General features: G+C 39.1%; 3 protein-coding genes across 7 annotated transcripts in view; 1 reads left to right on the top strand and 2 right to left on the bottom strand.

Moving 5' to 3' along the window:
- LOC124132218 overlaps nt 1-1,669 on the bottom strand; it is a 2,499-nt gene extending 830 nt beyond the window's left edge. Inside the window, exons 1-3 of the mRNA XM_046496002.2 lie at nt 1,449-1,669; nt 667-818; nt 285-342 (exon numbers count right to left, since the gene is read on the bottom strand). Of these exons, the coding sequence (XP_046351958.1) occupies nt 285-342; nt 667-818; nt 1,449-1,503 (265 nt within the window). The 5' untranslated portion in view covers nt 1,504-1,669. The remainder of the gene's footprint in view (nt 1-284; nt 343-666; nt 819-1,448) is intronic.
- Nucleotides 1,670-24,322: 22,653 nt separating this feature from the next.
- LOC124132217 (FMRFamide peptide receptor frpr-18-like) lies at nt 24,323-25,637 on the top strand. The gene has a single exon (XM_046496001.2). It carries the CDS (start codon nt 24,329-24,331, stop codon nt 25,487-25,489), a length of 1,161 nt encoding a protein of 386 aa, XP_046351957.1. The 5' UTR covers nt 24,323-24,328; the 3' UTR covers nt 25,490-25,637.
- A 1,850-nt stretch (nt 25,638-27,487) lies between these two features.
- Nucleotides 27,488-71,606, bottom strand: LOC124132164 (chitinase-3-like protein 2). 5 transcript variants are annotated; one of them, XM_048381787.1, is made up of 10 exons: nt 70,947-71,606; nt 67,044-67,122; nt 64,292-64,425; nt 35,534-35,611; nt 34,472-34,914; nt 33,785-33,909; nt 32,961-33,084; nt 31,299-31,484; nt 30,783-30,905; nt 27,488-28,239 (listed from the first exon to the last, which is right to left on the bottom strand). In XM_048381787.1, exons 4-10 carry the CDS (start codon nt 35,595-35,597, stop codon nt 27,532-27,534), a joined length of 1,773 nt encoding a protein of 590 aa, XP_048237744.1. In that variant the 5' UTR covers nt 35,598-35,611; nt 64,292-64,425; nt 67,044-67,122; nt 70,947-71,606; the 3' UTR covers nt 27,488-27,531. The 5 variants fall into 5 exon arrangements, with proteins under 5 accessions (XP_048237744.1, XP_048237742.1, XP_048237746.1 ...); XM_048381785.1 differs by lacking the exons at nt 64,292-64,425; nt 67,044-67,122; nt 70,947-71,606 and adding exons at nt 47,699-47,839; nt 48,158-48,226; XM_048381789.1 differs by lacking the exons at nt 64,292-64,425; nt 67,044-67,122; nt 70,947-71,606 and adding an exon at nt 49,662-49,767.
- Between the last annotated feature and the right edge of the window lie 483 nt (nt 71,607-72,089).

Raw genomic sequence — 72,089 nt, 5'->3', positions numbered from 1 at the left:
AACTGTGGTGGCTAGTGCGAACATCAGGGTCAGCCAGGTCATAGCATACAGATGTCCACAAGTGGTCACCAAGTAAAATACTTACAATGGTCACCCCGACTGAATGGTCATCTTATCTTTGAGAATTGTTCAATAATACTTATATTATTCTAATTACGAGAATGTACTGCTACATAGAAAAACGGATTGGTATCAGTATGTATTACTGGTGTTATCATCCGTATTCCTGCATCAGGTATTAAACATGGTTTGTAGCGGTCGGGTTAAAGAAGTAATATCAGTACTTATGTCTTTGCAATGCAAGATCGACATCATGCTGGTATCTGCTTGTATCCAGCCACTCTGAAAGAGAACACAATTTGTGTGTTACTTTCTATAATCTGAATTACTAGTCTTCATCCATGACAGGAGGATATGAGAGAGAGAGAGAGAGAGAGAGAGAGAGAGAGAGAGAGAGAGAGAGAGAGAGAGAGAGAGAGAGAGAGAGAGAGAGAGAGAGAGAGAGAGAGAGAGAGAGAGGAGAGAGGGGGTCGTGGGAGAGAGAGAGTAGAATAAAATATTTGTTGTCTGATGTTTCGCTACAGATGTTTAGCAGAAAGGACCTACACCCAGAAGGAACTAGGATATCTAACGGCCACTTCCAGCAAATGCTCGAACTGTACATACCTGATTGTTATAGTTAACCATGTACCACACGCTTCCATCTGCCCCTTTAACGTCGTCAACAATTCCTGCACATTTGTCCTTTGGTAGCAATGGTGGGCCTTTGTCAAACGTAATTTGAAGTTCAACAGTTGCACATAAGCACTCCAATGAGCCTGCCAATGTAACACGAGTGAATGAGTATGTTTTTTCCCGCCGCTTTTTGCAATACTCAAGTAGCATCACCTTGAACAACACCAGGAAATGGGCTTCACACATTACACTTGTCTGGAGAAAAATCCCCGAGTGCTAGTGCAATGAGGTATTTGTTCCAACGTTTACATTCTTCATTCCCACATCATTTAATCAACACAAAAGACAGAATAAGTAAATATGTACATAGCAATAAACACAGTTTTGATTAGAATGGTTCATAACTTCACCATAAATAAGCACACGTATGGCTGGAAATATGAAACTGAATGTTGATAAAAATCAATATATTGTATGGGCCGATGAAAACAACCCCGACGGGAAAAACAATTAAAAAAATTGCTGCTATCACCTTTGCATGACTAATTAATGTAACAGGTCTCTTAACACATTATGAATGCCAAATTGCATTGGTTCTTCTGTTCAGGGTCGGTACATGCATGTAATGGACAATAGTTTCCCTCACCCCTAGAAGTATTACTATAGATATTTTAAGAAAAAGTGACGGATAATTTATAATGTGAAACAAAGGTCTTATCTTGGTAGACACCACCTGTTGACCCAACTCACGCGTGGAATGGAGGTTCACTCACCTTGTACATACACAACGAGGACAGAAATGCAAACAAAGCTGACAGCCACAAACATCTCTGCTGACAGTGTGCTGCACTGATGTGGTCCGGATGCCGTCCAACCGCCCAACCGCCAAACAGGCTTGTTGAAGATCACAGAACGGGCAGTTTTACTTTCTTGATATGCCCTTGCTAAGCATAGTGTCCTGAAATGTGGTCAACGTTTGTTCATCCCAGTGATAAGGAAAACAAGCCCATAATCTGGCGTTAAAGTAACATTCCCAGTGTAATGTCAAAATAAACAGGATCTGCTTCCTCCTATGCTCAGTCTGTTCTCTCCTATATTCAGTCTGTTCTCTCCTATATTCAGTCTGTTCTCTCCTATGCTCAGTCTCCTCTTATATTCAGTCTGTTTTCTCCTATATTCAGTCTGTTCTCTCTTATATCCACTCTGTTCTCTCCTATATTCAGTCTGTTCTCTCTTATATTCAGTCTGTTCTCTCTTATATCCACTCTGTTCTCTCCTATATTCAGTATGTTCTCTCTTATATTAAGTTTGCTCTCTGTCCTATATTCAGTCTGTTCTCTCCTATATTCAGTCTGTTCTCTCCTATATTCAGTCTGTTCTCTCCTATATTCAGTCTGTTCTCTCCTATATTCAGTCTGTTCTCTCCTATATTCAGTCTGTTTTCTCCTATATTCAGTCTGTTCTCTCCTATGCTCAGTCTGTTTTCTCCTATATTCAGTCTGTTTTCTCCTATATTCAGTCTGTTCTCTCCTATATTCAGTCTGTTCTCTCCTATATTCAGTCTGTTCTCTCCTATATTCAGTCTGATCTCTACTATATTTAGTTTGTTCTCACTCTGCTCTCTCATATATGCAGTTTGTATTCTCCTATATTCACTCTGTTTTCTCTTATATTAACTGTTCTATCTTATATTCAGTCTGTTCTCTTCTATATTATGAAGTGTGTTCTCTCCCATATTAAGTTTGTTCTGTACTAGATGCAGTATGTTCTCTGTTATACTCAGTTTGCTCGCTGTCCTATATTCAGTCTGTTCTCTCCAATATTCAGTCTGTTTTCTCCTATATTCAGTCTGTTCTCTCCTATATTCAGTTTGTTCTCTCCTATTTTCAGTTTGTTTTCTCCCATAGTAAGTTTGTATTCTCCTATATTCAGTCTGTTCTCTCCTATGCTCAGTCTGTTCTCTCTTATATTCAGTCTGATCTCTACTATATTTAGTTTGTTCTCACTCTGCTCTCTCATATATGCAGTTTATATTCTCCTATATTCACTCTGTTTTCTCTTATATTCACTGTTCTATCTTATATTCAGTCTGTTCTCTGCTATATTATGAAGTGTGTTCTCTCCCATATTAAGTTTGTTCTCTACTAGATGCAGTATGTTCTCTCTTATACTCAGTTTGCTCTCTGTCCTATATTCAGTCTGTTCTCTCCTAAATTCAGTCTGTTTTCTCCTATATTCAGTCTGTTCTCTCCTATATTCAGTTTGTTCTCTCCTATTTTCAGTTTGTTCTCTCCCATAGTAAGTTTGTATTCTCCTATATTCAGTCTGTTCTCTCCTATGCTCAGTCTGTTCTCTCTTATATTCAGTCTGATCTCTACTATATTTAGTTTGTTCTCACTCTGCTCTCTCATATATGCAGTTTGTATTCTCCTATATTCACTCTGTTTTCTCTTATATTCACTGTTCTCTCTTATATTCAGTGTGTTCTCTGCTATATTATTAAGTTTGTTCTCTCCTATATTCAGTCTGTTCTCTCCTATATTCAGTCTGTTCCCTGCTATATTTAGTCTCTCCTATATTCAGTTTGTTCTCTCTTATATCCACTCTGTTCTCTCATATATTCAGTCTGTTCTCTGCTATATTATTAAGTGTGTTCTCTCCCATATTAAGTTTGTTCTCTACTAGATGCAGTCTGTTCTCTCTTATATTCAGTTCGTTCTCTCCTATATTCAGTCTGTTCTCTGCTATATTATTAAGTGTGTTCTCTCCCATATTAAGTTTGTTCTCTACTAGATGCAGTCTGTTCTCTCTTATATTCAGTTCGTTCTCTCCTATATTCAGTCTGTTCTCTGCTATATTATTAAGTGTGTTCTCTCCCATATTAAGTTTGTTCTGTACTAGATGCAGTATGTTCTCTCTTATACTCAGTTTGCTCGCTGTCCTATATTCACTCTGTTCTCTCTTATACTAAGTTTGCTCTCTCTCCTATATTCAGTCTGTACTCTACTCCTACATTCAGTCTACAATCTACCCCTATATTCAGTCGACACTCTCCTCCTACATTCAGTCTGCACTCTCCTCCTACATTCAGTCTGTACTCTCCTCCTACATTCAGTCGACACTCTCCTCCTATATTCAGTCGACACTTTCTCCTACATTCAGTCTGCACTCTCCTCCTATATTCAGTCGTCACTCTCCTCCTACATTCAGTCTGCACTCTCCTCCTACATTCAGTCTGGACTCTCCTCCCACATTCAGTCTGCACTCTTCTCCTATATTCAGTCTGTACTCTCCTCCTACATTCAGTCTACGCTCTCCTCCTACATTCAGTCTGCACTCTCCTCCTACATTCAGTCTACGCTCTCCTCCTATATTCAGTCTACACTCTCCTCCTACATTCAGTCTACGCTCTCCTCCTACATTCAGTCTACACTCTCCTCCTACATTCAGTCTACGCTCTCCTCCTACATTCAGTCTACGTTCTCCTACATTCAGTCTACGCTCTCCTCCTATATTCAGTCTACGCTGTCCTCCTATATTCAGTCTACGCTCTCCTCCTACATTCAGTCTACACTCTCCTCCAATATTCAGTCTACGCTCTCCTCCTACATTCAGTCTACGCTCTCCTCCTACCTTCAGTCTACACTCTCCTCCTATATTCAATCTACGCTCTCCTCCTACATTCAGTCTACCCTCTCCTCCTATATTCAGTCTACGCTCTCCTCCTATATTCAGTCTACGCTCTCCCCCTATATTCAGGCTATGCTCTCCTCCTATATTCAGTCTACACTCTCCTCCTATATTCAATCTACGCTCTCCTCCTATATTCAGTCTACGCTCTCCTCCTACATTCAATCTACGCTCTCCTCTTATATTCAGTCTACACTCTCCTCCTATATTCAGTCTGCACTCTCTTACTACATTCAGTCTGCACTCTCCTCCTACATTCAGTCTACACTCTACCCCTATATTTAGTCTGCACTCTCTTACTACGTTCAGTCTGCACTCTCCTCCTACATTCAGTTTGTACTCTCCTCCTACATTCAGTTTGTACTCTACTCCTACATTCAGTCTGTACTCTCCTCCTACATTCAGTCTACGCTTTCCTCCTATATTTAGTCTACACTCTCCTCCTATATTTAGTCCGCACTCTCCTCCTGACATGAATAAGGACTGTAAATATGATCAACAATGGTTTGATAGCGAATGCCAGCTACTTAAAAAGGAGCGATGTAGACGTTTAAATAATTTTAGAAAGAATAAGGATAGAGGATCACTAACCGACTATAATAGAGTAAGAAATCAGTACAACGATGTTTGTAGGAAAAAAAAGACAGAATATTTCGAACAAAAACAGAAACTGTTGGAATCAAGCATAGATAATTCTAAAACATTTTGGTCATCGCTAAAAGCCATTAAACCAAATAGATATTGCAAAAATGACATTGATATTCAAGCCTGGTTTGAGCATTTCCAGGAACTGTTTTCAGTTCCAGTTAGCCATGACAATAACAATTTATTTAACATGGAATTCATGGAAGATAAAGTTGACAGTGTAACATATGATATTCTTGAATGTCCAATATCTAGAGAGGAAATTGTTGACAGCATATCCAACCTTAAAGATAATAAGGCATCTGGAAATGATAATGTGATAGCAGAGTTTTTTAAACATTCCTCAGACATTTTAATACCATATTTGGAACTAATTTTTAATATCCTTTTAGAGAGATCATATTTTCCAGATAATTGGACAGTTGGCATCATTGTTCCTCTTCACAAACAGGGCGCAACCAGCGATGTTAATAATTACAGAGGCATAACTCTCCTAAGTACATTCAGTAAAATATTTACTTCAATTATTAACAAGAGACTTGTTTTCTGGGCGGATTCTTTGGATAAGATAAGTGAGTCACAAGCAGGTTTTAGAAAAGGATACTCCACCACTGACAATGATTTTATCCTATATTCTATAATTCAGAGATATCTATCAGTGAAACGAGGGAAGCTATATGCTGTATTCGTAGATTTTGCAAAAGCTTTTGACTCTTTGAAAAGGGATAACTTGTGGTCACACTTTCAAAGACATGGGCTAAGTAGCAAAATTGGAAAGTTATTATGCTCTCTATATAAAAATGTGAAGGTATGTGTACGGAACAATGGCGCTATATCGGATACTTTTGTAAGTAGCAGGGGTGTCCGACAAGGGTGTATATTAAGTCCCTTCTTATTTTCCTTTTTCATAAATGATTTGGCATATGAAATCCAAAAAAATTGCACTGATGGAATACAACTGCACCCCGAAACTATTAAATTATTTCTGCTTCTTTTCGCTGACGATATAGTCAAGTTCTCGAGCACAATACCTGGCCTGCAAAAGCAAATACATGTATGAGAGAGTTATTGTGACGAGTCAAAACTTACTGTAAATATGGATAAAACCAAAGTTGTAGTTTTTAAAAATGGTGGTAACATATCCAGAAAAGAAAAATGGTTTTACAGAAGGAAGCCTGTAGAAGTTGTTCCATTTTATAAATACTTAGGCTTGTGTTTTACAAGTAGATTAACTTGGTCAAGGAATGCACATAACATTTCATTGCAAGCCAAGAAATTTTTGTAGGCATATTAAAAAGTCTTAGAGTTCTGGACAATGTTACATATGATGTTTATTTTAAAATATTAGATACAAAAATAAGCCCGATGCTATTGTATGGATCCGAAATTTGGGGCCTAGAACATTTGGATGTTATTGAGAAAATACATTTATATGCATGTAAACGGTTCTTGGGGGTAAAATCTAGCACAGAAAACGCAAGGGTATATGGTGAATGCGGACGGTTTCCCATGTATATCAATAGTTATTTAAAGGTTATTAAATACTGGGTCAAGCTACTAAATATGCCATCTTCAAGATACCCGAAGAAATGTTATAATATGATGCTTCTCTACGACAGCCATGGGAAACAAAATTGGGCATCAAAAGTTAAAAACATGTTATACGAATGTGGATATGGTTATATTTGGTTACAGCAACATGTAGATATGCCACAACATTTCTTCTCCCGTTTGACACAGACTTTAAAAGATATGTACATTCAAAAATGGCATTGTTCTTTGTTTAGTTCTAGAAAAGCAAACTATTACACTACATTTAAGACTACTATTATACCAGAACCTTATCTATTAACAGCTCTTTCTCGATTTCGTTGTGGCTCACATGATCTATTTATTGAAACAGGCAGATATGAAGGTATTGCAAGAGAACACAGACTTTGTAGTATTTGTAAAACTGATTGTACTGAAGATGAATATCACTTTTTATGTGTATGTCCAGTGTATGAAGATTTAAGAGCAAAATATCTAAATAACTATTTCTACCGCAACCCAAACGGTAACAAATTTTGTAAATTAATGACTTGTGATTGTACAGAAACTATTAGAAATCTATCAATGTTCATTTATCATGCCATGAAACTAAGAAAATGTATGAATTTGTAACACGCCCCACACATTGTACTATAGGCCTTTGGCCTCATAAGTACCATGAATAAAGATTGATTGATTGATTGATTGATTAATTGACATTGTGTTTCCAAGCGCTACTACTGTCAGTCCTGCAGTTAAGCAACAACGATAACCTCAAGATGACCTGTCATACTTGAATAATGTTTTAGCCTCGTTAACAAATGATCAAGTTTTATGTTGACTTGAGTGAGTGAGTTGGGATTTACGACGCCTTGAGCCGTGAACTCTGGCCTTGAGCAGCATCATGGCATGTCAGCTTCATGTGAGAGAACAGAACAGAACAGAACAGAAGTTTATTACTCATGAATCACGTATTGTGATATAGAGCATACAATATACATATTTATATTTACAGACGTGTATCAGTGTGCATAAACATTAAGTAATTACAAACATAGTATATACAGTAATTGAAATATTACTTTAAAAGTTGTAAACCATCCTTTAAGTATTTCGCTAGCTTTATAACAAGAGGTTTGTAGGAGCAAACCATAAGCTGGTTAAATTTTTCAATAGTGGGATACTTACAATAATAACTCGGGAGATATTTATTTCTTAATTCATGAAGTGATGAACATTGTAGAAGAAAGTGGAATTCGTCTCCAATATAACTGTTGCATAATGTACAGAATCTGTGATCTTTATTAACATTGAACCATCTTCCCTTTTCAATTGGTAATCTGTGATTAGCTGTTCTAAATTTGACTATCCACTTCGCTAAGTTGTATGGTAATGATAATAAATATTCCTCAAGGCGAGGCTTATCTTTGAACATTGTGTAGTATTTACCCTTGGAGGATAAAGTCGCAGATTCATTCCATTTTTGATAAAAGTTATCTAACAATATGGCTTTAGTATTTGCCTTTAACCAAGTTAAACTGGGGAAGGACTGGGTGTCCCAAATCCAATTCAAACCAACCCTATACAAAATATCTCTTACTGTTGTTAACCATCCAAAATGTATATTATTTGTGGAATTAATATGAAAAAGAAGTCGATACATTCTACTGGACAGTTTTTCAGAATTTAATATGATCTTTCCCCAAAATGCAATCATTCTGACTTTTATTTGAATTTCTAGAGGATACCTTCCAAGCTCACCGTAAACCATGTAGTCTGGCGTGGATTGCTTTAATCTTAAGATAAATTTGCAAAATTTTAAGTGAACACGTTCTATGATTGTTACCCTCTCATATCCCCAAATTTCAGCTGCATATAGAAGAATCGGTTGTACTAACTGGTCGAAGAGTTTAAGTTGACAATCAATTGGAATATCCAGCAATCGTGTCTTTCTGAAGATAGCGTACATTGCTTTTGAAGCTTGGTCTGATAATGTCTTCGTCGCTTTACTAAATCTACCAGTGTTACTAAAAATTATACCAAGATACGAAAATTCTTTCACAATATCTAACAGACTTTGTTGAAAATAAAATTGTAAATTTCTCGTATTGTGGCGTTTGGAAAAGACTATTACTTTTGTTTTTGAAATATTTACCTTTAGTTTCCATAATTCACAATACTCTTCAAAAGCATTAAGTGCTCTTTGCAATTCACATGCTGATTCAGCAAGCAATACTGTGTCATCAGCATATAACAAAATAAAGAGCTTTACATATAAACTTAACTGCAAATCGAACTTTTCGCTGACGTATTTTAAACCGGATACATCTTTATTTTCAAGGAACGTTTCTAGATCATTTAAGAAAAGGGCAAACAGGAAAGGTGACAAGTTTTCACCCTGTCTCACGCCAATCTTACAAACAAATAAAGAAGAGTTATTTCCTTCCAGGGAAACATATGATTTTATACCTTGATACATATTATATACAACATTAAAACACTTCCCACCAAGATTTGAGTTTAACATTTTGAACCAAAGACTGTTTCTATCAATAGTATCAAAGGCTTTACTAAAATCAATAAAAGCACAGTATAATTTCTTGTTCTGGTTTAAGTACAGTTCAATTAAGAGTTTTAGTACAAAAATATTGTCAAGAGTTGAGTATTTCTTCCTGAAGCCGGCTTGGTTTTCCTTTATAAGATTGATTGAGTCCGAGAAAGCTTGGAGGCGATCGGAGATTATTGAGGTGAATAACTTGCCGAGGCAGCTTACTATCGTTATCCCCCTATAGTTACCAGGGTCGCTTGGGTCACCTTTGTTTTTATATATGGGCTTTATTTCACCAATTAACCACCTGTCGGGAACAAAGCCGGTGTCCAGGATTACATTAAACAGCTTAGTATAGACATGTAACATTTTGTCTACAGACGCTTTGATATACTCATTGTATACACAATCTAATCCACTGGCCTTATTGCTTTTCAGCTTGTTAACAGCAGAGCGTACTTCGTCCTCGGTTATTTGGACATCTAATTGTGCATGAATTAGTGAAGTGTCAATATAATTTACATTGTCATCATTAGGAACATCATTCAAGTTCTTAAAGTGTTCATATAAACTGTTCAGATCAATACATTTGTTACGTTTATGTTTCTTATCAAATGATTTTAATAGTGACCAGAACGTTTTCTGGTCTTTAGCCTTTGTTTCTCGCAGCTTTATTTTACATTCATTTTTGTAATTTCAAAGATGCTTTAATAGTTTTATTATAGTTTTTACTTGCTACATTAAAATTATATTTGTTTTGAACGGTTTTAGCTTTCCCATAAAGACGTTTGCGTTTGTGATATTTTTTACGGGCCGCCTTACAGTCCGCGTTGAACCAAGCTTTGTTACGTTTATTTAATTGCTTTACACTTGTAGTGCCAAAGGTAGATTGTGCTGCAGAAACAAGACTTTGTGCAATATTATTTACAGCAATATTTACACCATCTACTGTACTATTTTCTGCTAGAAGATCTAGGCATTGACTTATCTCATTTACACATTCATCATTTATACTATTTATATATTCATCTCTCTTTTCAGGAATCCATCGTTTCACCTTAGGTGATTTTGATGTGTTGTTGCGTTCGTGGGTATCAACATTATTATTATAACTTGTGCACGAGAGTGTGAAACACAAACCACAGTGAACATCAGACATGACTCCATCATAATCTAGCACCTTAAAGTTATCGAGTATTGAAAATGTTTCAGGGGAGACTAGGCAGTAATCAACTACACTTGAGTTTTTGCAGGTGAACTTCCCGATGCACTTGTCTGCCCCATTTCTACCATTGACAATGAACAAGTTGTTATTTTTACACAGCGATAAAAGCTTATGACCATGCGAGTTAACAACTTTATCCATAGAAGTTCTTTCTATAGATGAGTTGTGATGAGATAGTACATCAAGATCTTGTTTCAAAATATCATCTGCCAGGTTATTTTCTATGAGGTATTCGTCAATTACGATATAATCAGGTAGGTCTTTCGTTCTCGAGTTGAAATCTCCAGTTAAACTTACATATTTAGACATGTTCATTATATCAACGATATCTTGCTCTAGTTTGTCAAATAATTCATTATGATAATACTTACTATTCACAGGTGGCATGTATACACATCCTAATATAACATCATCAGTCTTGCTTAAGAGCGACTTCGATATTTTGCACAATAGTGCAATATCACGTGTTCTACTTAGCAGTGACACGTGTTTACTTATAGTGTCCTTTACTGCAATTAATATCCCTCAGGATCCTCGAGTTGTATGACTGTTCCCTCGATTGTTTGTATAGACTTGATATCCTGGTATATTTACCTCGTCTAGGTTTGTGAGTTTAGTTTCTGTGAAGCACAGTATATCATGATCACTTATGTTGTTAAGAAAATCTGGATTTAGGAGTCGAGTTCGAATTCCACAGACATTAAGCGATAGGACCTTAAGCTTACAGTGGTCACATGCATGCCCGTGCCTGTCCTATGTAGGTGTTCCAGTCGGTCTCCTTGTGTCGGCTCGTAGTTCGTCTATGGTATGATCTCTTGCTAGGATCCTAAACTTGGATTGTGGCAAGGCTTTACCAGGAACATATCTCTGTCCATTAACATATAGCCTGTCCACTGTCAGTGCAACTCTATCTCCTGCCCTATTCGCTGCTCTCCTCGCTGGGTACAGTAGTTTACGCCTTTCCTCTATTTCCTTTGGGAATTGTTCGTTAACATAGTATTTCTTTCCCTTTAGTTGATCAAACGCTGCTTGTCTTACACGTTGACGCTCCTTGAAATCTCCGAACTTTGCAATAATCGGCCTAGGTCTCTGATCATTCACTCTTCTGGCTCCCATTCTATGTACACGCACTAAGTTTAGATCCTGTTCAATTTTCAGTTGTTCCTGCATAAATGTTTTTAGTACAGCCTCTGCGTCTTCTTCCCGTGTTTCGTCTATACCGACGAATATTAGATTGTCCCTCATTGATCTAACCTGTAAGTCTAATAATCTTTCGCGCAGACTTTCAACTTCTGACTGAATAGACTTACTCGATTCAGGCCCTGAACTTGAGATGACGTCCTTTAGTTCCTCTATATCCTTTCTGCTATCTCCGATGGATTTCTTCATTTGTGTAATTTCTTCTTCTTGAAATTTCGCACTTGCCTCTAAATCCCTTGTCGCACTCTTCAGCGACTGTACTTCCTCTGTCATGTTCGTAATCCTGGTGTTCATCTGTCCTAGTGTGGTTTCTATTTGATCAAGCTTGGTAAGCTTAATATCCATCCGCTCCATCTTCTTAAATAAGTCATCAACCCATGCTGGCTTGTCACACACTTGTGTAGTAGGGCTGACAACAGTCCCATGCGGTACAGGGGTGGCAATATTTGGTGGAGGGGGGTTGTATGGTGAGCCAGGGTATTGTATAAATCCGGGTATTGTTTGTCCATATCCTTGTGAATATGCCATCGTCCTTATTTCCTGAAGACTTATCTCACTGGATGAGTTACTCACATCACAACGTTTTTTACTTTCCTTCTCAGCTGGAGGTGAACTATCATTACTTTTCTTTCTCTTCGCCTTCTTCTTGTTTGTCATTACATAACCCCAAGCTTATCAGAGCTCCACGCGACACGTCTGCACACCTCGACGGTCAGCCGAATTCCACCGAATTCCGAGAGGATAGCCCAAAGTGATGCAGGTTTTATCAGTCTGCCATTGAGCATGGGTATTGTATTGACAAACCAAAGATCATTGCCAGAGCGAATCTGGAAAACAGTGGTTTAAATTATAGGCAAATCATAGGGCACAGTTTACGCTATTGCATTTTAGTTTTCAGCAATGTTTTACTTAAGTTAAGAGTTCAGAAATATAGCTGTGTAAGTTGTTACTCCATGATCAAAAGCACGTCAAATTCGAAGTTGTAACTGAGGTAATCACATCCAATTGCATGTTCTTTGCATTCACTTTTTCATCACAGAAACAATGTATCGACAAATCTGTCAGACACGCCCCTAAAGAACATGTCATCTCGTATACGAGGTTGATTTATAGTTCTGCTTCGTTACGACAGAGGTTGAATGTTGCCGCACCTTCCCGAAAAAGATCTTTTTAAAGGTCATCCAGAATTGGTCATGCATGAGCATGTAAATTACAACGAAATTACAACCCGCGTTTATAGTAGAGATCAAAGTATCGATGGAGCTGACGACTAGAAAGAGATCGTGTTGAAGATAGTACGGCCTGTACTGGGAAGATAAACACTGACACTTGGTTGCAGGAATATTGCATACGAGATGAGTGGTGCAAATCCTAAGCAGCATCTTTGTGACTTTGTACGTCATGGGTCGTCTATGTGAGCTCCTGTGAGCCATCATCGTCTCTCTAAAAGACGAAGATCGTTTAATGGAACAGAAGGTGATGGCAGAGCATATGAATATTGTGAGCATAGGAACTACCCTGAGTGTCACAGTCAAGAAGATATGAAGATAACCATCAACCGCTTCCCGGTTCCTTTCGTAGAAATCAGTCGGGGTGACAACTGCCATTGATGAATTTGCTATGGGGTCCGTTATCCAAACAACTGTCATCGTAAGGAACATGGGGGTAAGTAGCACGAGTACCAAGATGTTCGCCGCGATGACGAGGAATGCCGTTTTCTTTGGTCTGAACCAGAGTTTGACCTGAAAGGGTCGGGTAACAGCAATGCATCTCTCAGCTGATATAACGACAGTCAGAGCTTCACCAATCCTGTTCAAGACGATGCACAGAGGCAGCAACTGAGGCAAAGAGTAACTATAATATGTCCTGTCGAGGTTTTTGTCGATTTCTCCTATGAGACAGTTAACTTTGCGGATGCTTGTGAAAATAAAAAACATCGTGTCCACTATATTTAGCGAGAACAGTAAAATGTTTATCGATTCATTTAAACCTTGGATACGAAACGTTATCCCAGTGACTATATTGCCTATAACTCCTATCACTGAGAAGAAGGGGATTAGAGCACAGTAAATGATGTCCTGGACAAGCTGCCTTGTGATTGTGTATACTGCCTTTTGGACCGTGCTTTAAGCATAATACGGAGTAAACATTCTGAATGTAACGAATGAGATACAAAATATAAGTTGCAATAAACATGCGTCAAATCGGTACAGGCAAAGAAGGTTTTATTCGCACGTAAGTCCCTTAGAAACGTGAAACCCTATGAATATGAAGTATATTTTAAGAGTTTTGATACAATTTGATTATATTGAGCTGCATTTTGGGGGTTAGAACCTGTTACTGTCATCCACGGTCCATGGGAAACATCCGGTATCCAATACTATTGGTTTCAACTCACACTCTTGTGGGAAGTCAGGTTTTATCAAGATTCAACTACTGTTATAGTTTTCTGTTCGGTGTCGACAACAGACACATTCAGAAGCGGCAAAACACCCAAAACACTCTATCATCTGCCTCACCTCACACAAGCAGCATATCACACCTGTTCTTAGGACACTACACTGATTACCTGTGAAGGCGAGAATTGAATAAAAAAATTTTTTCCACAAATCAATAGTGCAAGAACGGAACAGCTGTAGAATATCTGACCGAGCTCATCAATGAGTACACTCCAGTCAGAAGACTACAATCGGAGAATCGATAGCTGCTAACAATTCCAAAAGAGAAAAGTAAAATCATTGGCTACAGAGCATTTTCATACTCAGCACCAACACTGTGGAATTCTCTACATTTGGTCATCACCAATCTCCATCTCCAACAACATTTAAAGCTACTCTGAGAACTCATCTTTTCAGGCCTTACTAATGCATTATCCTCTTTCTACGTGTGTTTTCACGACGCTCTGTGAGCATGCATTCGTGTGTGGATATGGCGCGATACAAACGTCTGTCAGTGCTCTTTCCCCCTCTACACGCAGCCAAGACAGCGAATGGGATTTCTCGCAGGAAGCCATGCTTTGTCAAACCAATCCAGAACTTTTCGGAGAATGTGAAGACCCTCCAACACTGCAGCCTTCAGCATTACACAGATTGTCAGAAGGGCTGTATTTCTGGCAGCAAACCCGGGTACTGTGCCAATGTCAGTCAACAGATTCTAAGGCAACGAGAACCATGGTGAATCGGACAACTTGGTACATGGGATGCAAGCGTGACATTTCGAAAGCGAGGTCCGCATATTTGCCATGTTTTTCCTCAATCTTGTCAGCATCAAAAGGGACAGATAACTCAATGATATAAATGATTTCATTTGATTTATCAAAAGGGACAAGATCAGGTTTGTTGGCGTGGAAAGGTCTGAGGCTGTATACGGTCCTATTCCACAGAAGTTTACATTTATCATTTTCCATGACGCCCTCTACATATTATTGGTAATACGTTAATAAAACTATTATTATTATTATTATTATTATTATTTAAAAAGAAATCGAATGTCCATTTATTTGCATGTAAGCAGTTTAAAAAATCAGGGTCAAGACAAAGCCACCCATGGTATATCTCAGTATTTTAGCGATCTGTTTCATAATGGTGAAGATTGTAAATATGCTTAAATCTCGTTGCCCTGAAAAAGGTTATAATTAGTGGGTATTATATGGCAGTTTTCAGATCATACCCCGTATCAACCCGAGACCCCCATATCAGCACGCAGGCTAATGCGGGGGTCGATGGTTGATATGAGGTCTGATATGAATACTGCCAAATACTAACCTTTTTATCATATCACATCAAATTGTAAAATGTATCTATTTACAAGTGAATGCAATACATTTTCACCTTGTTTGGAAGACATTGTCACGGGAAAGATGGCCGAGCAGACGACGCACTAAGGGACGTAACCCCAATTTTGAACAGGGCTGATATCGATCGCTCATTGAAAATGCATTGACAAGCCATATCAGCCCTGCAGTGGGTGAAATACACTCCTGTGATGTGACTGTCTCTATGCTGGCTTATCGCACATGTAAAATGCCTTACATCATTGATAGGTATACTAGCCACATTAAGAAACTGTGCACGGAGAAAATATAGATATAAGGGCACACCGTCCATATATGAAATATAGGTTTGAACACAGCAATTATTGGAGACATTCAAACGCTCATGCACGTGCCATGCGATATGATGGGGGCCTATGGACGTACAATGTGTTACTGCACGTGCATCCTGTGCAGCTGTACACAGCATGTGCAACTCAAAATTCGCTGTCACTTTGGAAAGCATGATCTGTGGTCATTCAAAAATGCAAAACTTCTCAGGCGCAGACACAAGCATATTACAAGCAAATCATGCCAAGATTGACTGCTGCACAGCGTCATGAAGCCATTGGAATGATCCGAGCGGGAATGAGGCAACAACAGGTGGCAACACATTTCCAATGCCATCGTAACACGATATCGGCATTAGGGAGGCGTTATCAGAACACAAATGACTTTGCCGTCACACGTCGACACGGCTAGGGTCGCAATGGATTTCCTTCACCATAACAATGTCATGTTACTGCCATGGCCTGCAGTTTCTCCAGATCTCTCCTCAATAGAGCATGTGTGGGATGAAATGGAGCGCCGTCTGCGTCGTCTTCCACATCCTCCAGATAACGTCCGTGACTTGGCACAGGATTTGAGGAGGATATGGCAGGCCATTCCCCAGGCCTTCCATGCCTATTTGGTGGACTCCATGCGTCGCCGATGCACTGCTGTGATTCACGCACAGGGTGGTCATACCCGTTATTGACTTTGTGACTTTGCCGTATGACCCCCTACTCCATTTTGATCTTCTGACGTCATCGTAACAGATGTTGTTCAGGTCCCGTTGACATTTTCTTATGGTCCGATCATTCAGCTGCTACAGCGTCTGCATCATTTTGTTCTTGCTGTGTTGTATTTCAATCCAGAATATATTTTCTCCGTGAACAGTTTCTTTATGTGGCTAGTATATATTAAAACATTCTTTATCTTGGGGCTGCCAATGGTAAATGTGCATCTGAAATTAAGTTGCTCTTTTATATATTTGTTCAGAGTGCCGATTTACCTAAATAGTTTATTTCTGAACGTGTTATACTTTTGAAATCAGCTTTTGAAAAGGACCTTTCAGTGGTTAGTTCAAAGATGCATCACTATGCACTTTATAAATCAAACTTCTGTGTTAAATAGTATTTATCTGTTGTGAAATTAGACAAATTTAGACGATTCCGCTGTAGCCCCCATTCTTTACATACTGACACCGGTAGATACAATAACACCACTGAGATTGTGTAAGATGTGTAGCATGGGCTGTGTGAAGGATGAATGTACCAGTAGTTTCTGGTTAATTTGTAACACATTTGGTGTCCTTCGACACCAGTATACTCCAGGCAAGGTTCATGTCCATCCCGCATTATATAAGTTCAGTATTCTAATGTCAAACCCATACAATCGTTACCTAGGACTATAGCCAAGTTTGTGTAATACGCAATGCATCGCTGTTTGGCCATACTGTTTTCTGTGGACCATAAATTGTATCATGGGCCCACACAAGCCGTGAATAAAATACGAATAAATGAGATCTTTGTAAGGCTGTCCGTATTTGATTCTGTGTTTCCCATCTCCCGCCCGCCCTGAATTTTCGTTCCGACGTGAAATAATAATAAGTTTTATTATCTCAATTGTCCCCGCCGCTGTGGAAATGTATGCCCCGATGTGATAAAAAATACTCCTCAATTGCACATTAAAAAATCCAGGTCAGCTTGATCTTTCTTCAGCTATATTTATTAAAAATTCGCTTCCAAAGCAAAGCGCCTCAATCTCCGTCATAAATTAATTTAACGAATGTCACAGAACATAATTATTTTATTTTAGAAGGACGTGGATTCTATCTTATCTCCGACTTTGAGATGATGTGGCATCAGGAAGCAATGCTATCGGAGCGTTCCTGCTGCACAAATGGGACGATGTCAACATCTTATTGCTGTCATGTCATCATCACCCTGGGCGATTCCGGGTTACAAATGGTCATCTACATCCTCAGCTGGTCGGAAAGCGATCAAATGGATCAGGTGATCACATGATTTGGCTGATAACGTGACAGGTTACACCCGGCTGTGTGGATGGATCGTAGCTCACAATATCAATCACTTGATTGTCAGGTCCAGAGCCACATAGAAGATGTCGCCATAAAAGAACTGGAATGTAGCTGAGTGCAGCGTTAAACAACACATTCTCTCTCTCTCTCTCTCTCTCACACACACACATACACACACAGAGAGACACACACACGCACACACGCAAGCACACACACACACACACTCACACACACACACATACACACACACACACACTCAAGTGCAATGACTAAATTAACTGTTTAAAACTTCTTCGTTTGTGCGTGTCTCTATACCTAAAATTGGGAACGTAAGAACGATATGCTTAAACTATAATTGAGACCCCACTTCATTTCCCAAGCTGACAGAAATATGATTCACTCTGAATGTTAAAGACGAATTCTATTCACATGCCAATAAGTTTCTTATTTAAAAAGAAGCAGTTGTGTGGAAGAATACGAAGATGCAACATGCTCTTTCCAACACCAGATCATGTGTTCCGACTAAAGCACAAGTAAACATGCCCAAACATAGCACATGATGTGGCAGGGATGCACACGGGAAGCTGGTTTTCCACGGAGCGCCACTTCCGTGATTTGAGGTGGCGACTGTCGATTGTTTACGTTTGTTAAAAACAAATAAAATGAAGTATGGTTACATATTTGGAATATTAAACAGCATTTTTTAGTAAATGGCAAATGCCAAAGCCGTAGTTGTGTTACTGGAGGTTGTCTATATCTTGTAATATGGTGTGACAAAGCTCAATATCGCGTGTACTTGTAATATGGGCATTTATTCAGCGATATTGATGTAACAGCAGACTGCAGAACATTATGATACCTCTGGAGCATGTCATTCAAAATTAGGCCTTTTCAAATTAGATGTTAGGTGCTGTTTGTCGGAGGCTTAATAACAGTAGTTTAATAACTTGCATGAGCTTAAGTAAACAAGTTCTTATGGATAAACATGTCACATGACGGAAGTGTTATTATATACGCCGAAATGTCGCCTCAATTGTAGTAAAGAAGTTGTTGCTCTATAAGAGCTTATTCATCACACCTTCTAAATGCCACATTGGATGAGGTTGAGTGTCATACAGATTGTACGGAATGCGGAATGACGAAGTTACTACAGTCAGTCACCGACAATGTCAACTATCTGTAAATTGTTTAACATGTTCCATACGCCTGCGGTCACCCATCCGATATTAGTGTTTCTCATGCCATGAATTTGAGGACATCCATGCAGTCTTTAAGTTTTGTCTGTATATATCCCTGACAATGTACGCCCTCTACTACTGGCAGCTCTTTCCAATACTTCAGGACTGTGGTCTCATCGGCAGCATGAATAAATTAAAGGCTGAAGATTGATGAAAAGTTCAATATGACGATATAAACAGTAGATAAATTTAGTTTCGTCCAAGACCTTTCATAACATAAATAAACCGCGAATTTCCAATTGTATAGATTGAGGCTGGTGGTAGTATTAGAATTAGTGTTTCAATATAATAAAAGTATACGGTGTATCTTGCTTAACCCGAACCATCGAAAATAAATCGAATTATCCGTAGTTCGAAACAATCAAGGCGTCGATATTAGACAAACATGCCAGCGCGACTTCTGTTTTGTTTGTTTGTTTTTGTTTAACGCCGCACTCAGCAATATGACAGCTATATGACGGCGGTCTGTAAATAATCGAATTCTGGTTGGCCAGGAGGATCGATGCTCATGATGTCAATCACTGGATTGTCTGGTCCAGACTCGACTATTTACAAACCGTCGTCATTTTGCTGGAATATTGCTGAGTGTGACGTTAAACAACAAACAGTAAACATGCGATGCTTGTCCACCTGGATGTATAACCATAAAGAGTTTGTTATAAACCTGTACACAGCATCCCCCGGCCCTTGTTCTCTGTTGCTATATGTCAATACGTTCGTCACAGCAGTGTTTGTTTTTAATTGCATGTAGTTGTTTATAACGGACAGAAACGTTTGTTTTTCATGGCGGAGTTTGTCGATTTCTTTAAATCATTTGCTGAATGAATGAACATGCAATACAAGATGTTGTTTGTGTGTGCCTTGGCTATTGTTTTATTTAGGAGCAATTATCAGCACATTTATTTCAATGTGTCTAATCAATTCTTGTTTCTTGTGTTGATGAACATTTACTCAAACTATTTTAAATGTGTATCTTATAATGCCTCCTCCTTAGTTCAAACGTTCTTATGTGTTGAGGGGCGGTTGGGTAGCCTTGTGGTTAAAGCGGTCGCTCGTCACGCCGAAGACCCTGGTTCGATGCCCGACATGGGTACAATGTGTCAAGCCCACTTCTGTTGTCTCCCGCCGTGATATTGCTGGAATATTGCTAAAAGCGGCGTAAAACCATACTCACTCACTCTTATGTGTTAAAATAACACATAGTTTATACTCTTTAGTTATAAATATGACCAAGATGAACGTTCTCTAAAGATTTGTTATGTATAGCTTCGTGTAAAACGTTTTTGTGTGATAGCTGTTTGTGTCTCCCCACCTAGGCCGTGTTCTAGATCAACATGGTGTAACGATTGAAGAATGGATGTTGTTTAATGTGCCTTATTTAAAAAGGTCGTCAAACTGATCCCCCTCTGTACATGAATTTTAGCAACACATGCGTATTATGTTCAAATATTAACGAGTTTGATAGCATGTGACATGCAAGTGTACATGCGTGCGCGTGTGCGTTTGTGTGTGCGTGTGCGTGTGCGGGTCATTATTTGAAATCGTATACAATGGTAAGGAGTAGTGAGAGTATACTTTCGTATTTAACTGTTATTGCGTTGAAATGCATGTTGGTATGCACTCAAATATACTGATTAAACATGAGAGCATCACCACCTTTTCTTGAAATCCGTAAACAACTGAAAATATGGTCACTATAATTGGCTAATATTACTACACAGACCGAGAAGAAGAAACACAGCATACAGATGCATACACGAGTCTGAGGAATACCGGTGCAATACAGCAACACGAAATCCACATGATTATACTCCAGGTTTAATTAACACGTCTCGACTAATGGTTGTCTTCCCTATCCGACATATAATGATTAATCAACGTTCATATCTGCACCTCCAGGGTGAAACAAACTCACCAACCTGCTCTTTGATCAGCTCTTTGTGTTGGTGAAGGTGCCTTGATGTGATGCAATGTTTCTGAGACACACGTCGAGGAAATTAGCGAACCGGGATGTCGAATCATCACACCAAACAGGCGTACAATTATGCTCAGTGTTCTAGCCTACAGGTGCCAATGTTATTAGCAGTTTGGTCACACTTAATTAATTAATTTCACACTTCATCATACATAAATGTACTTCAGTTTCCAAGTATTCCTGTGTCCCTGTCAGTTGCCGTGTAGTATTCTCGACTCCCGTTGAACCAGGCTGCGTCTACAGGTACGTCTGTGTAAAAGCATGTTAAGATTGGCCCACAGTTTTTTATACTTTAAGAAATTAACACAACATTTTCTGAGTTGTTGTGTAAGTTATCGGAAGTGTACATAGGAGTGAGATTTTGTTTCAATTCAAGCATGTTTTAACTCACAGCACCACCAGACGTTTAGGTTAAGTTATATGTATCAGCATGATAACTGAAGAGATTTTCAGGAGCCATTTAAAAATACTATTTGAACACATCTTTGACCAAAGCTAATCTTCTTAGGGGTCGTGGTAAAGATTCACCTTGGGTCTCAGTGGTTCGAAAAGTGTTTTTTTTCACGTAATTTAGCAGTACTCATGTCAGTAGTTCCAAACCTACAAGGGTTAGAGTGAGTGAGTTGGGTTTAACGCCGCTTTTAACAGTATTCCAGTTATATCGCGGCGTGTCAGCTTAATGTGGGAGGAAAGCCCGAAGTGATGCAGGTCTCAGACGTTTACCACTTCGGTGAAACCCACGAGCACTGGTATGGTGCTGATAAACCTAGAAACATAATCGGGGCGAACCGGGATTCGAACCCACAATCATAAGTTTCTGGCGTGCCCAACAAGCAGTTTCCGTACTTCGACAACATTAGACATTGCTCATGATATCAACCACTGCTTTTGTCTGGCCTGACTCTTGTGTTCAGGCCGCCGTGACATAACTGAAATATTGCCGACTGCAGCGTAAAACGAGAAACAATATATTTCCTTACATCGAGGCGAATGTCTCCGATTTCAGTTATAATAATCATTCTTAATAAAGTTTCCTTCCGTTTGCTATCAAGATATGGTACGATGTGTATCACTTTATCGACAGTGTGGCGCCTTGGCGACGCTAGTGTCCCAGCGATGTGCAGGGATACGTGCCAGTTTTGTTCCGATTATAACTGGGTTATCATATAAACCTCGCCACTTGAAAAAGAATCAAGAAAGATCGTGATTATTAATGAACGAAGATAGCTGCGCGTGTGTTAAAGTGTAAAGTGAAAACAAGCCATTACTAACAGTAATGACAAAAACTGCAAAGTTTTAAAAAGATAACCATTTTGCTGCCGATATGTATTAGCACTGATGACGTGGTAACAATCTGGGTAATGATACGCAAGCGGTTATATTTAGCAGTGTGTGCATCTAGAACGAGGTCAATGGCGCTTTAAATACAACATCTGCAAGTTCTTTTTATTCAGTTCGTGCTGCAAAGCGACGTAGGCAGCACACACTGCTAAATATAACCTCACTGCCACGTGATTAAACCTCAGTGATGGTGTTTATCTCTAGCAAAATGGATATTTCTTAAAAAGCGCTCTTTTCAATTTTTGTCATTTCCCTAGTGATATTCTTTATCGCCGGAATGGCCTGTTTTCACTTTATACGTATTAACACACATGCAGATATCTTAACACACATGCAGCTATTTTCGTTAATTAAAAATCGCGATATTTTATGATTCTATTTCTATTCACATGGGCAAAAACTAAGCTGAAGATCACGCGTGGTATTGAAATGTTTATTGCAAGGGATAACTGAGCTTTAGGCAACATAATGTTTTGTTTGTTTTTGTTTAACGCCGCACTCAGCAATATTCCAGCTATATGTCGGCGGTCTATAAATAATCGAGTCTGGACCAGACAATCCAACATTGGTTTAACATTATGAGCATCGATCCACACAATTGGGATACGATGACATGCATCAACCAAGTCAGCGAGCCTGATCACCCGATCCCGTTAGTCGCCTCTTACGACAAGCATGGTTTGCTGAAGACCAGGCAACATAATGACCAAATACTATGTTTCAATGTAATCTGTTTGAACCGGTTTAGGACCTGATTAATGAGACAATAGTAGCAGATAATAATTAGGAAATCAAGATAGGGTTTTAAATATTATGAATCAAAGTATTTTCGAGACCGTAAATGTGGTACGGTATGGATATGACTCCGGATTAGTCAGAATCCGGTTTCGACAATTTACACTGCATTTCCTTTGTTCTCTAAAAGGCTTATTGGATATAAATACTTGAGTGCTTATTTCGTATGTGGACCGAAGGCCGTGGATAATGCTGCAGATAATATCACATCATTGTTTAATGTGAAGTCTACACGATAAATGACTTTTTCATTGGAGGAGAGTTCGGTAACATGAGTGCGAAATAGGCGTTCATAAGTATATGAACGACACAATTTGACGTTCATACGTTTTCCACGTGACTGTAGTCTTGAAATGACGTAAACTGACGGAGTACTTCCACAGTCCCTGGGAAGCACCTGGGAATAACACGAATTGATACAGAATAAGATATTTAACGTCAACGCCGGAGGACAATGAGTCCCGTCTATCTGCTGAAAGTCACCGTGCAAAAGGCAAAATAGGGGTGAAACTTATATGAATGGACCAATGGAAACCACGACTTCGGTACATTTAAGAGATATGTAAAGTTAGGTTACCTATAAATTATAACCCCCCCCCACCCCTAAAATGATTATTTTCACCAAACGCGAAAATGCTAAATACCCAGGTAACCTAGGTCTACATTGACAACAGTATGTTCATCTCCAAAATAGTATAAACTCTGTGCTCTTATAAAAGAAGTATGTAATGCGGCATGGGTTAGATAAAGCGCTTTGAGTGGATTGTCGATCTAACTTAAGGTAACATCGTTGATGGACAGTAAACAAAGTTTGGAGATACATGTACTCAAAATCGAGTCACAATCGAGTCTAGAAAGGCTCGCTTTGTGCCCCAAAACTTTAAATACACTCTCGTAGTCAATTCCTATCGTATTGTCTGCCTAAAATGTATTGCCACGAATATTTTGAACATTGGAATAACCATAACTCTGCATTTTGTAAACTATAATTGTACATATAATTATTTAAAAATGCGTACCTACCATAACCGAGAAAGGGAGTACTTGTCTGTATATGTACGACAACTGGATTATTATTATTATTATTGCGAGGTGACGCGGATGTCAAATCGTCAATTGGAGGTGGTAATTGTCACTTGATACCTCTCATTAATCAGTCGGAATGGAATAATTTCCAAATTCGTGGTAGAGTGTATTATGAAAACGAAACTGGGATTCAAACCAACGGCCTTCGTCTGCAGTTTATTGGACCTTATAATTCCAGATAAGCAATTATACAATTTAGAAATAATTTGTTATGAAATTTTCACAATGTCATCTTAAAGGAATGCTTCTTTTCAAACAGACTCCAGGATGAATAACACAACCTTTCCGTCAAACTGGACCGAGAGCACTACCAAAGGAAACCTGAACGCACTGTTCCAGTCTCAGCTGGCACCAATGGTAGACAAAGCTACTAAAGATATGGTGGAGGACATCGTTTACTGCGGGATCCTTCCAGCTCTCACAATACTCGGAACGACGGGTAACATCTTGAGCTGCATCGTCCTGATGATTCAGGGACTCAAGGATTCAACTAACATCTTCCTGTTTGTCCTGACCATATCCGACACAGGGAACCTGCTCACTAGTGGCATTCGTAGGGTTGAATGTATTCTCGGGAAATTCGACGCTCTTCTTGGAATGAACTACTACATGATAACTCTACCCCAGATGAAGGTCATCAGTATTATCTTCAGTCGTTTTACAGGGGTCATCACAATGCTGATATCTATAGAACGGTGTATAGCGGTGACAAGACCGATGAAAGTGAGGCTTTGGTTTACATCCAAGAGAGTATGGATCATGGTACTTGTATTAATCGTCCTGACAGTGTCTCTGATTACCCCCACGTTCTTTACAATGCAGCTCAACTGGACAACCAACCCCAAAACTAAGGCTCCAATGGCTTACGTTTCGTTAACCGAGTTCTACACAAAGAACATTGTAGTATTGAACTGGTACTTGAATATCTTTCTCACCGTTGTCTTTCGATTCATTCCGGTTATCTTTATTTTCACAACAGCAGTCACGATCATCATTACATTGAGGAAAGCAAGTGCCTTCCAAAAGGCTGCCTCATCGGCCAAGGATGAAAGGTTGGCCAAAGTGACTAGGATGATGCTTACAATCTGTATATCATACGTCACATTCAACATCCCTGCCTGCCTCCATCAGATGTTCGTGATGATGTATCCGGAATACAATCTCCGAGGGTTTGAAAAGAATGTATTTTACCTTGTCAGCGCATTCGGTCAACTGGCAGAAGCAACTAATTCTGCTTGGAATTTCGTATTGTACTTCGTCCTGAGTGAGAAATTCGCTTCGACCCTGAAACGCGTGCTCTGCTATTCCTGCAAGAAGTTGGCGATCCACAAATCTGCCAAACCTACAGCATCCTCTTCCGCCGGTGACACCAAGGAAACACATCTCTCGGGGACTAAAGCTTCCCAGAATGAGAATTCGAAATTATGAACTAAATTGTAGTTTTTACATTTGTGGAATTTATTTATTTATTTATTGAGGTACACTAGAATCTACAATTTGCTTTCTGTCTGTCATTTGTGTTCCTAGTTGGTGTTCAACAGTAAATCTGGTGTAGTGAAACAATGTAAATATGTTCTTGATCAATTATGAAATCATAAATTGCTATAAATGTTAAAAAATATTCCTTGGTGTGTTGTAATTTTACTTGTTTGTTTTAATCATTGATATTATTTCTAGGGTAAATTAATGTAACGATATATACAATACATTCTTCAGATCTCATGCATTTGCGACAGTGGCTGAAGTGGAAGCATTAGGTACAAGGCCATGCATGAATCCTTAACATGGTGAAGTATTGTAATTATTGGCCTCGTTGGGAAGAAATTGGCTGTCAAATGAGTAAATGTAAAAAGTCATAGCAAGAGAATAATCAGTGATGACAACGGGTGCGAAACGGTTAAGCGAGTCATGCCTCAACGTTAGATAATGTAATGCTTTTCGTATGTATAGTTATCTAATAACAGAACAGAATAACAAAGGTAGCGTTGAGCATCACCGTGAAATCACATGTACCGAGAATATACCAATGACCGATCTCTTATTCGTTTTATGAGCTACATTCGTTCATCGGTGACTCAATGATACATTTGCTACAGTGACCCAAGATTTGTCGTCCTCCTCAACTTCCAGAGAGAATGATGATATTTTCCAAAGATCAGGAAGGTTGCAGCATGTTTCTAGGGTTTTCAGTATAATAATCACGGGCATATAAGCAACGACAGAGCAGTGACTGCTCAACCGTTTCGCGAACAACAGGCGATATAAGTGTAAGGATACAGTGATTCGTGAGTACAGCTCTGTGTGAAGTTTGCCTATTGCATATCTGTGTCAGTGAGTGAGTTGGGTTTGACACTGCGATGTCGAGTACAACTTAATGAGGGTGTAGAGCCTGAAGTAAGCCAAGATGTAATACGAGAGACTAATGGTGCCACTTTGGTAGCATAATTTTATGTTTACCTGTATGGAAATGTCCCGTTATTTCCAATTTTTCTCTCGTAATTTCCAGATCATATAAAAAAAACTACGACATTACGAGAAAATAATTGAATTAACTTGAGTATTTTTTCAGATAAACTTGAAATAACGAGAAAATAATCGAAATTACGAATTTTTTTTTGAAATAACAAGAAAAAACTCGATTGTTTCGATTAATCGAAATAACAAGAAAAATAAAAGCAACGAGGAAATGATTAAAATAACGGGAAAATAATCTAAAATATGAGAAAAAGATCGAAGTAACGGGAAAATAATTGAAATAACGAAAATATAATCGAAATAACGAGAAAATACTCGAAATTACGAGGAAATAAACAAATGATTGAAATAAGGTCAAATTTCGATTTTAAAAAAGCTACCAAAGGGGCATAACTAGGCTTTCGTGTTTAAGCACTTCAGTGAAATCCACGAGCACGGGTATGGTGCAGACAGAAGAAGGACAATAATCAGTCATCCATGACCTTTCCGGGGCTCAAGCGTGAGTTGGGTTTAACGCCGCTCTGAACAGTATTTCAGTTATATCACGGCATGTCAGCTTGATGTGGGAGGAAAGACCAAAGTGATGCAGGTCTCAGACGTTTACCAGCTTGGTGACACCCACGTCGCGGGTATGGTGCTGACAAACCTAGACACAAAATCGGTGCCAACCTCCAAAGAAAAAGAAGAGAGTCTGCAACAACCGGAAATACAAGTTCCAAACATTACACGAATAAGTGTACTGTTGCCATGACAGAAGATGTTCGAGAAAGACAATGTCCTGGCCTGCCGGAGTCATCAATGTCGTGGTGACATATATGAAAAAGGACACGTTTGCACCTGATATATGGGCAATTTAGTCCAAGAGGCTACCATCAAAAACAGTATTTTGTTCTTCTCCGGGGGAAAACCATCAAACTTAGAATTTGATAAACGGGGACGAAACACAGCTGATTTCCATACAAAATATTTTATTTGAAAATATACCACTGTTACCTTTACCATACAATTTTAAAGAAAACTGTAATGAAAAAAGCAAATCTATACCAAATATTAATGCTACCACTCCCTGCAGTTATCGCCATAGTCTTCTTCGCAGCCACGTCGCCACTAGGTGCTTCGTTTTCAACAACATCTCCAATACGATTCCCTCCTGTATCACCCTCCTCCCCTTTCCCCCTGTTATCAATACCGATGTTGTCGCTTTCGCCACTGTCGTCATGGTTGTTGTTGACGCCTGAATCTGTGCGTACCCATTTGGGAAGATCGTTGACGTCCCACCTGTCAGTGGAGGTGTGAGGTCGTCGTGTTGTTGTGAGGACATCGTTGCCGCGTGTTGAGGTGGTCGTTGTAACTGGAGGCCGACTTCTCTTGTCAGTCGCGTGGGTAATGGTAGTGTTACTTGCCATGGTCTTGGCAACCGTTGTCGTTTGCGTTGGAGATGTCGTTGGTGTGGTTGTTGCCGTAGTGGTAGTAGCAGGGGTAGGTGTTGTCGTCGTCGTTGAAGTTGAGGTCGTTGTAGGGGGCGCTGTTGTGGTTGTTCTGGGTGGCGGGACAGTGATGTCATCAAAGTATCTAGCAACTGTTTTTACAATTGACCTAAGTAGTGGAAATTTTCCCTTTTTGCAAAAAGTTCCTTTGAAGTCATCCAAGTCAAGGGACCACAGCATCACACCGCCCATGTTCTTCTGAATCACCCATTCGGTCTGTAAATATTACAAAGTATTTCAGTGAGATACGCTACGGAAGTCAGTTGTTGGGTTAAACGTGTATCAACTATACCACAGTGTGTCAGTAAAATGCACCGAAAATGGACACGACATATTTTCTACTTTGTTGAAACCCGCGAGCACAATGATACTGACAGGCCAAGGTTCATAATCGGGGGAACCTGTGTGTCATCCTGTGTGTCATTCGAAGCTACGACCAGCAAAAGTATAGCAAAGGACCCGTTGGGAGGATTCCTGTTGAGAATAGATTCCTAGCGCTCTATGCGTGTAGTACGGGGCGACTTTTGTCCCCGCCACTTGAAATAGAAAAACGAAATTTCGCAAATAACTGACGAAGATACGTGAAAACAAGCCATTCTGCAGGTAAGAAACATTGTTTACAGTAATGACAAATTTTGCAAAGTGCGCTTTTCAAGAAATATTTATTTTTCTCACGATAAATGTCATGATTGAGTTTGGGATCACCAGGTCACAATCCGGTGATTGGCAGTCGGGTGACTATATTTAGGCTATAGGTAGCAGCGTGTGCAGCGTATGTACTTTACCAGCACGAGGTGTTCTCACCTTGCCTAACTCTATTGTTCTAATTTAAAAATCACCAAACCATGCATTCGGCATATTTGCAATGAACATGAATGGCAATAACACGCATAAATAGCCTGTTGCTAGTTTGACATCACTCTCTCAATCATCATTTCAATCAAAATATTTTACTACTACTACTACTACTACTACTACTACTCACCAGGTGACCATAGCAAGAACAGACTAGTACAGACTATAATCCAGCCTAATCTTAATCCGTTACTAAAACAACATTAAGACTTTGGCAATATGAGAACAAACCGGCCACGTTCACTTCTAAAAATAACCGCTCGCGGTCACCTGACTGCCGATTTCAACCCGGATTGTAACCAAGAGATCCAAAGATGTCGTTTATCGTTAGCAAAATTCTTGATAAGCCCCCTTTGCTATTTCTGTCATCACTGTAATAATATTTTTTATCGGCGGAATGGCTTGTTTTCACTCTTACGTATTAGCACACATGCAGGTAACTCATTTAACTCGATTAAGCGTTACGTAATTGAGATACGATGACATGCATCGACGAAGTCAGCAACCGACCGGTCCAGTTACGACAATGGTGAAGGGCGAAACGGGATTCCAATCTACGATCATATGTTTTGTGAGAGAGAAAAAATTCGAAATGAATAGACCGCAATAATTTAATTTATCTCCAACTGAATAAACACATCCACGGACGATACAAGCATTTTCAGGCGAATTAGGAAGACCTGTAAAGTGAAACTGATTGTACGACTGATGTATTCATTATGAGATGCTGCCCAGTAAAGGGACATAGTACGTCTTTAAAACGAGGCCCGGGGATGAGGTATTGAAGCACAGTAAACAAGGCCGGATTGGCTTGCCTGTCAGATACTAGTAAGTGACCAACATGGTCACCAGTCACGGTCAAGTTCTTTATTTGTTAAAAGAAGATTCGAAGTTCAGTTCTCAGCTCGGTTTAAGAAGGGCGTGTACGGCTCCATGGGAAAAAGCGAGGTATGATATGTACCCATGGAAACCACTTGATCTGCATAATTTTAGAAATCCAACTTTCATAACGATATTTCAGAAATCAGATGTGTCCATATTAATGTGAGTAAAATTTATTTTTTAAATCTCAATATTTGCATGTTTTGGATTAATTGTAAACAGAATCAAATGTATATTTAACAGAATCAAAAGGCTGGTTTTAGAGTTATACGAAAAGCTAATTTGTACATGAGCGAATGCTTGATCCAAGCTGATTCTCAAGGAGATGTATAAGTACAATAACTTGGTGTTAATCTTATCATATTGGCCAACAAGTATCGTTGTCATGCCCTGACCTTAACACAGTTGAATTCATATTTACCGACAGTACTCTGTTAATTCAGAGGGAACTTACTTATGTTAGCATTAAAAGGACTAAGCTTATTATCTGAGGGTTAAAACACATTAATTTTGTGTAAATAATGAATAATGCAGATTATGCTTCGTAATTGTGGGTTTGCTCACTTTTGACGCTTTGATGTCAGTTATCCTATGCATTTGTGAAATTTATTTGTGTACATTTGATACACTCTAGGAGAATCAGCTATGAGTTCCTTGGGCTTGGTGGCTGTCATCATTCACATGTAACATCGGAACAGGGTGTGTTGTTAACCGTCCAGTATTTACCAACAGTTTAATTCGCGGGTATTCCTGGCGAGCTACAGTGATGTAACAGATAGTCGATAAGCCGTCTCGTCCTTTGTGAAGTCATGCGAAGTCAAACCCGTGTCTCCTCACTAATACAATAATCTCCCACAATAGACGTTTGTGAAATATTTTAGTGACAGTACCCACCGTTTTGTAGCTACCGATTCGTGAAACGATGAACACCGCGTCGAAATTACAAGTTTTGCATAACTATTTGTAGTCCAGGCAGAGAAAGTGCGATAATATCGTGAAAAGAGTAGGAGGTAAATACTCGCCTTGACGGCAACACTTTTCTCGTCATCATATCCGACCCAGGTGTCGTTGTTGTAGACGTATGGCACTTTCTGAATGTCGTCCCAGGCGTAGCTAGCTTCTCCCTTATCGAGCATCTCACACACCTAAATTGAAAAGAGGGGACATTTTAGGTATTTGTAAAAATTTACTTGGCTTCACCAGAAACCTAAAACTTGAAACTATTCGAGTTACTGTCTGGTGTTATATATTATCTTCAAAGAATAGACGACGGAATATCAAAGTTTAATTCTACATTGTTATGTTTTGTTTTCAATAGCGATACCAGGTATTCGCGAAAAGGTGAGCGTAGCCTGCCACACCGTTGGCACCCTTAACATGCAAGACCAAACATGTATAGAAAGATCGATGTACAATCCGAGAGATCGTGGTGTGGACATGATAGCTCAATTATTGTAACGGCGCGACACGGCTGTTGTGAGACACAATAACTAATGAATTATTACTGATGTAACAGACAGATACCTATCACACGTTACCTCATAGAACGCCAGCTGCCCCTCCATCATTCTGTAGTGGCCTGGTTTTCCCGGTCCCAACACCTCGGCTCCGACACCATGACTCGACGCTTCGGCCAGTGTATACGAAGCTCCATAGCCGGCTATTCCAACAACTATCTTCTCAGGCGGGGCTCCTCGTTTGATCCAGGTGTCAACAGCCCATTCCTATAATGTGTCAATAAACATTACTGTACTGAATGACATAGACTGCTGAGTATAATATATTTCACTGCTTACAAATACACAGTTTTGTGTAGTTGGCTACTTCTTGGTATTTGTTTCAAAGAACAGTAACTGATAGTCAACTATTCTATAACTCCACATAGAGAACATTACCTGATACTGAAGCATTCTTTAACTACGAACAGAAGACATTAGCTAACACTGACTCAAGAATCTGTAAATACGAACAGAAAACATTATCTGATACTCAAGCATTCTGTAACTACAAATATAAGATGGATACGCGATAAATATAAATCGCAAATAACAATGAAGAACGAAGCGTGGTTTATTTCACAATAAAACATTGATCTATCATGACGCCATTTCTTGAGATTCGAATATGCGCTTACAACTTGAAGACGTCAAATATTGGAGGACGTTATTTTGGAGAGGGAAGTGTTTAGTGAGCTATTCCCCATACATGTACCTGGGCCAGCAGATAAACGCAGTGGCCGAACGATCACATCCAAAATTCGTGATTCTATTTAGGGAGTCCTCATTATTAAAATTTGGGTAAATATTTTTAAAGCTTGTAAATTTTATCAACATCCTTAAGAGGCTGTACATGATGTTGGTATCTCATATGAGAAATAATAGAATCATCGTGGTCGTTTATTTTTAAAATAAAGACATTAACCGATAGTCAAGCGTTCTGTAGCTACAAAATTAACTGATACTCTTAACAATGCCCATGAACAGAATGGAAAGATATGTTCAATCTTGAAACATTTTATAATATCTTTTGTTATCGTTTCCGATTTCAGTTATGTGGAAGTGCGTTCCGTTACGAAGTGTTTATGAAACCTACATGCCACTCTTTCGGACTACCGTTCTTGAAGATATATTACAAATCATATATTGAGAAATAGTTAGACAACAGCACCCCAACATGAACAAAGTGTTGAGAAACAAGACATGTGGTTCACGTTGCGCCACGTTAGAATTTCTTTTAGATCTGTGCGGTTTTTAGATCTTCATGAGAAATTATACATACCAACAACTTAATCAATTCATGAATTTAGTTTTTTCCTATTCATTGTCTCGCATGTGAAAATAGTCATCGGAATGTAATTAGGTTATATAACTTGCCCGCATCTATCCCCCTTTCGTTTCTAATCAGTTATGAACTAGCTCTAATTGATGGGTCTTGGATGAAATCACCACATTAAGTGTGGGTAACTTTGGTTTAACATCACCACGAACAGTAGCTTATTTATATCACGGCGTGCCAGCTTGATGGGGTAGGAAGGCCCAAAGCGATGCGGGTCATAGACGTTTACCACTTTTGGCGATACTCACGAGGGTGGCTATGGTATCGACACACCTAGAAACATAACCAGGGCGAGTTTGGATTCGAACCAAACATAATAGGTTTCTGACACACCTAAAGGGCGCAACTCTACACAACGAACTTACCACATTAAGGTCGGGATAGAACTGCAAGTCCCCTTTCCGTGAGTAGAGCGGGGCGTTGAAGCCACAGATGTCGTTCCAGGCACCATGGAAGTCATACGCCATTATGTTGATGAAGTCAACAAGTCTGTACAAAATGTTTACGTTTACTCTTGATGTACATGGACCTTGTTTATCCAGAACGTTCCATTTTCTGGACGTTGTTACAGTAAATTTGGCCAACTACAATAATCGTCGAACCAATGAAGAAATCAAAGTGTCTGAAGTATCGCAACATTATAGTTATTGTACCGCGTGTCAGATTAATGTAGAACGATAGCCCAAAGTCATACAGGTCTTGAGCGTTTAACATCGTGATATCCCCTCCACCCAAAGGTTCGCGAACACTATCACTAACACCAACAATACCCACAGGGAAATGATCTTTGCAAAGCTGTGTTGTTTGACTTTAAGTTTGGAGGCAGGTGGCATTTTATGGCGTAAATATTTCTGACATGTGCCATATTAACTAATCGATTACCCCACAGTATTGTCCTTGTAAAGAGGTTGTATAATTATGTAGACAAGAGATCAGAAATGGGTCATGGAGTGTCCGAAGCCGTCAGACAGGGATGAAGAAAAGATCACGTCTCGACTTTTTCAGGTAGGTAGGTAGATTGTCCGAGAATTACAACTTGGAAGTATTCCTAAATAAATACGATTCGAGTTTTAGGAAGACATATAATTGCACACTATTTAAATGGTGGCAAAACTAGAACACGACAACGTTCATCAGTTTGTTTCATAAGGCACATAGTGCAGAGACGGGGATTTATAGCGACACTGACCTCGAAACCTTGTCAACCTCATAACCATCAGAAATTAGGACCTCGCTGACAGGGGCGGCCATTGACAGCAGCAACCTCTTTCTGCCTGTCACCTCTGCCTCTTTTTCGAAGACAGTCCGGAGTTCCTTTCAGAAACCATAGAAACAAAGCATGGTTGAATTCATACTCTCAGCCACATCTATGCAAACATTTGTGAAATCTAGTTTCAATTTCCATAACAGATGCATGTTTAACCCTGTGTCAAACCTAAATATAGAGAGATATTCCAATCTCTTTTCTTGGTTCTATGGACACATAGATTGCTCATTCAGCTATACGTTTAATTTAGCGTGTTATTGGTAACCTATCAATCTTACACAGAAGGCTTTACACTTCAGAAGTAGATATATGCGTGTTTGTAAGATATCGCTGCTGAGTAGAATTTGATCATGAACTGAGCCTTACCACTGAATTTTAGCCTATTTATCATAATAGTTGACAGCGAATTCTAATCTACCAATATCTCATCTACTAATCCAATATCTCATCATAAACTGACATCGTCATTCTGATGCTTAAGACAGCTCCCTCCAGAAACAATAGGGCCATAGCGATGGATGTCGTTATGTGTTAACGAGAACAACAGGCTGTTGGTTTTGATAGGTTGGGATAATTTGGAGACAAATCACTGATGCTAAGTAAACCTACCAATAACAGCATTGTAAAATTAGTTCTAGTTTCGAAGGGATCTCCAGGGTACTCCCAGTCGACGTCCAGCCCATCGAAGCCCCATAGTCTCAGAAACGCCACACAATTATTCGCAAACTTCCGCCTGCTTTCCATTGTCTCAACAACTTTAACGAATCCTGTATTGGCCTGCAAGGAACCCCCGACTGACAGCAAAGTGACCAGGCCAGGATGGTCTTTCTTCAAGTTATTAAACAGTATATAACGTCCCACTGCTCCATTTTCCCCTCCGTCGTCGAGCCTCGTAGGAAGAAGGTCAAGGGATTCTGTGTTGATTTTAGCGAATGCATAAATGAGATGTGAACACAGTCTAGCGTCAATGTCCTCCAGGTTGAAATGGGCCTCCGGGATGAGAAGGTCTCCGGACCAGTTTGTGAAATAGCATACCCTCTTGAAAGAAGATGCTGAAAGAAAACGATTTGAAATTCATTATGTTTATCTCATAAAATAAGGTTTGGTAATAGTATACAATGATGTATCTACCACTACAGACAACACACAACGGAGTCTTTGATTTTCTTACCCCTTTGTATGCGATCGGAATACAAACGTGCTGTGCGGGGAAGAACTAAGAACTAAAATTCGAAGACTCAAGCGGATGAGTTGGCGGCGCCGCCTTTGAGGTATGCAATCAATATATTAGCCATCCGTTTTAATGTGGAAGAAAAGCCAATAGTGATGCAAATCAGATGTGTTAGTAAAACTATAGAGCACGGACATTGTCCTGCTACCCCTGCCAACAGACGGAGATGAAAATATACTCTAGGTGGCGCGCAAGTATCGTGCATGCAGAACTAGTCATAACTTGAATTAGTTTACCATACCAATACAAAATAATCGTTGTTTCAATCGTGAACGTAAAGGCGGTTTCATAAATGCAGCTAGAAGTTCGCGTGTTCTATTGTAACAGAAACCATGTTTCATCTAAAATACATGTTTCTTCAAACAACGCCAAGTCATCTGGCAAAACGTATTGTTAAAGAGTTGGTAAAAATAACAATTCGTTTTTGTCCTTCTACATACCTGATGTTACCCAGCCCCATAGCAACGAATATGCTAGGCAGAAGAGTAGCCCTGGAACCAACATGGATACGACAGGAACTGAAAACAAACGAAACATGGTCAAACAATATTTTGTTTCGTATTGAAAACATCTTAATGAAGTTGCATATCGTGCGAGTATCTGTCCTCATTAACCCATTTAACATGGTTTAGAAAACGTATGAAACACCAGTTGCTTAACGTGTATCGTTACTGTCAAAACCGACGAAGCGTATGTATAAAAATCATAAAAAAGCAAAAAAAACCATACGTCACAATCACGGATGACATGCACTCTTATCAAAATTCCTAATTGTCTTCATTGCTATTCCGACTGTTTCGTGTGTTCATATACAACCGGTATGTGCTAGAAATAAAATATATGATTATCTTATTTAATCATTTGACTAGCAATGGAATTCTGTATTTGTTAATCCATCATCAAATTCGTTCCACATAATAATGTATTTGAAGAAGAGCAAAATCGGTCACCTCCCCTCTCCCCAAACCTTTTCAACACTATGACACTCTCTTAGATATTGATATTTTTCTTCCGTTTGAAAACACCATGGAATAAATAATAAACATTTTTTGTAAAGGATGGCAATGTTTTCGGTTCGCATACAGCCATCGACACCGACAACATGCTCAAACATGGCAACAATCTGTTCTTTAACAAGTAAAGAATTCAAGCAAAGACATTGCTGTTGACAGAGGCCTATCACTGGGATGAGATACAAACACTGTCTTTGTTGGTATCAGCAGGAAAGTCAGTTTGACGTCTTACTTGATCCTGTCTATAATTGATTGTAAATTAGCACAGGTATTTGCAGATGATGGTCTAGGTTATCTCCAGTTACGTCGAAAGATCGTCAAAACCCATTGTAACGGTTCTGGGGGTGGGTATTGGAGTACAGCTTTGGGTAGCGAATTGTGGATCACTCCCAATACCACCAACCACACAGTTTTAATTTGGTGCAGGCTAAAACGGCACCTCAGCAAAACGTCACTGATTTCTCTGGCGAAAACGGCACCGCATTTGGCGGAAACGGCTACTATGTGACGGGCGAAAACGGTACCTCTGTTTTTAATAACGATAAGAACGATTTATGCCGCCAGGGTCGCCAGGGACTATAAGTTACTTCAAGGCATGTTATGTTTTCACAATAAGTTGAGTTGCGTATAGGCTAAGTTGGAATATAGTTGGAGTAGAGGCTAATTTCTAATGTAAACTTGTTTTAACATTTCACAATTATTGGTGTTTGCAAGCGACCATGTAAGTTTAATTTCATTTATTTTACCAAGGTAACAAAAAATAGGGTGCCGTTTTCGCCAGGCAATAGTAGCCGTTTTCGCTTGAGGCGAGGTGACGTTTTCGCCAATCGGTGCCGTTTTAGCTATAACCCGTTTTAATTATTTAATTTTCAAGAATAATTTCAAAATTAAGAATTGCACAATAACATTTATTAAATTACAAGAATATAATCATTCTTTTCAGTAATTCATTCAGTTAGGAAGATGTACAATAAATATAAAATACTTGAATGTCAACTCACATATCTCGGCCTGAACCGGCTTTCACTCTCGTATCAGAAAATCTACAACCGATCAAACTGTCAACAAAGTGACGTCATATCGGAAGTAGTCTCTCGCATGAGGGTACGGTCGGTGGAACGTGGGGAAATTGCACTCCACCAGTGACAGAAGTTATTTTACTTCGTGTCACGGCTATGTAGTAATATACAATGCATTTAGATGGACTAGATGCACTTTTGTAGCCATACAATGCTGATTTAAGCCATTATGCTACAAGAAGTAATTTCGTGGAACAGACTCACGAATATAGGTGACGTCACACGAACTATCACGTTGCCAAATCGAAACAGTTGATTTAGAACGTGTTCACATTTTGTTTTTGCACATTAAACAAACAGTCAGTAAGATCAGTGGTGATATACGTTAATTCATGTAGCAATAACGTATATCTTTACGGTAGTATGCTGTATCACTTACAACATATACAATATGATTCATCTCACTGTTTACTGACCGAAATGTACAAAAGGCTTGTACATTACACCCATGTTATACCTCTTTCTAGAAGAGTTGCCGAATCTTGCCAGACTCATGGTTTTAAGTTTGTAAGGCATATTCAGAGCCTCTAGACATATGGAATTAACATAGCTGACTCTGTCAACAGTTTGTTTTATTCTGTACAAGCGATAAAGGATGCATCTTTGTCATTCTAAGAAGCGTTCATGACCTTATGCAAATATAAACCATGGATGCAAGCGATGTGCCGCCATCATTGCCATACAGTGACGGGATGGCTCTTAATTGAGTTGGAAATCTGAAATGAATTGATAGAGGTATACTCGTAACACTGGAGGGAGAGGAATGTATGTAGGACTGTAAGGTGTTTATTTGGAAAGGTTGCATGGCCCGTGGTGGCACGTAGTTCTGTGCACAGCGCACATGTCACAAGTCAGGTGAAGTTGTCCTTGGATGGGTGACCGCGTTTCAGCAGCTTGGCTTATAAGAGTGTCCTGGGCTTCGGTCCTGCACCACACTGAAGCACATGTGGCGTTTCCTTGGGCAAGTGACAGTTCGAAATGTGCCTCTGTCCACCCAGCAGTGAATGGGTACCCGGTTGGCAATGCGGCCGCTTGGGTTGTATACTCAGGCAAAGGAGAATGATTCTTGAGTGCATATTGATCCAGTGACCGGGGTAATAATATTATTATTATTATATGACGCATACATTTCAGGAGGCATGAACCTCTGCTGTGGGGAGCTGCTGAAAACAACACAAGACTTAGTAGTACGTTATTTCAGTAAACCTCATTTGCAAATTAGACTAGAATCTACGTCTATACCACATTACTACTTATTGGCAGGAGAAAACCAGTAATCTACATCAACTGGGTTATTGAATCATATGTAAAACCTTTTTTGGTCATTTCCTAATTTTGTGAGAAACGTTTCTCCCCTTTCAAAGACACAGCTACGTGTGCCATGATGTAACAAATACGTCGTTCAGATGTGTGTAGTATGGCCATGCGACAACGTCTTCGGTAAGCCGCGCTGCAAGTCTGATATTGTGTAGACAAACAATCCCCGGCGTGTATTTCGTGAATACACATATACAAATAGACAAAACCAAATACTCCGAATGTGGTTTTGTTACCGGAAAGGACAACATGCTAGACGACGTCAACATTCAGTAACTACATACATATGGATGTTACACAACACATGCGCGTGTCTGCAGCCAAGACGTGCATCTATTGCAGACATTCATATTTACAGTATACAATGCTAGGCATATGTACGGAGTTACGACTATATAAATGTATTGGTTGTTCCCATTCTCTGATCTCAAGATCATCCAACATAATAAGATGATATTAAGAGTTATTCTATAAGGCTTTGGAGATCAATGGATGGCCTCGTCGGTTACAACTGTTACTGAAACATAGACACGTTACCTTATTATTAATTTAAAAAGCGACATTAAAATCTATTTCAACTCACCTATAGTAGAATATGCGAAACACGTAAGACGTATTACAATGATTCAAGTCAGTATCTTATCCTTCGAATTCCTTTAACATTAGGGGTACGGATTCCGTTGCGCCCAATGAACTTATAGACAGGTCTCGACACGAACTTGAAACTGAGGGACCAGTGCTAAAAAACCTTCCTTAGTGACCGAGCTGCTTGACACTTAACTTTTCCTCTAAAATTCATAGATGTTATGGTAGAGAACGTGAAGTCAGACAAAAACTGCTTCCTTGTCCTTATCAAGGAAGGCATGCTACATTCCTTATCGCTATGTAGAAACAACTTATTTTCGATAAGCAAATTCGATATACTTCAATTTTATTTTGGTCATCAATGATTGTGTCTTTCAAACAATTACATAAAACTGTCGTTAAGCTCACGTGACTTCCCTTTATTTTCATTTTACCATACCGATAGTGAAGCTTTTATTATAATTTTATCATATCGATAGTGAAGCTTTCCAATTCCAGTAAGTAAAAAGTTTTCTGAAGCCACCCTGAAATACCCATTCACGGCAGCTTTGAGGTCATCGTTGTCGTCATAGCGCTTTCCACGAAGGTGTTCTTTCAGTTAGGAAACAGGTGGGAATCACTTGGAGCTAGGTCTGGCTAGTATGGAGGGTGAGAAAGCTCTTCGAACCCAAATTGTCGCACAGCAGCCTTTGCAAGTCGAGGTGTGTGAGAAGAGGCATTGCCATGTATAAGTAGAACTCGAGCACTTTCCTCGCCGCTTTTCTTTGATAGATCCTCTCAGGCGATGAAGCAAATCATTTTTACCTTTTGACTTTCTAAGTAATCAACAAGGATCACAGCTCTGCATCCCAGAATACAGTGGTCAAAACCTTCTACACTGATCTTGCAGACTTGAATTTCTTTGATGCCGGTGCCATTTCATGGATTGACTTTTTGACACATGTTTCATCATCCGTTACTAACCTCGTTTTGAATTTGACGAAATCCTCCTCAATAAGCTCGCAATTTTTTCAGTATAGGTTCTTTTATCTCCTTGACTGAATCTTCATTGATGGAAGTTGAAGGACGTCCAGACCTAGGGTCATCATCAGGGCTTGTTTTCCCAGCCTTAAACATAGCTGCCAAACGTTTAACAGTGGAACAGATAGGGAACTTATCCCCATACACTTGTGACATGCGGTCATGAATTTCTTGGGGAGTACTTAAAAAAAATTGATGACTCGTTCTTTTCCATGTCTACGTCAATTTGGACCCATATCACGCTCAACTGCCTGTCACTGATATACAAACGGCCTCAACAGCCCTAATACACTTGCAATGAACTACTCAAACAATATACTGCATTGACTAGTTCACTTTGTTATGGCCAATAGTTGAATGCTAATCAGACTTAGACCTTTTGACAAGCCCTCGTATATGACCAAGGTTAAGTACATGAGAACACCACTCGAACAATGTTTAACGGCGTTACATGGAGTCACAATGTGTCCAGTTTTGACTTTCCCCAATACAACACCGCTGTGTCGGATGTTGAAGGCATCTACCTAAATACTTCAATTGATCCGAGGTTCGACATAATCGAAATCGATGAATAAAAGGAATACGCAGGGACCAAGCCTATATTTTGAGACAACCGTAAGTTCGACATATCAAAGTTCGACACAACGGTGTTTGGTTGTACTTGATCACTGAAACCTGAATCAAAGCCACACGCTCACTAATGAAGTAATATGCTGCGATTTAGCTGTTTGTCAAGAGGAAAACCATTTGGCATAAGTCATTAGCACCCTAATAATGAATCTGTTTATAGGTTACCTTTCTCGCCATCTCGATGCCTCAGGTTCGTGTAACCAACGCGCGTCTCTCATGTATTACTCGCTAATTCAAATGTCACTTCAACATTCAAAGTCAAACTCATTAGTCCTATTTACGGACGTTGATACACCAAAAAACATTTTGGCAGAGCGAGAGGATGAATTCTATTTACACAGACGAACAGAGGGCGTGCTCACGTAAGGGAAAATAAACCAGGGACATCTAACACATATGTATCATGTAGAACGAACTTTCCTTCAAGTGACGTCACGACCCACGGGGCGCGTATGTTTTAGCCGGTTCACAGTTTGTTACTGTTGAATCTGCAGAGGCGATGAGCTGCATTACCTGTTGAATAATACCACCGTTTTGTCATTTTAAACTTATTGTTGTTCTTTTTCTGCAACTGTTACGTGTGTTCGCGTGAAGGTGTCCGTTTGAATTCATGACGTCAGACTCCCCCTGACCTTGACCCAAGTGATGTAAGATAAACACTTGTCTCAAGTAAAATATCTATTCGGTCACACATTGTGGCTATTGTATCAGAATTTCTACATTTCCATGTGGCATAAGATACAATTAATTTGGGAAATATTCCCATCATTTAAAAGCAGCTGATGGTGTCCCTACATGAACATGTTTAACATGAATGACGTGTCTGCATAAAGGTGAAGCAAGTTTCCATGGTCACAGAAACAAAACAAGCATAATGAATTAAGGGACCGACAATATATCTTTTTAAGGATAATTTAGCATTGTTTATTTTAAAAGAAAATATTTCAGCCAGAACAAATTATAGAATTGATGAATATGTTATCTGCGCATGTTTTAACGAAACGGCAATGTAACACATAAATACACATTTCACTGTGTCCAAAGAAGCCAGATCGTATTGAATGGGTTTATGTATTTACTACGTTTAATGCACAAATGTTTTGAATAAACATGAAAAAGTAAAATATTGCTGTCGATATTGCTTCATTTGATTTCAAAACAGATACCTAAATACTAGAACAGTAGCAGCCCTCGGGAACATACTTGTCATCAGATTAGAGTCTTAAAGGGCAAGTTCACACGGAAATTAACCTAATTTTCTTGTACTTTTTCCACAATTAAAGTGTTAACCTAGAAGTGTCATAGACAAAAATATAAAATATCACAATTGATTAACATATGTTTTGCATTAAAACGATTTATATTTTTCACATTTACCAAGTGTTCTATTTCCATAACAAAAACACCATGGCTTATGCCCCTTGCAATATGACGTCATTGGTGCCAATTGATAAACATTATGACGTCATCATGCTTTGTTAGAGCCGCTTCACGTGGTGTAGGTCGGGTGTGTGATTCTAGCGTCTCAGATGCCAGCCAGCATAGTGTTATGCTGAGTCACCACTGCGCCGGAGTGTGTCGTAGGCAATGTTGTTTTACCGAAAACTTGTACTTGATATCTTTTGCGTTCAGAATAGACAGGGACCCAGTTGAATTGGCACAAATTACGTCATAATCTAAGGGGGATAACTCAGGCCTGTATAGCTCGAAAAACGAAGGCCTCATAACGGCATATCATTTTCACACTATTGTGAGCTTCCTACTTTCACTGTGAAAAAAATGAGTGTATATTTTCAAACACAGATACTAACTAATTCTAAAATTGCGTTTTGTTTAGAAAAAGAAAGAAAGTGATTTTTGCGTGTACACTTCCCCTTTAACAGAATGAATATACATGTATATCCCCTTCATATGTCGTCTTATAGGAAATTAGGTGTCCACATTTATGACAATTAAAATATATAATAATTATAGAATTAACTGGGAAAGTCGTCTTGTATGTCCTTGTGTAATACTCATAATTTAAAAATAAACAATCCTTTGTTATAGATTATCTGCATTGTCGGATAAAGAACGAGGACAAGAATGGAATATGGATAAAAAACAAGGAATCTTTTAAAATGCACCATTTAAAATGTTAAATACAAATCGGCATTACTGTTGAATAAACACTGAAGAATTTGGTACATTCATCTCCAACCACTTTCCGAACACAATGTGGGCGACATGTCGCCTTCTCGAAGCGTTGTTTATGTACAGCGATTTCACCGTCTGCGTGAGCTAAACCGGAGAGCGCGCCCAGCCATATCAATATCACAACTAATATTCCACCATAGATAATGGATTGAAAAGTTTTTGTGCTTTAGGAGCCATTAATGTGTGATAACCAGCATCTGAATTAAGATACTTGTGAAAGTTACCGAGGATGGATTAATACATATCCTAGTTTAATCCTGCTAAAGAGTAAAATGGGTATCCAGAATGTACATACTCGCATTGTCATAGGATGTTCCTTTATTAGGATTTTAACTATAACTTATGTAATAGTTTTCTCAAAACATGAAAATAATATTCAATTCGAGATTCAATCTCGAAACCTTGTTCAGTGTTTCTTATCTATGTATCAAACTGATTGATGTTGCCACAGATACCACGAGGTATTATCACGATTTAGCGTACTATTCTTTTTGCCCCAAATGTTAACTGTTGGCATTTAAGAGAGAATATTATTTGTTTCGGTGATATCTCCTTTGCAAGCAGAATATCGGCTAAATTCCCTAAATAATAAATAATAAATAATAAATAACCCTAAACATTTATGAAGTGCAAGATAAATGAATTCTACAAGGGAATAATATATACACATAGTATTTCGTAATATTTTCTTAAATAAAGGAAACAAAGGCCACATAAAATGTATATAAAGTGAAGAGCGAAGAAAAGAAACACGAGTTTGTTTGTTTATGTAATTGAGAATTGAAAGAACTGTTGCGAAATGTGATTATGTTTATTAAACCATCACTCATTTCTGCAACAGTTTGTAAAAAGAAATCTGTGGCTGGGTAATTTTGTGTAAAAGTCGAATGGCTCAATGAAGACTGGGGGTAGAAATGAATGTTTGTGCCGAAGAAAGCAAATGTATTGATTTTCAAAGATAAGATGCCCGCCAATAGTTGTGGGTAATGCGAATGTATTTTTTAATTTGTTAATGTTTAAATCAAAGCATATTTTGAAGGAAATAAAACCATGTAGAAGTATTCTTTGAGTGCTGACTAAGCCCCAGTACGGTTCCCTTTGAGGATATCATTTCACGAACTTCAGATATTTTCAATTGAAAATCAAACATGATAAAATCAATGGAGAGGTATACTTTCTTTGGCTCCTTAGTTTATATATATATTATGTACGATATTTTTGCACAGTATCTCTAAACAGACTGTTGTGTAAATACTGTAGGACAGGATGCTTCTGAGACACAAATATAACGTTGAAACTTGTATCTGGAAATGGCCATCTTACTATTTGTCATAAAACAAACATCGGTTCAGCCTGTGGTCACACGCTCTGTGTCTCTTATTGCACGTAGACATAACACCTGCCTTCTAACTGTTTTACTGGCCGAGACTAAGGCTTTTACATGAGTAGCGTGAAGTTAAACACATATCTTCAATGTTAAAATGTGCGGCTCGTCTTCTACTAGCCTCCATTGCATGCCCGACATTGTATTTACTTGACAAAACGGCAACAGTCTTTTCGAAAATATCTCCTGGCGAGAAAATAAAAACGTGTCAGTGTCGTCTGAAGAAAAGCAAAATTGCTAGCATCTATTTTTCGTTTGCTTACGTTTTAACACATTTGATAAAATATCTACCAAACCACAGGTTGGATACAGCCTAATCGTGTGATCAACCCCGGAATTTTCCCATGAACTATGGTTATAAACGTGCATTCTTAAAAAAACCCAAATGTGTAAATCTGACTTCAGGCTATTATGTACTGTAGGTTAAATGCAGATCACTTTTCTCTCTATCCCCAAGGGGTCTGCATTGGCTATAAAGACTCGCTCGGCATGTGTGTCTTTGGGTTGTATATTTACATTTCGGTTTGTCAAGAAGACCACAACCTCAGTTGCGTATGGGTGAGACATTTGGGTGTGTTATCTGAATCCCTACTGAATGAAATTGCAGGGCAATGACATTTGATACTTGTTTTTCTAAATGCTTGACTTACGAGATACAGGGGAGTTTCAAATGAGACGCCAGGCTGACACACACACGGGACGCCGAGTTGACTGCATTGCAGAATGTGTTGAACCTTTGGCATCTCTTTCCACAAAACGCTCAAGTATGTGGCATGTAACAAATTTATTACGACGTGTGGCAGATTCATTCTTTGGGTTCTTTATTCTTTATTAAGGGTTATATCAGAAAATATACAAATATACTGGATATGTATTATTTTGAATAGCTAGTTTGCAACTGAACACACAAACAAAGTCATATGATATAATCCGATGCGGTCTACTGTGGTACGTCTCGTTAGTTACGGAGATAACGAGCGAGACCTTGTCAGTGCAGAGGGTACCTTGTATATTTTCAGTCGACCCAAACAACTAATACGATATTCTGTAATATCAGACTCTCTGTTCACAAAAAGACATTAAAAATTGAATTCTTCTGTAAAATATGAACAAGTACTTACATGAGGCTCACAGTCACCAAATGATATGTATTCAACATAAGCTCTATTCAACATTTAACATGGCATATTTACGACATCCTAACGTTTTTACGACAACTAGTTCTGACTACCACAATCACCTACATTCGATAAACTACACCACTGGAATAGGTGAGCTAATGGGTGCCGGTTTGAAACACTAACCACTGTCGCCCTGACGCTGTTGAGTATTTTAACAGTGACCAGTTAGTGACCTTTTTGTCTTAACGAGTTACACGAACACAGATGTGCTTGGAAAAGCCTCGTACCGGTCTAACCGATCGACCTACAAGCCAGCAACGTCTAATTCACACCATCGTGACAAGCATGATGAGCTCCACGAAAGCCCTGACCTATGTCTTTAAGCGGTAAATGATATTCAGGTTACATTTTGTCTTAGACATGTAATTCATTTTGGAATGCGAACTGATCATTTGAAAGAATTTAGATACGACATGTCAGTGTACAAAACATTTGTTTTTGTTCTGCTGTATGTAGATGTCTAACATTTATACTGGTGCGTATGTTTGTTGGTAGACTGGTTGATAGGTAGAGAAATACAGTTAGTGGGCTTGTTCGGTGGTACGAATATCATTAAGACCCTAAATGTAATGTCTTAGTTTCGGCTGATATTATAAAAATGCTTTCAATGTTTGTTGTTGAGATTTATCCGGACAAGAGAATAGAGTTAGTTAGTATGGTGGTGAACATATCATTATTATGCGCTACTAGAAAGATCACTGTGACATAACAGTTAACTAAGTTGATTGTCAAACATACATTTAAGAAATAGATCAGCCTGTGGGCTTCTTTGATGGTAAGGAAATTTATACATTTAGTTGATGAGTTGATTGATAAAATATGTTTCTAAGATAACGTGAAATAGTAATATGACACGAGATACCAGTGGGATAACATAATACTATACGTGACACTGTGAATCTTGAATTTTGACAAAACTACCGTCCGTCATAAAGCACAAACATTACGTAACAATATTTAGCTGAACCTTTCTGAACTTTTCAACTTTCGATTTTGAATTTGCATACCAACATAGAAACATAAATGAAGCTGGGTCGCGCATCACTGATAAACACAAGGGTTGCATACTTAATAAATGTGAACTTCAAATTCATGGCTAACTATGGTGAATGTAAACCGGTAACTCAATGACACCGATGTGACATGGGAACAAACATTTCAAATTAACATCCCAAATGGACAGCATACAGTAATATAATAATCATAAATCATCATTTACACATCACCGTGTGGCAGGAAGTTAACGATTTGAATGTGTGAAAGTTACTTACCGAGTCCGAAACTCGAGAAGTAAACTTGGGAAGCCTTCACGATTTTGCAGAACTCCGCCTAAAGTTTACATCTATATTCATCCTTGTCACATACGGTGTATTTACACATGGTCTGTACCGTCAACTATTGTTTGAGCTCTTACAATAGGAATATAAATATTGATGAGCATGCACTTACCTTGAGATCGCTGAATAGAAATGGTGCTATGCAAACACAAATTAACGTCAATATCAATTGTCACAAAGCAAAATCTCTCTTCAGATTCTGATCATGTGTGTTTAGACATGACCCATCCTATAACATCCGAAAAATAAGATTTGCCACTAAATTCCGTAAAGAGAGACGGAGCGAAGCTATAACCTTGGCCCAACCCTACGTCCGTAGTGGTATAAGAGACAGATCGCTGTATTTGTCACCACGGCACGCCACTTGGGATCCCGATTGACAATGTTTGAAGCAAGATAGACTATTTGAAGTTCGTCACTTCTAACCTCAACCGTTCGTGGCGTTTACGTGGTCCGTGTGATAGCGAGGCCCGTAAATCGGCAAATAGAGATCGAAACACGCCTGGGCCTTTCGAAAAACCTAGCTCTGTTGACATGACGCATTGCGCTCGAAAGTCTAAAGAATGTTTTTAATGATTTCAAGCCAGGATAAAGAAAATGTAAGTCTTATGTAAACGGCAAAAGCAGAATGGAAGTGTTAGGGGTTTAGACGATCAGTGGGAATGACATTGTCTTTCGTAATATGAGAAGAAAGGGGATTAGCTAGAAGGCCGTGTACTTGTGTTAACGCCCATTATATCAAGCTCCCGTATAGGGGCTAAATGCAACGACATTTATCTAATGGAACACCATCCATTGTCAAATGGCCAGCATCACCAAATTCCCATGCTGAATAAGCCAAAATGAGCTTTTTGCAAACATACCCAGCTTAACTCTGGACATTCCCAACTCAGCACACACTGTAACACGTTTGTCAGGTGCGTTTTTTTGTCGCCTCACACCTTTCTGCTTCTTTTTGTGAGAGGGGTTGATTTTTTCAGGATATTTGCTCCCTCCTATTGACTCTGTAAACATTGATGGGTATATGGGATAACATGCACATCGGTTGGTGCACAGCAGGGAAAAATTAAAACAAATTGCTTAATTTATTGTGATTGAACTATCAGTGTTCACAAACGCATATTGACAATGGTCACAAAAAGCAAGTGTTATCATATATACACCTCATTCATATATAGCAACAAGAGCAGTGTCTTTCATAATCATAGTTATAATAAGCCCACGTTTGTTGACGAAGTAATACGAATCGAAGAAAAAACGTCCTATATGACCCTTCCTATTTGTAACAAAAAGGTCTCTGAAAAAAAGCATTACAGAAATACCTCGTGAGCCGTTAGACAATGAAGATGTTCTTTCATACACATCCCGTAACATTCGCTTCAGAAGTCCTAATGAGGTCTCCAGCAAGTAACTATGCGAGGTACTCCTTTTATGTAGCCTTTGAAATAAGGAAATAGTTTTTTATGTAGGGGAAAAAAGAACCACCTGTCTAAAATCCTTTTTCTTGTTCCTGCATGTCCACGTGCCTTGTTTATCCCGAAGTGCTTAAATCACTACATAAATAGTATAATTGTTTATTGCTGACTGTGTACACGCAAACATGTCTACCATCATTGTGAAGGGATAATACTCTTCCTCAAGGTAAAACATGTTAACATGGTAAGCATAACTAGTTATCATAAGACAGTTGACTTTGTCTAAAACATGCTCAATAAAGTAATATGAAATAATGTCATCATTAGAACAAATGTACGGTCTTCACTGACCTCGAACTTCACCCAGAAGCAGAAGTTCTGTCAGTGTTGTTATAGACTAATTATATACAGTTTCATTTCACACTATGCTATGATGAATTTTTTCCGGTTAATTGGATACAAAACGGCTCATCACAACTGTAGTTGTTTTCAAATTTTACGTTTGGTTTAAAAATGTCATGATATTCATCGAAAAGTTATAATGGTATGTTTATGACTTTAGAATAGCGCTTGTTTGCTAACGTTGCGAGACATGTGTCACCGTTCACATAAACCATTCGTAAATGAATGATCTGTTCCTAGGGAGGTAGGGTAGCCTAATGGTTAAAGCGTCTGCTCGTCATGCAGAATAACCGTGTTGATTCCCCACATGGGGTTGAAGCCCATTGCTAGTGTTCGAGAGTGTTAAACAATATTCACCCACTGGGTCATGTTTCATTGAACGTATGGCTGTTAAATTGATAATTCAGGATACAAGAAATGAGCTGTGTAGGATATAGGCTTTATATATTTCCATAACAAGAACTTTGTTCTTATTTATTCTTCATACATCCACAGAAAAGTTTTCAAATATCTGAAAATCCGAAGCCATGTATTTGATACAATGTCGTAGGTATGCTATTACACAGGTTAACTAAAAAATGATTATGATGTTTATCAACACGTAACGATTTAAGCGAGTGTCTTAACATTTGTCATTTGGCTTGACATTCGATTAAGCATCTGTCATTACAGCACAAATTAAAAGCCGTACATACATGAGCACATGTAGGCGTTTTCTCGTTATATTAGACTCTACATTAATCTCTTCATTCGTTTTGTACTTTGTCATTTGGATATATTCACAACTATATTATAATTTCTGTATTAAGTCCTTAAGAGCTGACATTAACAGAATGCCTTACAGTGGTCCCCTGGTCATGGTCATGTATGTATACCTTTTCGATACCCCCATGGCTTAGATCGTCCCTCGTAATATCAATCACTCGGGTGTGTGGTTAAGATTCAATTATTTACAGACCGTAAAGCTTGAAAGTATCTGAGTGTGACGTTAATCAACAAATACACTTACCGTTAACGCATGTAATAGAGATCCTTTTCCTTCTGTGATCTCTGGACAAGTACGGACGCCTATATACCTCATATTTTTAACAGCCACTTCCGCCTCAATGTTTTAAGACGGAACTAAGTGTTAAAGTTGATGAATTCCAACTTGGGTTCTGAAACAATACATCCTGAAAGATCCCGAGGTGTGATCAGATTAAAGAGTGTGTGATTACATGCACTAAAACTTCCAACAGGAGTGTCCACACACGTAATTCATTTCTCAGAGTGGACTTAAGGTAAAACTTGTCAAATAATTGTCTGGAAATAAAGATGAATTAACAACTACGAAATATTCAACTTACCGCAGAAACGGTTGTGAAACACGGTGAAACATTAATGACGAAAACATTTATGGATTATTTTAATTATTACGTGAGTGTCATTTCTGACATATCTGAGGCTTGGTCGTCGCTTGTGTCTACTCAGGTGTTTTGACTTTTTCAGATTATTTGAGAGGGGACTATTGCCTGCATTTGGTGGAACATGAATATTGTATTCATTATACTTGCGTTTGCTTTCGCCGATTGTTCACAGCGTTCTTCTTACCAAGTATGCGGGTTCGGTTGTCAGGATAGCTTTCGACGTCACTTATGTCTCACAGCTGTTTGATTACGTGTATACCATAAGGTTTTAAATCTACAACATTTTCGACGCCTTGACAGATGTTTCATTGCAGGTGTGGTTATCGACGTGAAGGAAATTCGCTTACGCCGTCGGTTTCAAATATAATGTCCGGGAATTAAATACTGAATAACCCACGCAAAGCTGAAAACTGTTTATCTAAAAAGTTTATCTTCTAGCTGTAACGACTTTCACGTACCGGTAGAACAACACATAACCAGCATGCCCAACATTATGGTGTCAACATTATAAATTTGCAGTGAAAGGTTTCACGATTTTCTCACTTTCATTTTGTTTTTTACTTTTAATTGATCCCTGTGGTAACGCTGGAATATTCCTAACCGCGGTCTTAAACAACATTCACTCATTTTAGTTTTAATACTTATGTCAGCTCAGGGGGCTGGAGGAGTTTAACGTTAACGTCGCGTCCAAGATTATTACGCTTGAATGGCGACGTGCGACCCCCCCCCCCCCCCCCCCCCCCCCCCACCTTCCGTTCTCCGGGCGGACGGTCTACCACTAGACCACGGAGGGGGGCTTGTCACCTCGGGATAGCTCGAAATGATGCAGGTTTTGGACGTTTACCACTTAAGTGAAACCCATGATCATGGGTATGCTACTGACAAACCTAGGAACATAATCACTGAGAATCTGGGATTGGAATCACGCCCATAAGGTTCTGGTAGGTACAAGGGACCCAACTCAACACAACGCAAATACGACTAGAATGAAATAGTTTCTAGAAGGCTGGTTGTGCCAATAAAAGAGCGTTTCGCAGTCTTTTATGACACGACTTGTGTTATCTACTTGCCATGTGAAGATGGGATAGCTATCTACCAACAACCGCTTCCTGTCAGCTTCACTATTCTTGAAGTCAAGAACGGAGAGAGTCCTGAGCGCGGTCGTCATTTAAGACATGGCGCTATCATTACAAATATCGCCTATTGCTGTTGTCACATATTTGATCCACTGCATTGCATATTTTGAGTGTAAACCAAAAGGTGTGTGTTTGAATATAATTTACTGCCTATTCATTGATTTACTGATTTGGCCATTTAGTACTGTGCGAACAGATATCCGGGTTAACCTTCGCGTTTCAACCTCGAAAGAGAAAGTGGGGGCTCAATAACAAATATTTCATTGATAACTATGTGTTCATTCTATTTGAAAATCAACTCGAAACAATGCCAACACGGTAACAGTTTACCGTTTGGAGATATGAATATTGTTTATTACGGATCATCAGTGTTGGTGTACCGTCTTGTCACCATTGAAATACATCTGCTGATATTGCAGCCTTAAGGTCGTCATTTTTCTTCATCCATGATGCCAAAAGCATTCATATGTGATGCTGTCTGATCCTTTTCTTTCCACAAACACTTAAAGCACATTGTGTTCTTCTTTGGTTTGGATGTATTGTTTTCCACAGATCGACAGCCTGAAGAACCGACTAGCTAGAGGGCACTTCCATACAATGTACATCGCCGATAGTGCTGCATAAGCTCTTACTTTGTCGTAAAATAGTTGTGCATGTTGTTACGTTAACGTTTTAATGAATTAATTGTTATTTTTGTCAACTTTTTATGCGGGGACGACCATATGTATTCCTTCAATTTTAATATCAAATTACATCGATTTACAGGATGCCGATATATAGCAAGAGTACTGCTGAGCGCGGCGTTAAACAACACACACACAACGCACACACATACAACTGAATCACACACACCTTTGTGGTATGTACACTCAGTATCTCCGTGCAACCACTATTGGAGTAGGTGCAAGCATGTACCATTTCGGGTTTTTGTTCTTCCTCATTCACCCTAGTGATTGTACTCACACCGACTGGCCAGTATGGCTCGAGTTAATGAGAAGACTGACATCTTCACCTGCAGATCGATCACTTTCTGTTTATACCCCTCGCCAGGTCTTCTTCGGGGAACGCCCCCGGGGAACAAACGACTGCGATGAAGATGAATAAACGATCAAAATCTAGTTGGATAATGCTATACAGTATCATACATTTCCTTATTTATTCAAATAAATGGTAATGTGGTTGACAATGAGCTGTAATAATTTAACTTTGTAAATTAAATGAAATATTACAGGAATTAAACATACCTTTTAATATATATCTGTAGCTTCATCAGAATCATTTTCGCTTTTCATACACAATCAATAGCTGTCCAATGATCTGTTTACTGTCAATGATTCTTTTCAATAAATCAGATTTAAATAACTAAAGTAACCGTATTAGTGTGGCCTTGACTTTAAGATGGGCGAAGGTACTTTAGTGAAAGGCCAAGGCTAAATGGCGTATAATTACACCTTGCAATTCCCCGCATGTGTTTAACATCTGCTGGTCCATGTGTGCCAATGACGTTATGTTGGTACAGCCAGATTGTCCTCACTTGTTATGAATAAGGACCGCCTACGTGGTCTAGTGGAAAGAGTGTCTGCCGGAAAAGCAGAAGGTCGTTGGTTCGGTACCTTGACCGCGTCACATCAAAGGACGTTGAACGATGGTACTTGTTGTTACCCTGCCTGTTGCTCGGCTTTAATGGGATACATCAAGGAGAGGTAAACTAGCATACTGTGTGCGTGGCGTATCCATGTAAAAATGCGGCATGGTGTGTCAGTGGGCTAGGTATAAAATCGGCATTAGGCCCCACCAGTACAAACATGCACACACACACACACACACACACACACACACACACACACACACACACACACACACACACACACACACACACACACACACACACACACACACACACACACACACACACACACACACACACACACGTGCATGCACGACGCTGTAGAAGTGCAGTAATTATGAATGCAACGTTAAACCCCATTCATCTAGCCATCTTTTTTTTAATATTTCCAGTCAAATCACACTGCATGCAATATACACAAATGGCTTACACACCAATGTACCAAGTTCTATCTACTTAGAGAAGATATGTCTTGGACTAGTTTGTCCCGAGAATACATATATCCTTTATTCTTAAGTGAAAGAGATATAAGAATAAGTGAATAATTTTCCAAATACAATTATTGGAGAGATTCAGCATTTGTTTTGTCTCACATAATGTAGACTAGATTTATCATTGAATCTTTATGTAATCAGGACAACTATTCAATTCGGGTTTTTTGCCCATATTATAAATGAAAGTACCCGACATATGATTTGACGGTACCACAACCCGGGCCAGACGTTTATGAACAAATAAATACTTTCCACCGATATTTCTTGCATACATGTACACGATGTAAAATTGCTAGACTGACGAGGCAAGCCTGTCTAACGATGTTCACGTGAAATCCTAGTTATGTCAGCTGAGGAGCCGAATTCATACGTACAGAGTTGCGGGCCTTAGTGGTGACAGGCAGCTATGATCGTTAGTTCGAATCCCAGATTTCCCCTAACAATTTTTCATGGTCTGTTAACACCACATCCGAGCTTGTGGTAACGTAATGATTTCGGCTTTGTCAGTATCCGTGGACTTACGTAAAAGTACTTACAACATGCGTTCCAGTTGCGTGAGTAATTGCGTGTTTTAACGCAGCAATCTCATATGACATCGCTGCGGGTAAAACCGTTTTCAAAGTCTCCAGTTGTGTATTCCAGATAATGCATGTTGCATGTGTATCAGGTGGGAAACGTTCGGGTGCTGCTGGTCAAGGTCCAGTCAGATGGTACAGTAGTGGGAGCCGCTGAGGATGGTCGTATTATTAATAATTAACTTTCACTTTGTGTGATTTCATTTGAGTACGGACCCGTGAAGATTCCGGGATAGAATAGGTCTTCAGCAACCTATGCTTGCCGTAAAAGGCGACTTACGGGATCGGGTGGTCAGGCTCGCTGACTTGGTTGATGCATGTCATCGATCCCAATTGCGTGGATCGATGCTCATGATATTAATCACTGGATTGTCTGGTCCAGACTCGATTATTTACAGACCGCCGTCATATAGCTGGAATATTGCTGGGTGCGGCGTTAAACAACAAACCAACCAACAAATCATTGGAGTACGAACCGTCTTCGAGTGATGGCCGACCGTATGAACGTGGGAGCTGCGACATATGCTGTTGTTGTTTTTCATACGAAACCCATGGCTGAGGATATCTCTCAGGTGTCTTGTACGAAAACATAGTTACACTGGAGAGAACAGGTATACTGAAGGCTAACTCACTTGCACCAGATCCTATTTAGCAGACTCTGACGTTTGCATGCACATGCCAGAAAAAAATCTGTCTTTTGAAATTCAAAATTCAAATGTACTGGAGTTTAATTGTTTCCATGGACTTTCTGAAGATGTTTAATTTTTCAATTTCAAATTTCAAAGCATGCCGTCCCGGTAGCTCTAAATGGAGATAAACATCAACGTAACATTCATTCAGTAGCATTTCCAGGTAGCGGGTCCTCAATAACCCTTTTACGACCGCTTCTATTAGTGCCAGTCTCAGTTACTGAAATAGATAATTCGCACGTAAAATATTCATTTCATTACCATCCCAATCGCGCAATGAATGAATTGTTTGTTTATGTCGCTTTTAACAGTATACTAATGATGGAAACCACGAGCACGAGCGTGGTACTGTTAGGAGAAGAATCACAAATGACACACAGCGAATTCCGTATCTATGTATCTATGTCAGAATGAAGACAACAGTTTTCAGCTTTCAAACATAATTTAGACGAAATATCCAGGCAACAAACTGTTTCTGTAAGCAGATGCTAACAGTCAAATTGATGTTTACATCCACCGGGGCTTGTAACGAAGACATTAGCAGCTTCGGGATATATGGCCAGTACCAGTGTCATAGTACTAAATGAAAGGAAGGGATGTAATGAGGTGGACATACTAATTTAAAAAAAATAAATTTTCATTTGAAACTTTTATTCTCAAGATAGTGAAGTGGCGTGCACCAGAAGTCTGCGACTTTGGATACATCCTATGGCGATGTTTCGATCGGCCGCCCTGAGTTGAAAAAGTTGTAAATTGAATGACAAATTATTGGCTCATGCTTGCCTTTTTATAGCCACTACCACGAGTTACGAATGCCATAATTTGCACGTGCATTTTGCTTTACTGTTTTCTTTCATGACATTTTTGAATAATTGTGAAAACAATGCCGTTTAAGACATTGCAAATCGACAATGGCTGCGTATTGACAATATCCTCACTTTCAAATCTTCACTTTATTCAGTACTTGTAGGCCAAGGGCCTTTTTTGTACAGACGAAATACAATTAAGGTGCAAACAGTATATATTGTCGAATATGAGGCAACCAACATTTTCCAATAACATATATTCAATTTATATTCTTGATTTTTTGTGTAGTCAGGTTCATTGCACTACATACTACCTCTCTGCTTCGTTTTTTGAAGGCTGTACATGTAAAATCAAAACACATATGCGTGGTTCCCCATTATCTGGTACCGCCTGTAGTTGCAATCTTCTATCGATCCCCATTTCACTCATTTTCAACAGTCTTACAGTTACATACGTCGCCTGTCGAAGGTATCCGTGCTTCAAATAAAACAATCCAAATACTTACAGTTCCTTATAAAGTGATTCGTATGTCTTGTACTGTCTGGTGACTGATTTTCGATATGGGTATTTAAAGGTAAATAAATATGAAATATATACGTTAAAGGTAAGTGCACATGTAAACACTATATTTTGTCGTCAACTAAAGAAGATCTTCAACACGTTTACTGTATATTGTTTTAAAATGTCTCGGCTAATGAACACGTTCCTTATTTCAATATTGTTATAACTCCACACGGTACTGTACACAACATTTATCTATTTTACAGGTGTACGACGGCGACATGGGCAAGTATAACGGTAAACAAAAACTTTTGTCTGCTAAGGTCACACATTTTGACTACTGTTTCCTGAATAGAATATATATAAAACCACACTAACTTACCTCTTGCTGATATGTGTAACCCGGTCAATATCAAATATCCGTGTCCATTAAAACCCAGACATTGCAGGCGTACAGGTTATTTGGTTTTATGTATCGCCAGATGTTGTAATCAACCAAAACTCGTGTCGTAAACAACCATTGTTGTAGAATTATACAGTTTCGATTTTCCGACGAAACATACCATGTGGTATAGGTAAGCAATAGCGGTTACAATTATATGAATGGATCAGCAAAAATCAGTGATGACACCAGTTGTTCCACAAAACGGCTAACTCTTTGCCTCAGATAAATATACAATGTTATGCCGAAACCCTAAGCTATTAGAATTCTTGTTTGCTAGCTGGGACCTTGTCAGTATTCCATGTGAAAAATGTATGTACATATTAAATGCATTTACAGAAATTATTGCCATCTTGAACGGTTTCTGCACACGAAGTAGACATTTGGGATTCCATTTATGCACACGAAGTTGTTTCATTTATCAAAATATGCCTGTGTTTGTTTGAAGAAAACATGCACTTCATCGACATTTAGGAACCAAACATATACACACGCGCTAGAAAAGGTGCCATATATAACACATTCATTACCGCGTTGAAATAAAAGAAGAAGTTGTTATACAATTTCATAAATAAAAGCGACAAAATCCTTACCTTTCGTTATCATAAGAAATCTCTGCTAAGTCCATAGTTCATGAGCATTTGTCTGTGAAACACTATCAAATAGATTATTCCGAATTGAGATACTTCTGATGTAAAACTATCTGCTTTTAAAGTTTGTCAAGAGTGGACAAATAAATATGTAGTGATACGGACCGTCACATTTACACGGCGGATCTGAGCATAGGCACAAAACACTCTAAAGTGATTTGAGCCTAATACACTCAAGAGTGATCAAAGGTTAGGCCCAAATCACTGTAAGGTATACCAGCAGTCAGTCCAGGTATCATAAAACACTCAGCCACGTGTGTAGTGTAATGTAACACGTAACAAATGACAAGGATTTACAGAGTCTATAACATGTCGATTCATCTTTGAAGTGCTTATTCAAGACTTCACCAGGATATTGTGTTTTGGAGAAAATAAACTGAAAAAACTAACAAATCTATGTTTTGCAATCACGTGTGATCCATGTGTCCAAGATGGGGATCATCCTGGTTAATTTCTTCATTATTATCTGACATGTAGGGCTTCACAGTTCATCTTCCGAGACACATTCACATTCCACGATAACTGGAAAAGTAGGAATAAGTACGTTCGATGCTTGGTCAGTTTATACACAGATAAGCTAATATTTTAAACATAGATAAGTCTCAGTTGTTTGATAGGCATTACTTAGAAGTTGACGGATGACAAGGTAGACACAATTTTATGGATAACAACTTCTTTAATACTGTTAAAAGCGACGTTCCGGTATATATCCTTATACCGTTGTCAAGCAAGACTGCCTTGCTTTACAACGGTAGGCGATGGAATCTAACGGGTTCCAATGGTTGGTTCTCATGAGATGGTGGCGCGGTAGGCCGTTCAGTTTGACTAATATGGGATAAAACCACATCTGTTGGACAGACGTGCACGAATAAATCGAGGCATACTTCTGATACGTCGACCAGTCAGCTTGACTCATGTTGTTCCGCTCATCAGTGAAAGAAACAACGAGTTCATTGAGTTTGGTGGGTGGATTTTGACGTCGACGTACACGCCTGCCAATGACGTTGAAAACGTGTTCAATGGGGGAACAGTCAGGAATGAGTGTTGGCCATGGCATGAAATGGATGTTTTACTGTTGGATGAATTGGATCACATTCCTTGCACGATGAGCAGTTTGAAACGTTGCCCAACACATTCTGCAAATGGCACCACGAGTGGTGCAATGGTCTTGTCCCGATAGTATTGACCTATGACTCTGCCATAGACAATATGGAGTACAGATCGGCCAGTCATGGTTACACCAACCCACACCATTATGTACCCATCACCGAAACAATCATGCTGTACGATGTCAACGACTATAAAACGCTCATTAGAACTCCACACGCGATACCTTCCGTCGTGGAAGTCGAGAGTAAACCTCGAACCGTCAGAAAACATGACATTAACCCAACGTCGATTATCCCAGTGCTGACGTTCCCTACTACAATGGCGCCTCTGATTCAAGTTGTGGGTGACCCGTGGACGTCGTGCATGCAAATGCCATCTGTGCAGACGATTTCGCACCGTCTGGTATGTTCTTTTACACCAAATGCCTGTTGTAACCGGTCCCTTAACTGAGTGGCAGTTTGCAACCGATTACTTAATGCCATCGTTCTGACTAATCTGTCCTGGGCTGGAGTTGTTGCCCTTGGGCGTCCAGAGCGGCGTCGATCATCGTCGTTATGTGTTTGTTGGTTTGGGCGAACCACAATCTGCTGATGATAGATTGAGAAACATGCAGCCCCTGGGCAACAATATTCTGACGTATGAGTGAGTGAGTGAGTGAGTTGGGTTTAACGCCGCTTTTAACAGTATTCCACTTATATCACGGCGTGTCAGCTTAATGTGGGAGGAAAGCCCGAAGTGATGCAGGTCACAAATGTTTACCACTTCTGTAAAACCCACGAGCACGGGTATGGTGCGGACTAACATAATCGGGGCGAACCGGGATTCGAACCCACATTCATTTGTTTCTGGCGTACCCAAGGGACTCAACTCTGCACAGCGAATCGCGGCGCCTTATACGACTGGGCCACCCGTGCCCCCCACACATATGAAAACACAGTTTGAAACAATAATTGTCTTATATAAGAAACCCAGTTAGTTTGACCAATTTCGTCAAATGCTTTTAACATAGGGTAACAGGCATACGGATATCTTGTTTCATGTAATCTAAGTCGTCGACATCAGTACTTAATACAACGACTGTAACAGTGTTCACATAATGATGTTCTTCACGGCTCTCCTAGAATTGCATTTGTTGATGTTCTTTTACCAACGGAAAGAACACTTTTAAAGAAATTACTTTGAACCTTTTCAATGCTTTTTCTGTGGGCACATCCACAAATATTTGAGCCATATAAAAGAACAGGAGCAATCTTTGAATCCAATATTATGATGACATCATAGCCTTTGAAAATAAATATAATAAATCGTTTGTCAGCCGACTTTAACTGATGGAGCAGATGGTACATATCAATACAAAAACATAGCACGCTTTGGCTTCACGTGTTTATATAACAGGAGATAGCCTTAGTCACGTTTCACACTGCACATGTGTAAATCACACCTATAGTCCACGTGTATATGACAAACCCATAATATCAGCACAGATACAATGTATTGCTGTCACACTGTACTACACAATACACACGTGCGGTGCACGAGATAACCTGACAACGAAGCCTCATCTGCTTTATGATCCTGATTTTTAAAAGTCGTATGTTTGGTGAACGTATTTTGAAATATATATTGCGAAAATTAGAATAATTATGGCAAAATTAATATAAAATATTTTGAATGGAATGATCCTCAATTACCGCTCAGAGTCCAGAGCTTTCCTGACATAATACTTTTGACTTTTTAACAAGTAGTCTAATGTTATGATAAGTTTAATATTCAGGTGTTGGCAGGGGGCCTTAGTAACTATGTTTAAGACGATGGGGAGTTGTTTATCGTACAATAAAACACTGCAGGAAGAATTAACCACGATGGGCGCACGGGTGGTTAATTCTCTCTTCAGAGTTTTATTGTCGGATAAACAACGAGCACGAGTCGTTTATTTCTTAAATGAGATGTCATTATTCACAGCCTCTTTAAGGATATTTATCCGTAAACATATTTACCAGTATTTAAACAATGAAAACCATCCGATCTCGTCAATTTCGGAAAGTCCATTTTATGAGTTGGTATTTTTTTAATATTCTAACAAACATCAAAACAATTGATTGCCATCATCTGTACCTTTCATCCATTGTATACAATGCCATATCTCGCCGACATTTGGATGCGATCGTTCAGCGGTTGCGATTATCTGCGTTGCCCAGTTGCATCTGATGAGCTCGTCACGCCGAAGACCCGGGTTCGATTCCCGACATGGGTACAATGTGTGAAGCCCATTTCTGGTGTCCCCCGCCGTGATATTGCTGGAATATTGCTAAAAGCGGCGTAAAACCATACTCACTCACTCATTACATCTGAGGTGAACAACTCACTATCCTCTAAAAATAGCGTTGTCCAATTTCCGACGTAGATGTAAGCTCTAATCTCCATTAATGTAGTCATGATAAAACAATGTTTTATCGTGAAATATAACGCGTCTCGCTCTTCAATGTTCTTGCGATTTACCGCGTAGCTATCTTATAGATGTTCATAGCACAGTATGAGCATTGTTGAATGTCACAACTCTCCAGTGGAATAACAGTGTCTGACGTGGTGGAGTGAATAATGGAATAACTCACTATGTATGAAAACATTGCCTAGGTATTTTATGAGTGAGTACCTTAATGACGTTTGTAGATCATCTGAGAACAGGAGGTTGTTTTATTAAGTGGTACATTGTTTGTTTAATTAGTAAAGTTGAATAAAGCGAGCATCTGGATACGAGATGTGTCAGATCTTACAAAAAATGCTTATTTGTAGCCCGTTGGATGTTTGTAAAGAGAAAAACCCAAGGAAATCTGGCTGTTTTTTCCCATGACTGATCATGGACACTAAAATGATTTACCATAAACGGGACTCATGAACAAATCAGGATGTTTCTAATACTCCAGCATTATAACCTCTGTTTATGATCACAAGAGTGAACTGATCAAGGCCTACTGACAAACGTTCTCCAAATATAAATGAAAGCATTTTGAGAGCAGCTTTTAAATAGTCGATCATTTGCATAAACAGCAAGTAGATCCGAAGGATGGTGTTACACCACGTAACTGCAATCGTATCTGAGAACGTTCACTATTGAACTGAGAACGATGGCGCGATAAGCGATGGCCTGAAAATGTCAAATGAACCTAGTCAGATCTTCCGTACAAACGTGCACTTCCTCCAGCTCGTACCCACACCTGGTCCCCCTTGGCCAGTTGGAGGGTAGCAGAGTTCCCAGCAGCGCCATATTCACTACCACCGGAACGGCCCCAAACACTCACCATAAGGTGGTTGTTTTGAGTAAGTTCCAGCCATGCTTGTTCACCTTGCTGAGATAGAGCATGTACTTGGAAGCTGTAGATCCGATTCTGCGGACAAATGAAAACCCCTGTGTCTCTGTTATGTGCGTTGCCAACGTTAAGGAAGACGTTGTTTTTCCGAAGGACTTGGCCACGGGAAACAAACTATGTTTCACTTTACTGCCGAATCATACCATGACATTGACGACTCGATTATAATTGTGTACAATGTACCGTGATATGACGGGGATGATACATTCACAATAATATCCCCCAAACCACTTGATGTGCTTTGACACTACGAATCAACACACCTCTGGACCCGTGAAGATCTGGGGTAGAATAGGTCTTAAGCAACCCATGCTTACCGTAAAAGGCGACTATGCTTGTCGTAAAATGCGACTAACGGGATCGGGTGGTCAGGCTCGCTGACTTGGTTGATGCATCGAAAGTTACTCGATGTTTCAATAACAACAGTCTGTGAAAAATCATATCCTTTTTAAACAGGCAAAAGGCATTTTTCTAGCATTTCCGAAAGTACCTTAACGCTTATTCAGCACTCGAAGAATACTTCTACATGTTTGTATTTTTTAATATATAATTTGAGTTAAAACATTTAAATATTGAACAAAATAGTATAATAAACAACTGCTGATAAGTGTCTTAGACATTTTATCTTTGAGAATCAACAAATTTGGATTTTTTGGCACAAAACATTTCAAACATGATAAGGGTCATGCAGCTGCAAATTCATAACCAATCCCAGTCTTCATTGAACCAATATATTTTTACACAAAAATATAATTACCCAGGCATAATTACCAGATATTCTTTTTCATTTAAAACGTTGAGTCTGATTAAAAACATACACCTTGCGACAATGTAATCTTTGGTAGCAGGTACTTTCTTTTTTTTCAACAGTCTGAAGCCTATTTATATTTTTCGATAAAATCCCCACCCCAACCCCTTCTGAATATCACAAGATCGGTCCCTTAGAAACAAGGCACAACATAACTACAAAATGCTTTGTTTTGTGAACTATACCTGGCTGATTGTTTCTGAGAAATCGGAAACATACACACATGCTGAATTCAGCATACGAGTAATTTTTGATTGTGGGTTTTGCATTGTGTTGATAGACGTAATGTATTTCTTCATGTGTATGTGAGTGAATCAAAATGTAACGTCGCATCTCGGCATTGTGTCAGCCAAATACCGTCGTTTCTTCCTGTAAAATGTTTTTAATCGTGCTACGTAAATATTTGTTATTTTTTCTGATATATGCAAACAAGGCAGAATTGTAATCTTAAACATGAAAAAAGTTTAAGGGTCCATATGTGTTAAGATAAGAATATTGCATTTATGTCGATGTGTATTTCTTGGTGTCATCTGTGACGGAAAATGAATGTTGTTTTCAGTGCGGTTTTGAAACCACGGCTCAATACGTATCCCACTGATAAACAGTCGTGGTTTCAATACTAGTATTCAGCTTTAAAGCGAGGGCTGGTCAAAACGAAGACCTAGATCGCTTCCTCACACGAGAACCGGTCCTGCTATCCCCAACCCTCATTCTAACGGTAACGAGAGTAGAATTATGTAAATATTCACAGTACTATGTACTATTCAACACGTCATAATATCTATAAGTAGCCTCGGAGAATCAGCTGGGGATCGGGTACCACCTTCAGAGAAACCAAACAAAGTGTCTATGGCCAGCTCCTTTATTGGGGATATCTTGACAGTCATTAATTACCATTTAAATAGGAAATCTCACTTAGGTTTACATATAAAGAACAAAGTCATATAGTACATTTATAGCTTCCATAAAAGAAACAGTTATCACAATAGATTGAGGTATTAAACAATACTTATGTATACTGAGTGTAAGTTTCATGATATATAACTGTATCATGAACCACGTGATAAGACAACATATTACAACATTACAGTAAGTCTGAAGATACCTATGAACAAAACTTACATAATCTTATGCGACACTTAAGTTTATCCTAATTATGGATACGCCTTGTAAAATGACACTGCCATGACATATATCTTAATTACGTATAAACCTCGTTGAACCCAATGTCGTTATCTAATGTACGCAGATTTCAGTATAAATAACAACATGCGTTGGCTGTAACTTCTAAGCATATATCATTCATTTTTGGCGCTTATTTTGAGAGCCCTGGACCAGAAGACCATATCTAAAATATATCGAAACTACCGAAGCATACAAACTATATCAGCTAGCATCCACTTGTACTTGTAACGGGCCCATTAACAATATGTCCATTCACGTTACTGAATGGTGTAATACATGGATATATGTACATTGTAGGCATTGCTCGTAATGTAGACATATTTGCTGAAGCTGTGTTACAAATGCATTGTGCTCAGACCTATGAAAGTACAAGAGAGTTACATAACTTCGTTGTACATCGCTAACAGATTAACTAAATTATTACATGAATATAAATATTACTTTTAGCCCTGGCTTTGTTGTGCTATTAGCATAAATTATCCAGGAAGGGTAACAACAAGTACCATCTTTTAACCGATCATTTACATAAACAACAAGTAAATGCAAGGGATGGTGTAATGCTATTTCATTGCACCCATATGTCCTGCATTCGTATCGCACAACATTCACTGCTGATCCGAGAACGATGGCGCAATGAGGTAGCCTGAAAATGTCACATAAACCTCTGTAGGTCTTCCGAACAAATGTGCGCTTCTTCCTGATCTTACCCACACCTGGTCCCCCTTGGCCAGTTGGAGGATAGCAGAGTTCCCAGCAGCGTCATATTCACTACCACCGGAACGGCCCCAAACACTCACCATAAGGTGGTTGTTATGAGTTAGTTCCAGCCATGCTAGTTTACCTTGCTGAGATAGAGCATGGACTTGGAAGCTGTAGATCCCATTCTGCGGACAAATGAAAACCCCCGTGTCTCTGTTATATGCGTCAGACCAGTTGAAAATGCAATCTGATATGCAGGTTGTTTACCTCTCGCATCTGAAACAAAATAGGTTTTGCTTTACCAACGATTGATACCATGACCGCTTGGTACATTGCATTCAATATCAACCACCGCTTCGTATACTCCATTATATTTGTGTACAATGTACCGTGGGATATGACTGGGATGATACATTCATTCTGATTTGTTTTCTTGCATAACGTATGTTTCCTGATAATCGTATTGCCCAAACCACTTGATGTGCAGATATTTCAACATGTTTGAAATGAATTGTTTGCAATATTTGATGATAATGTATAACATATTGAAACTGAGAAGCACAGGACACTATACCTCTCAGTTGATTTTATCATATGTTATATTTTCAATTGAAAATATCTCAATATGTCACCAGCGGTGTTATATCTGAAGAATGAACCGTACTGAAGCTTTGTCAGCACTCGAAGAATACTGTTACAGCGTTGCATTTTACAAATATAATTTGATTTAAAACTTTTAAAAATTAAAACAAAACCGTAAAATAAACAACTGCAGATAGGAATCAAAGGCATATTATCTATAAATCAATAATTAATCAATTTCGATGTTCAGCATATATTTACAACATTCAAACACGGTAAGGGTCATGCGGTAATGGCTGCACGCAATTACAATGACAAGCTGTTGCAGAAATGATTGATGGTTAAATAGACATAATCAAAATTAATAACAATTTTCAATTTCATGAAAAACAAACTCTATACTTTCGTTTGCCCCTCAGTTTATCAAATTCAGTTATGTTAAAGGTTTTTCTGTGTCAAAGAATACACGTACATTGCAGCATTAAAGCAGACGTTTGCATATATATATTTATTTAATAACTTAATATACTTGTAAATAGTATTTAGGGTTACATCAGGGCGTGATTTTGCCAGTGTTAGAATGCACAAACTAAAAAAAGGCAACAAAATTGAAATTCTGTCCTTTGTCAGCTGCCATCCAAAGTCCTACATGAAAAGCATATCGTTTGTCTCACCGACAAAACCTCATATGACTTAATTTTAAGATGTAAAAACCACTTCATTAATTTTTTGATCATAGAATTTGGTATAAGCGCCATATCAAAAGGTCAACACATCAGGCCAGTGTGTTAGCTGAGGAAATTATCTGCCAAAATCACGCATCCGTACTATCAATTGTTGGCTTGACTCTGAACCCTGAAGACACGCCCTTTCCTATCTTGTAGGGATTCAAAGCTTCGTTCAATTCTGTCAAAACCTTTAATTTTTCAACTTTGTAAACCACTATCTCACAATACAAAATTAAACGAAAACTTTATTCCTTGATGCATGGGGCATTTGTCACTAAACGTGATGACCATATATATAGTTACATCTCTTTCTTCAGAGGTTCCGGCAAATTTGTTCGAGTTGAAAAAAACATCTGAAGTTTATTGAGAAAATAATATGTGGAATGCAGGACTTCCACACAGTTAACGTCAGCGGGAGTTTTGGCAAGGCGTAGGCATCCTCACAGTATCAAGTTGTGCTTCCCTACCTTGTGGATCTGTTTCTTTACGAACAAATTAAATGAATTTCTGCTCGGATTGGCAAAAACACCGAAATTCTAATGTCAAGATCTAAAAGATCTGTCCACATACTCAAATGCATTCGTTATTACAATGCAGTGTTTAGTTATTGTTTGAGCAGTTACAGCAGGCATTATAGATAGAGAGATCATCTTTATGTCCTCCTGAGGATGAAGATGGACTGATGATGGATATTACAGTATTTACAAATGGATATATAACACGGGATATATTGTATGTGCAGACAGTTTCAAATCATTGTTATATAAGGTTACTGAAGACGTTTGTTTCCACATGTTCACATACAAGGAGCATTATATCAGTCCATAAGTTGTATTCAATAGTCATAGTTGTATTCAAAGTGTAGTATTCCCTCTGTGTATATTCTCCAAATAAGATAGGAGAACTTAATACATACATGTTATAATCGGCCTTCAGAAGAAAGTTCAGCTGTGATAAGTTACTGCCAGAGATACCCACCTAACTCAGCCGAAACACTGCACGCGGACAATGCAATTCTACTGTGCCCCTGAGTTTGGCACTTTAGTGAAAGGTTGTCAAATCTCTGGCTCTGAGCCATTAGTACTTTTAATGTTCATTATTCACAGTGACACGTAAGCTCTCTACTCTTGCTTGAATGCAGTATGTGCAATTATATTGGGAATGGGTCGTTCACAACGTGATGAACACCTAATGGCATGCTTCAAGCTGGTAGAACTCAGCGAGAGGTGGCCCATATGTTCAAGTTGTCTCAATCTGTGATTTGCATACATTGTAACAGGTTTCTGCAGATACAAAATGACTTGGTTTCAAGATCAACGCAGTTACAAACCGTGACCACTGCCTAGTTATTTGCAAAAAACACATTGCAAGTGAAATACACATATATGATGTCTTATTCATATTTTAAAACTATTTCTTGATTCTTTATTCATTATGTCTGGTTATTTTTTTATAACGATAATGTCCTTAGAATAATTGCTGGAGTATATATGACAGATTGTGAATACAGATAAAAACAAATATTCATTTATTCATCTAACTCTAGACAGTGTTCAATCTTTTCAATAGATTTTGAAATCCTACCTGTTCTGTTCTGTTTGGTTCTGTTCAAGGCTCGGATGGCTTTAACATGCAGCGCATCACGTTCCTCAAGTTCCTGTATCTGTAATAATGAAAGTTTCGTTTAGTCTGGTGGATCAACTTATCGACAAACACACAAACGTGAGAAAACAAGTACAAAGAATGCTTATGACGAATGTTAGATGCGACTCTAACAGTTTACCATAGGCGGCAAAGATTGGGATGTGACTCTAACAACTAACCATAGGCGGCAAAGATTGGGATGTGACTCTAACAGGGCTTTCATGGTAAACTGCGGCATGGTATCTCAGTGAGCTAGCCCTATAAAAATCGGCATTAATCCGGTCCAGTACCAGCACCCACACACACGTGCATACACATCGCTATATAAGTGCAATAATCTTGGACGCGACGTTAAACCACGTTTCACCTCACCTCCTCTCACCTCACCTACTTACTCATCACGCCTCTCCTTCTCTTCCTACCCCATCACCTCACATCCATACACGAACGCACGCACGCAATATATATATATTTATATACACACACACATCAAACCAGGTCCTAACAACACCTGATGGTGTTAACTGAGTGGCAACGTCTTTATGGAACTATTAGTAAAATTATTCTTTGTGGGATATTTGTGAAAGGCATTCTTCCACTCTACACGATGGACATTTTTCGGTACCCGGAACAGCAAGGTTGTTTTTGATGACCTGATATCCGGAGCTAAACATAATAAATACAATATATATCAACTGTTTACACAGAAAAGTAATTCATTTTCAACTATTGCAAAATCTGTTTACGAGAGGTAAAGAGTTATTGCCCTGACCCTATTCAATTCTCCAATCTGTACAACAGGTGCACAAAATTGCCAGGTGCGTGTTCCCCAAAACTCAATGTCAATGTATAAAGAACACCCTCATGGAAATCTAACTGTAGACCTGTGGCCTTACAGTAGTGAAAAAGAACGACTACAGCCGAATATGTTAACAATGACTGAACGAAAAGCAGACTAACCCGTTAATACAACCTGATTAGATCCTAGTCCTACGTAGGAGATACTAAGTCCTACGTAGAAGATAATAAGTCCTACGTAGGAGATACTTAGACAAAATAGAATTTCACCGTGGCCCTACTACGATTCCGTAATTATTGTGCACAATCTTACAGCAAGTGAGTTGCGAAAACATGTCACGACTGACCGAAGAACAACGCAACAACGCCATCGGCCGAGTGCGAACAGGAGAATCAAATTCAGCTGTAGCATTGTTTTTCCACTTAACACAAAGCACCATTACAAGACTGCCCGTTTCGCTCGACCGGTCGACCACGCATCACTACTAAAGCACACGACAGTTTCATACGGCTTCATCACTCACGTGAAAGAACCACAACGGCCACGTCTACTACTGCGTCAATACCAGGATTGCGTAGGACCAGACAGTGAGGAACCGTTTACGCACTGAAGATATTCGCGCTAGACGACCAGTTCGAGGTGTCATTTTGACGGACCTGCAGAGTCGGCTGTGACGCCAATGGTGTCAATGTCATAGAGTATGGCCACAACTGCGATGGAGACAAGTTTGGTTCAGTGACGAGCAATATTTTATGCTTCGCAATGCATATGTTTGACGTCGTGTTTTCAGGTGTCATTGGGAACTTTATGCACGAAACTGCATCCAGGAAGTGGATAGATTTGTTGGAGGTAGTGTGATGTTGGCAGCCATCTCCTACAATGGTAGAACAGACTTGGTGCAAGGTCTGGGGAATTTAACGTAACAACGTTACACGGATGAGATTTTTCGGCCACACGTCCTTCCCATTATGCAACAAGCGAACGTCAGTTTCCAACAAGACAACGCCCGACCTCACACGGCAAGACTGTAAACAACCTTATTTTCGAAGATGAAGCCTCTTGGTGCATCAACACAGCAGTTATTTTACAGCAAACAGACGTGCCATTAGAAGTGTGTGACTTGTATACCTAGGAGAAGAGAGTCTACCAAAGAATAAGGCTTTTTGCTTTGTCATGTAGGATTCAGCTGGCAACCACCCTAAAAGGGCGTTACGCATATGTCAGTTCTTGTTGTTATTGAAAGATCCTTGACCACCTTCACACAAAGCCTCTGAGCCCTCCCAAGAGCTAAACTTTCACCTCGAGAGAACAATGCTTTGGGAAGACATGTTGATTTTAGAATTTCAGTTGATTATTTATATTACATATTAATCACTCTTGAAGTGTTTGTGTTGCAGAGTATACATTATTTGGCAGGTTTTCCCCCCACCATAACATAACATAACATAACATGACCATAATCTCTTGAAAAATCATCACCATCTGCAAAGGCTCCAGAATCTGTAAAATGTCAAGGCTCTTTACTCAAGGACTGAGGCAAAATAATTTCAAGTGGACGTCCGCCCGAAGAGTGGAAGGTCCGAGGTCAGATCCCCGGCCGCGTCATACCAAAAGACTTTAAAATATGTACTTGTTGTTACCCTGCCTGGCGTTCGGCATTGATAGGCTAAAACAAGGACATGACGGCTCGGAGCATACTGTGTCTGAGTGGGGTGTTCATGGTAAACTGCGGCATGGTATTTCAGTGGACTACCACTATACAATCAGCATTAGTCTGGACTTGTACAAGCAGCCACACACAGACACAGACACACAGACACAGATACAGACACACAGACACACACACACACGCACACAGACATACACATACAAACGCGTGCATGCACGTCGCTTACAATACTCTACGGACGCGACCTTAACCCTATTTCACCTCATCTCACTATTAAACTATATAAGGTTCCAAGAACATGCCACTCTCATCTCACAGAAGCGGTTGTGTGAAGATCATGTTTTCCATTCTGGATATCCATTCTAGGCAAATTTCTAAAGCTTGACCATTGTTGCTGCTAGGTGAAATTTCTTCACTGACGTTTTTTGCTACTACCACTGCTACCATAAGGGTAACGCTATTTCTCCTTCGTCGGGCCGTTAATGGAAGTCCTCGGGCTTCTGCAAATGATAATGCCCTGAAAAATAGCTTTACCGTTATTATAGCTAAAATGGATGGAATTTGTTATCAAATAAGGAAACAACAATATCGGTTTTGAAACATTTACTGCAATCAACACGAATGTCACTGACCCACGTTTACAGATAAGGAAACGTCATGGAACAAATCAGATGGCGTAAACTGTTAAGGTGACGTCACTATCCCTACCATATGACGTCACCTAACAACGCGCGTGATAATGGCCCGTTGTCAAGCAATATAAGGGCATTATCAAGTTACAGTGGCCCGCCGATTTCTGATAAAATGCGGGCGGTTTAATGATAATTCTATCCATTTTAGCTATAATGTATTTTATACTGCCATTATAATTGTACTCGCATCCCCTTTTGTACTGCCACTCTATTGTGTACTGTCATTGCCATAACTTTGCAGTACCTTGTACTGATTTGTTAACATAGTTAATTTTATAATACAATTGTTAATTGTATAACATTTGTTTGTTATTTGCAGGTTTCACACTGAATTAGTTGCTTCTAGATTTCTGACTTAAGTTATTGCTACAATATGGGAGTCGTAACACTATGTGTTGTTTTACCTTCATCAAGGTTCTAACACACATTCATACATAATTTACTATTCAGTGGTTGCGTCCTCTTTCTATTAGCATAACACGAGGCTCATGAATATTCATAAGACACGTTATAGAAGGTGCCTTGCTTATCAAACATACTCTTCTAATATCTTCTCTCATCACACACCTTGTATTCAGCATCATCATGTCCTCGGGACTTATTTGCTTTTTGAATCGTGAATGCAGATCGTGAATGGTCTGAATTAGATGAATGTTTAAACTCTGAATATATGTAATAATTACCTTTTGCTGCATTTCCCGCAAGCCCTCCCTGTATGATTGTTCAGCAGAGACGCTCTGTTCAGCGGCCCTCACATAACTTGAATTCAATGTCATTAAAACCTCCTTAAGAGCAGTGTTCATCATCTTTGCATCACGCAATTCAGCGACCGTCTCATTCAGCTGCAGCTGTAAACTATGGGTGTAGTCGGTCAGCACGCCATGAAATTTTCCAACACTCTCTTTGTAAGTGTCTCGTTCCTATTCAACTTGCTCAAAGTGTCGTGTTACTGCCTGAAGTTTTGACTTCGTGTTGTGTACATTGGCTTTCAGGCTGGTAACTACATCTCGAACATGTCCCCTGAATATATACCCAATATCGTCTTCTCTCAGGATGTCAGCAATTGCTTGTTTCACTAGATGCATTATGGAGGCAAAAAATGAACGTGTTATTCTGTTCATCTCTCAGTGATAACTCCAACATGTTAAACTTGTTAATCATTTTAGCCTCAATATTAACAGCCGTACCTCTCCATGCTAGCATCTCTCCTTCAAACAGATTTAGTTGTTCAGTGAAAGCGGTCAAGTTGGTATCAGCGTGTACGTCTCTGACATCACACAACACAAGACTGATGAGTATTACGTTTGATATCCACATTGTGTAAGGCGTGTGTGTGGCTCGCAGTTCGGAAGAAAACTGATGCTGGTTACACAACATCGACCTTGACCCGCAGGAAGTGTTTTGCAGAATGCCAGTTCGGTGAAACAGATGATCTTACAGTATCAATGTTACAACATTCAAGGCCTCAGTAAAGCTTTCAAAACATTTTATGGTAGACATGTGGAGCACATTTCCAAATGTGACGCACCGGTGACAAAAATGATGTCCGATGCAATTCCCTATTTTGACTTGTCCCATATGTTCCAGTGTTCTTTCAGGTGAACACTTGACTTGCCTTTGCAAGTGTTTTGACGGGTGCCACCGGTGGGCAGGATATGATCACCGTTTCGCGAACACCTGGTATCATCACTATTGGATAGTGATTCAAACAAATACTTATGGTATAGTCGGAATCGTCTAATCGACTCTGCTTTCTGCAGAGATTTCTGATGGACATAGAAAGGGTTTTGTGGCTTTATTTTCATGTGACATCATATCATCAAACA

Source organism: Haliotis rufescens, unplaced genomic scaffold, assembly GCF_023055435.1.
Source record: "Haliotis rufescens isolate VD_foot unplaced genomic scaffold, xgHalRufe1.0.p SCAF_4, whole genome shotgun sequence".
NCBI lineage: Eukaryota > Metazoa > Mollusca > Gastropoda > Lepetellida > Haliotidae > Haliotis > Haliotis rufescens.
Note: the sequence above shows the minus strand (reverse complement) of the source record. Positions and strands in the feature narration are given on the sequence as shown.

Excerpts from the sequence above, each read along its gene's own strand:
- LOC124132217 (XM_046496001.2), top strand. The coding sequence starts at position 24,329 with ATGAATAACACAACCTTTCCGTCAAACTGGACCGAGAGCACTACCAAA.
- LOC124132164 (XM_048381785.1), bottom strand. The coding sequence starts at position 48,209 with ATGTTACGGGATGTGTATGAAAGAACATCTTCATTGTCTAACGGCTCA. Across the intron at positions 33,085-33,784 it reads GAGGTTGACAAGGTTTCGAG|ACTTGTTGACTTCATCAACA; the intron begins GTCAGTGTCGCT and ends CATTTTGTACAG. Across the intron at positions 28,240-30,782 it reads AGAAAAGTGTTGCCGTCAAG|ACCGAATGGGTGATTCAGAA; the intron begins GCGAGTATTTAC and ends TAATATTTACAG.